Raw genomic sequence first — 72,089 nt, forward strand, 5'->3', positions numbered from 1 at the left:
AGGCTTTTTAATATTTCGAGATTGGGGAGACCTGATGGCTATGTACATACTTACCATTGAAACTTGAAACGATAAATGCTCAATTTATTTGCATACTCTAGGGGTTCTTGAACCCAATAATTTGTTGACGAAAATCTCAGGGAATCTTCCAATTGAAAAGCAAAAGTTGTGTTCAGGTCACCATCATCGGTACTACACAGGCCCTCGGGCCTTGCCATAGCCCCTTATGCCTGTACCTACAATACACCTGGCATTTCTCTCTTCCTCTCTTGGCACCACTACGTACGACACAGAGAGGAAGGCTGTTGGAATTAGGGTTGCAGGAAAACACACACACCTTGGAGAAGATGAAGGAAGCTCAAGGCACACAACAGAGAGTGTATTACTTAGAGTGCAATGGAAATTGAAAGCCCTAGAGTGATGGACGTAAATACAATGCACGAGGAAAAAAACCTTCTAGTGAGAAAAATGCCCTGGCTATCCTAAGTGTGTTCACATATATCACTACCACATGTATATGGTAACAAATCCCCCCTGGGAGTGATGCGGTGAACGAGAGCTGGCACATAGAGTATATAGAAGTTCCATGCCTTGAGGACATGATCAATCCACGAAAGGGAGTAAGCCCAAAGCTTTGTGAAAAGCTTCGAACTTCTCACGAGACAATGCCTTTGTGAAAAGATCAACAAGGTTGTCTTATGTTGGCACATAAGCCAAACTAATCTCTCTTGCTGAGAGCCTCTCCCTAACATAGTGGTAATGCACCTCAATGTGCTTTATGCGAGCATGAAAAACTGGGTTTCTTGCAACTGCCAATGCACTCTGGCTGTCAATGTAGATAGTGTTGGCAGTATCTTGTCCAACATCCAAATCAGCCCCATAAGGCGTCGTGAAGACTCCCATGTACTCAGCCTCACAGTTGGAAGTTGCCACAGTAGGTTGCTTCTCAACCATGATATGCATGAACTGTCGAGCATGAAACAAAAACCACTCGTGGACACTCACGTGTCAAAAGATTCAGCCCAATATGAGTTCTAGTGGCAACAAAGTGTCATAAATGTCATGTGAGCTTATATTACTGTCTCTAGTACATGACAAGAAGGGTTGAACAGAATCTTCTACAGACAAACATCTCGTGAAACCAAGATATGATTTGTTTGCGGATGATACAACATGTAACCTTTGCTTTTAGCACTATAATCGAAAAAAATACATTTGACAGTCTTATCATCCAATTTTTTGCACTGCGTTTGTGACACAAAGCATATGCCAAACATCCAAAAACGCGTATGTGCTCAATAGAAGGCTTTCTATCATGCCATGCTTCATATGGAATCATAGACTATAAAGCTTTCGTAGGACATCTGTTAAGTACATAAGTGGGACACTTAATAGCTTCAAGCCAACATGAACATGGTAAAGCTTGACTTTTAACCATACATCGGGCCATTTTCGTAAGAGACATGTTTTTCCTCTCAGTAACACCATTTTGCTGAGGTGTATACGACACTGTACATTGGTGTTTTATCCCACGACTCACCAAAAATGCATTAAATTTATGACATATACCCCCCCCCTCGATCGGAACGGAGGGTGTTCATAGTACATTTTGAGAAATTTTCAGCCATAGCCAGAAATTGCTTGGAGCACAAAAACACTTCGGGACTTTGCCTTAAGCGGACACACCCATGCATGCTTGGAGTAATCATCAATGAAAGCCACGAAGTAAAGGTAATTGCCCAAGGATGGAGTTTGCATGGGCCCACAAACATCACTATGCACAAGCTCCAACCTGCATGTGGCCCTAACTGAACCATCCTTTGGAAACTTCGAACGCTGCATCTTACCCAAAATACAGCCTTCACAAACATGTTTGACAAGTGCTTCCAGAGGTGGCAAAGAAGCAACCATATCAAATTTCTGCAAATGCAACAAACTCGCAAAATTCAGATGTCCAAAACGTGCATGTCAAAGTTTTGCATCTGAAATAGCCTTTGAATCCACAACAACATTTGCAAAATTCTGCCCACACTTGTCATACAAATTGATCTTATACAACCCACAACATAAAATGCCAGATGCAACAATTTCATCACCGAAATTGAGATCATGTACTATACATCTGTTATCCACAAATTTAACTACAAGACCAAGTCTAGCAAGTGCATATACAGAAAAAAGATTCTTCTTGATCCCAGGTATATACAATCCATCAACAACTTCCATTTGCAGCAGTAAGCACAATCTTTCCAACTCCCTTGACTGGATAAGAGGCATTGTTGGCACAAGTGGTTGAATTCCCATGAGGGACATCCTCGAGAGAGGTAAACAAGTCACGGTGAGAGGTAATGTGCTTTGTAGCACCACTATCAAAGTACCACACATGAGCATCTACAACAACTAACAAACATGCATCATGGACAAAAGGGTCATAAGTGTACTTTGCATTAAAAGCCCATTCTGCATCAACATCAATATCACAATCTCCTTTCACAGAAGACTCAACAATAGCTGCATTTGAGGTGGAACCATCCTCTTTCTTCTTAGCCGCTTTGGCCTTCAACTTAGGACACTGCTTGATCAAGTGATCATTAGCTTCAACACATCTTCTTTTTTCTCTTATCACCAGAATTCCCCAACAAATTGCTGCTAGCAGAAGCATCAGAAACATGTGATTTACCACTCGCAGAAGAACCATGAGAAGTGGCTACATTGCTGTTACCACCTTTTCTTTGAGTAGCAATAAAGGCCTGTTCAACTGAACGTTGTCTAGTCATGTTTTTTCTAGAAAGTGACTCTTGCAACAACAATGTGCATAATGCATCAAACTTGACAACTTTTGGATTTCCTTGGGTCATAAGTCTCCAAGTACTAGCAAAAGTCTAGTAAGAATCTGGCAAGGCATCAAGAACAATCTACACAAGGGAGCTGTATTGAATGACCTCGCTTGCAGAAATAAGTTGCTCATTGATTTCCTTGACACCAGCAAGGAAAGTGTCCATGTCATCTTCCTCATGCATAATCTTCGACTCTAGCTCTTTATGCAGCAATGCAATTTTTGCCTCATTGCGACTTGCATAAAGACGGACCATAATATCCCAAGCCTGTTTTGCAGAATTCGTTGAATGAATGTGAGGAGTAATAGTGCGCTTCATAGACAACGCAATCAATGCATGAGCCTACACATATTTTACATCCCAACAAGCTTGCTCAATCGTAGGCAAAACAGCTCTGGCAGTAGCAACCCTGCCACCAAAACCTACAACATCCTCAACATCGCCTACATCCTCAGAACCAAGACGTACATCAATGCCCTGCACAATGTTCCAGACACCCTTCGACACAAGGACATGTTGCATCATGTAAGACCACATAGGGTAATTGTCCCCATCTAATCTATCCTCAACAGCAAACATCTTGAACACATCTGTGTTGTTGTCATCCATGGCAAATGTTGTACCTGTTGTGAAAACTATCCGAAAAGAGGAGAAACGAAGCGGGAACAATAGGTTTTATATAGCACAAACCGTAGAAGACTGTAAGGGACCTATTATGCAGAAAATGACACTGATAGAAATTCTGCACAAAATGACAAAATAGTATGCACAATACTACCTATAGTGAAAACGGAGGCCGGAATGAGCTCGAATAAGAAATCTGAGCAAACCGAGATCTACAAGCTCACCCAAAAGGTTTGTTGACTTGTTGACGCTCGCCAAAGCTCACAGAAATCGGAGAAAGTGAGCATGCGTGTGCTAGAGCTGCTGGCGAGACTTAGTCCGAGAGGACGCAACCTGCTCTGATACCAATTGTTGGAATTTGGGTTGCAGGAAAACACACACAGCTTGGAGAAGATGAATGAATCTCAAGGCACACAACAAAGAGTTTATTACTTAGTGTGCAATGGAAAGATTGAAATCCCTAGAGTGATGGACGTATATACCATGCACGGGGGAAAAAACCTCCTACTGAGGAAAAAAATGTCCCGGCGGTCCTAAGTGTCTTCACACACATCACTACCACATGTATATGGTAATAAAGGCCTCCCATATACCACCGCTAAGAACAACAAAAAAATATATCTCTCTTTGCGGCTCGTTCTGATGCATCACACAACGAAAAAATCTCTATCTCTCCGCGCTCGTGCTCCTAACGCACTACATTTCTCTCTTCCCCTCCCCCCCCCCCCCCCCCCCCCCCCCCCTCTCTCTCTCCTCCATGTGCCATCTAGCCCTTTTTTCTCCTCAAAGCTATTGAGCATTTTTGTATATTTCGCTTGATGAAGCAGCTCAAAAATCTACTTGCTCGCTCTTCCTTAAAAAATCATCACCTCAATACTGAGGAATATCCCCCCTCCCCTCCCCCGCCCCGCCCCCCCTTAACTTTTCTTGTGTGTCATCTAGCGCCCTCTCCTCTTCGGTGTGCTCTATCTACCCCGTCCTCTCATCTTTGCCTCCCTTAGCCATGCCCTTGATTTTGTCTATGCTTCCCTTCTCTCCTCTTGATCTTACCCTTACAAGCCCATAAAAACGCCCCTTACTTTTCACTATCTTTCCCTCTCTGGCCACCACAAGCAGGAGCTTCTCTCTCAAGCAGACCACGATTCCCCTCTCATACAAGCCTTCCCCCACACAAGCTGTGATTTCCTCTCATATATGGCCTTTCCTTACAAAGGAGTTCTCTCGTGTAGGTCTTCCATTTGCACCTCGTAAAGCAACATAAGGCACAAGAAGAGAGAGAGAGAGAGAGAGAGAGAGAGAGAGAGAGAGAGAGAGAGAGAATTTGGATTGGGGAATAGATGTAAATGGGTACCTTCTACTCGCTCTACTTTTAATAAATTTCTTTTCTTATTATTAGGATTCCCCCCTCCTCCCTTGCCCCCTACCCCAAACAAAATTCACATCTGCCCTGCTCCGCACTACCCACCTCTCCCATGTCCTCCTCATCCCTTCCACCCTCACCTTTCTGTAAGGGTGCATGCCATACTGGCCGGGCGTCGCCCATCATGTACATTAACCTTATTCTTTTATACATAAAGCAATAAGGAGCAATGGTGTATTATATCCACTACAACTCCACCCACTATGAGCGTACAATCTCCTACAGAGTGCACTCTTGCACTTGCACTCGCACGCATCCACTCGCAAGTGGTCTCAGAGCACGACGGCTCTTCTGGGTCCGAGGTGTCGCGTGTACGAGCTCACGTTTTTGAGCTAAGGCTCAAGGCCTTACAACAATTGAAGATTTTCAAAGATCTGAAGGTTTGACAGTCTGTAGAGAAGGTCGTCTTTGGAGCAAAGCGTTAAATTTTAATGCCAAGAGAACCTCTGCAAATAGCGCTACACAAAGATTTTGCTACAGGATTGAAGCAATGTTGGATGATTTGAAGCAAGTAGCACTACTGGAGTAGCAACCTGAGCATTGCATTCAAGTTTCTTGCTCGCTGTTGGAAACTTCTAAGCGTTAAAATGCTACTGGCAACACTGATGAGATAGCGCCACAGAGAGAAAAAAGCAACATCGCATGTGTGCGTAGAGACAGAAAGTAAGATTCTCGATCGTGTGTGTGTGTGTGGGGACAGAGACATTACGGCTTCTCCGACATCGGGTTCATCTCTCCGGCTCCAGATATCAAACATCATCTCAAGTTTTTCAGATTGACTCTCATCGACATCACTTTCTGCACTACTTTTCTTCGAGATCAACTACGACATCTCTGACACCGTCTTTTGACATCGACATCACTCTTAGACACAAACAGGATTCACGATGTATGTCTTTTGTGTTTTCATGAGGAATACACCTATGGATTTTACCCGAGTCCACGATTCCCACCTTAAGCCATACCTTTTTTGCTCGATTAGTGGAACACGGAGAGCAGCTATTCTCTGTGTAAGTGGTTTCTCAAGAGACGCGATTTTTTGAGCACACTACTCGGAAGCGTAGATTCGGCATTGACATTATAGGTGGTGTTAGCATTGGAGATCCGACCGTAGATTGTTTTCTGGTCGAGGCGTAGCATTCTACATCGACATTACAGGTGGAGTTTTATAGGTTTACAGGTTTCTAGATACACACAAGTACATCGCCTTTCATGGATTTTTGACAGTCATTTTGACAACAGTTTCTCTACGAATGATTATGCGTTGATAGATGCATATTTTTTGTAACAGAATTGGCCTATTAACTTGAGAGTAACGAAAATTAATGAGAGTACTTTTCAGAAATTTCTTTGTGAGCATAGCGGGTGAACATAATTGAAAATAACAACATAGGCATAACAATTATTAAGTTGGCATGAACAATTTAGAGAACATGACAACAGTTGAGGACCGGATTTATGTGGAGTCGGTCCCCCCTCCAATAAGCATTTGTATTATGATTTCTCCCATTAAGAGAGACTTGTTACAATACAGTCTTTGTGTTCTTTGTGACCTAGGTGATACAATGAAGATGGAAAGCTTCATGCATCACAAGCATAACATAAACTTTGAAGAAAGCTTTAACTATCCCAAGCCTCAGTCCCAAGACCTCAAACACCTTCGAAGGTGGAGAGAGCTAGCAGGGAATGAGGGTAGGGAAGAGGAAGAAGAAACATTTCATAGGAGAAAGAATTAGCTCCTCACTTATCATAACTCTTTTGGCTAGCATACATAATAGCATAGTAATGAAAAAGGAAAAGATGATAAGCTTAAGCATTGAAGCATGGCTCTTGGTTGGATTTGCACTCCATAGCCAAGAGTGTTGGTATAGACTCTCAAACTCTACTTGCTTGGAGAAGGAGAGGGAGCTCTTGCACTTTGCACATTGCATAATGAGTGTGTGTGTGTGAATGTGCCTGGGAGAGTATACCCCCTAAGCAACCCCCTAGCTTGCTTTGGTCGACCCCCCCTTGTAGCTCATGCTTGAAGCTCATTGGACCCCTCCAGGCCTAGCCAATCACAAGCAGGAGGCATTACAAACAAAAAGGGTAGCCTTGGGACAAGTGTCTCCCTTTCCCCTTTTAGAGAGAGGACTTGTTAAATGCAAAGACAATTAATTAAATCTCCTAAATTATCATTGGACCCCTTGGGTGGGCTATAGTTGTATCAGGGTGGGCTATAGTTGGGACTCAAGAGCAACCTCTCTGTCTCTTACGCAAGTGGAAGCATCATAGATTGCAAGGTAGGTAAGTGAAGCTTCGGGCGCATCCGCATGCTGAGTCAAAGGGGGTAAAGCGTCCGTCATGTAATTTGTTTGCTTCCGCCTTCAAAAGACCTGCTGCATTTAGATGTGGTGTCAAGTAGCTCCCAAACGAAGTATGCTTGAGACAACTCCGCAAAAAACGACAAAGTTGGACTTCCAAAAACTTTGTTGAGCAAATGCTTCCAAATTTGTTGAGCGCACAGTTCTCCCCGCACTCTCCTCCGTGCGAATATGCTCGAACTCACATAAAGACACATACAAACACCCTATATAAAATAAAGGGAAAATTACCAAAATACTCCTCAAATTTGTGAAAAATCCCAAAATACCCTTATATCTATTTTAATTGAATTGTTCAAGAGTTTCTAAGCTTTATTCCTTTTTGACAAGTTTTTTAGTGCTTAGCACGTAATTTGTCACAAATTACCTCACAAAAAATGCCAATTATGTCTAAAGATAATGAAGCAATTCATCTGCAAAGCCTACATAACGGACTCAACTTTTAGCATCTTGTATCGATTGACAACGAGTCTTTTTTTTGTTTTTTTGTTTTTGGGGGGGGGGGGGGGGGGGAACTCACAATGGTGAGTGGTTTAAAATAACCCCAAGAAATTACAAAATCTTGCCATGCTCTTGCCGAGCCATGGCATCTCCAAACAATCATCTTTACATTGGCTGAGAGGCGGTAAATCCGCTTCCTTACCCCAGAAAGCCAGTTACTACAGTGCTAGTTATTTTGTTCCATTCCTCTAAGTCATTCCTTTTCCCATAGTCCAAAATCGCCTCCCTGCTTTCTTGCATTATCTCTATGGACCGGGCTGTTTCAATGGTGTTCTCGAATACCCGAGAGTTCCTTGCCTTCTAGACCTGTTTGAAGTAGCAGAATCTAACAATTTGTGTAGCCATAAGCATCTCTTGGCTCTTGAATACCTTTCCTCCCAAAAAAGATCGTTTTTGAAGAACCCTATCGACCAAGTCTTCTTATGAAAATCGACCAAGTCTTCTTATGAAAATCTATAGATGTTTTTGTCTTTAGAGATATTTAATCTCACAACCAAGGGTATTTTGGGAATTTTGGAAAATTTGAAGGGCATTTTGGGAGTTCGTGACAAAATATTGGGGGTATTTTGGGTATTTTTGAAATTTGAGTGGTATGTTGGGAATTTCCAAAAATTAGAGGGGTATTTGGGTAATTTTCTCTAAAATAAAAGGGGACACGAAAGGGTTAGGAAACATGGGCCAACAATAGTAGTAGAGCACTCAGAAAGGGCAGAGTCTAAAGCCTAGCACACAAGATTTGGATCCAAAGTCAGCATAGGGCTGAGGGCCACCACACGCAGGCACAGCTGCAGGCGACCTCGCGCACAAGAGCAGGTGAGAGTGATCTTGCATGCAAGTCTCACCACTCGCTAGACCACTCTCTCTCTCTCTCTCTCTCTCTCTCTCTCTCTCTCTCACGCACACACACGCACACACACACACACACACACACACACACACACAAGAGCATGAATTCATGTTTTTGAACTAAATATTCTACACAACAATAAGATCTTGTCACCTCCACACAGAGTTGCAAAATTGTGTTCTCAGGAGTCCATGCCGAGTATCTATGGAGTTCTCTGCTAGCGTTTTCAAAGAGCAGTAATGGAGCATGTACTGCAAGTTATAGGGTTGCTTTTGCTTCCAGGTAAGCCAGAAACCGTAGATTTGCTTAATACTAGTTGAGGTGCACCTCTATTTGTCTGTTTTTAACTTACCTTCATGTGCATGCTTCTTTTGGAAGCCAAGGTCAAGAAACACTGAATCTGAACTTTTTCTACAGAGCAAATCATTTATGGTGCACGCAAAGGCTTTGGGATCAGCCATGTGTGTTTTCGCGGAGGGGCCCATACTCTATGCAACATGTAAGGCACACATACATTTCCAATGTTTCATATTGTGCTTTATGTGCTGTCGTTGGCTCCTCTTCTTTTAACTTAGCCTCATGCTCAATGCCCTTTTTGCATATTTTGTTTCCTAAAATTAATGGACGTTTGTAGATTATTACTCTTAGTCAAGCGAAGGGAAGACAAAGGGCTTTGTATTTTGAATGTCATGTTGGTGCCTACAACTTGTTTCAACTTAGCATCATCATGCTCAACCTCCTTTTTGTAGCTCAAATTCTCGGAAGTTTGCAAATTCTTAATCTCATTAAGTTGAGGGAAGATTTTGTTTCTCCAATGCTTAATCTCATGCTTTTGTTAAGCCTCATCTGGTTCTGAGTTTCTCTTCTTTCAGCTTAGCCTAGTGCTCAAGCTCCTTTTTGTAGGTCTTTGATGCTTTGTAGACCAGGGGAAAGCAACACCTAATCTAAATGTTTTACCTTGTGTTTCTGCCCAAGCCTTGCTGCTTGTAAAAACGCAAGGCCTTTTTTACTTTGTGTCTCTACCCTGCTATTGCTGTGAGGCATTCTCTCTTGCCTTGTTTGAGGTGGGAATATGTCACCATGATAATTTTTACTTTCTCTTTTTTCTTTTTTGAATGGGTCTAGTTCATCCATTTAGTGGATTTCTAGTTAGATCATGACCATTTTGTGCACATGCATTTGGTGATTCATCTATTGTGAGTGTGATGGTCTCCAAAGAGGGCTTGATGATTTTTGAAGTTTATATTGCTTTGCGTTCATTGAGGGACAATCAATTTTTTTGATTTGATCAAGTGTTGGGCTACATAACGATGTATATGTTCTTGCGGCAATGTGAACATTGTGAGTAAGCTCATCGTGTGATTTTATTGTTCTAGACTTGTCTTGGATATATTGGCTGATTATTGAGAGATCTTGCAATGATCAGATAAAATGGCTTCACCTTTGAGATATTATTCCCAAAGCATCATGGGTCTTTTTTTTGAGCAAGTTACTTCATTAAGGTTGAAATATGAAAAATTTTTCATTCTCAATTTGAAGTATGGAGGGATTAGGATACGAATTGGAGGGATTGTTGCGCATGATCTACAAAATTACTTAAGTGTTTTGAAAGCTAAATCATTTTATTATATGTGATATTGTAGCCTTATGCAATCTTCAAAGACATGAAAAAGTTATTGCATATTTTATGCTTAGGTTTGGATATCATGATGCTCTCTCTCTCTCTCTCTCTCTCTCTCTCTCTCTCTCTTTGCACAATTGTAGCCATTTGGTTCAACTCCTCCCTTCGATGCAAGCTAGGGGCGTTGCACATTATACTCATTGCAAGTTTGAGAGTTTGAGTGCCATACTACTAGAGGGCTCCTCTTTTGCTCACATAATGATTGCTCACCCGTCGTTTGTCCACTGTCGCTTGCGATCACTGCCATCGGGATTGTGCTGTCCCCCTTCCCCCACCATCGCGATGGCATTCTTCACAGAGCAAGAGACGGCGTTTGCAAACTGTGCGTGTTGTGGTCTGGAATAGAACACGCGCGCCTTTCTTATTTTGCATAAGCATCCACATAATGGACGGACTCACAAGACCACTCTGTCTCAGGCTGACCCATCGTCCCTACCTCACATCTCTACGTCTCTTGCCCGTAGGCGAGCTTCCTCATTGTGCCTTCTGCAACAGCCTCCTAGCTGTGCGATTTGCATGGTTCTGTCCGAGCTACGCACTCTATACGCTCTTTGGAGTACGATCCATAGCAAAAAAATATGCTCGTGTACCTTTTCCTCTCTCCTCCACGTGTTGTGCCCCGCCCTTTTCCCCCTGAAACCAACAAAGGATCTCCCCAGATTCTACTTAATGAGCCCCAAAAAAACCGTTTTGGCCACCTACTAGCTTAGAGTATTGAAAATCTCTTCATCCCATAAATTGTAAGTAAGTACTTTTTGATAACATTTTGACATTAGTGTTAATGTATATGAACATTGGTAAAATTTTTAAGATGAGAATCTCAACAACGTTTTTTTACTCGTAAATATATTATGGAGGGGTGAAGTTGACTATATAAACATCATAGAAACGGGTTATTTAATTGTTTTGGAATTTGTAGATAGGGGCTTGGGTTAGTGGTAAAGGATTTGTAGATAGGGTTTTTTTCTTATATGGTTTTAGGTAGGTCGTGTCTCCCCAAAAGTATAAGTGAATCCCTTGGAATCTAGTTATCACCAGAAGTGGTTCCTTAGTACTTTGCTAGTCACTATGCTACACAATCTTTAAGTAGTTTGATTGTTAAATCATGTGAAACCTAAATTTTATATGTAGGATAAGGATATAATATTTTTCTTCATTCATTGTCGTATCAGCGAACAAAGGGGGGTCACATTTTTTAATATGAGTCGTATATAGGGGTTTTATCAAAGTTGTCCGTTGGTAGGTGGCGTCTTGTTTTGTAAATAGAGCGAATCCCCCAGGACTTCAATCCACATACGTTGGAAAGAGGGAATTGGGAAAACACCTCACTCAGTGAATGTCTCTCTATAGCCCAACAATTCCACAACACCCCTATTTATCCTTAATAATCACACATATAAACACCCAATTTGCCAGCAGTTTTTGCCCATGCTTGTACCTAATGGACCCCGAATATACACCCTCAATCAAAAAGCATATCATGATAGCTTCTCTCTTCGAGCCTTTAAAACACATAGATGAATAGCACGTGACACTCTTGGACAATTTGATATTACTAACATAGACAATATTCCCATAGAGAGCACCCACATACTCGCACTAGAGCACCTCTGATACTCAACTCCCTCGTAAGCATGAGAGTAAGAGAATATTATATATATCTACCTAAACAATGAGCATATGGAGATAGTTCAATTAACTTAAGCAAGAGGATATACAATGATGATCCCATTGAAAACCACCCTCCTTTGAATAGTATCCAAGCAATTTGTGGTGGACTACAAGCGGGAGAGCTCAACCAGCTTACCTCCTCCTCCTCCTCCTCCTCCTGTAGTGGATGGTGCACCCTTATTGGTAGCTTGCAACCTTGCTTGCTCACACCATGGACTTTCAACTTCTCCTCTTAAATTGGCCTTGCAGATCCGTTTTCAACCCTCCGAGCTTTTGCAAGAGCCACCCTTGCAATTGCAAATCCCCTAAGATCATGCAACACCCATGACTCTCAACCTCTCCTCCTTTATTCATGGTTTAGGCCCTCACCCTCTAAAGCTGACCTCCCAAGCTTGCTCATGGCCGAGCCCTTCAAATGGTGGTCCCCTTTAGCAGGTTGTGTTCCCCTTTTTTGGGCCAAAAAAAACTCTCGGGCCCCTCCTCACGCTTTAGGCGAGCCTCCTCATGCCATTGCTTTCACTCATTTTCAACTCACTGGCAGCTTTTCACCCAATGCTACCAAACCAAACGGCTCCTCAGTTGGCACAAGCCACCGTCCTTCACTGGCCCTCTCTATGGTCGCCTCCACTCATGCCAAAAACGGCTCTTGTAGCAATATCTGCAAGCCCGTGCCTCTGCAGTACCTCTCATGGCATTCCCTGTTTGAACTTGGAGTAGCGCCCCCTTGTCTATGCATGCAATCATGCCACTCTTGAGTGGTTCTCCCTGACTGCAACAAGTGGTTCCTCTCATGCAACCCACCATATTCTCTTGCTTGTGGCAGTAGCGTCCTCTTTTTGATACGCAATTGTACTCGTCACTATTAATTTATGCAATCCTCAATTTCACACAAAAAGAACCTTGCTTGGCTTTGGTTCACACCACCCTCTACCTCATTTCCAAACTCCACTCCGCTCTTGGTTAGCTTACCATAAAAGGCGCCACATCCACGGGAGAGACTGTAACCACTTTGACTGCCATTAATTGACTACAATCTTGAGTCACAAGCGTGCCATAGAATTTGATTGATGAGCTATGAGATATGTGCCTTCAAGCATATTAAAACCTTGAAACGGTTGATCTAGACCTCCCCCCTTTGCATACACAACATAACATCATTGCATGTGATGATATCCACCTATCTACATCACCTCTATGCTACCCGGCTAATAGTGTTTGAAGGCCATCATAGACCTGTTGGTTGCTACCTTTGACATACATATACTGACAGGACCTATTGTACCTCACATCTAGCACATGCTCACTATTCTTTCATCTGCTTGCAATTCTCCATGTACCGGCTTCTGACTTGTCCTTGCGTCGATCAAATCTGGCTGTACCAACGTAAATGCAAAGATATAGCACTAGTGCTAACCCAAGTGTCCCATAGAGAGGACAACCTTGCACAAGTGCTAGAACAAGTGTTGACATAGCTAGAGTGCAAGTAGGTTTTTTTATCTATAGTCAAAGATCTTCGATCTTCTTTTGAATAGCATTCATCCCGAAAATAGATAAAGAGAGATCCTCATCTGCATCCATACAACAAAAGACAACTATTCGTCGTTCCTTTATGCGTTTTGCAAGCCTAACTAGACTATGTATTTTTTGTTAGTGTTACTCACATTCCTAGGTTTAAATTGTTCAAACACTATGCTTTCTCATAACAACTTGTGAGATCTTTTGTAGTTAGTCTTTTCTTTCATCCTTTCCTATTTACATACATAATCAAATATCCAAACTTAAAGCCTAAAGAAGGCTTAAAAAGTTTTTCTACTACTACTACTGTTGCTGCTGCTGCTACTACTACTACTACTGCTACTACTACTACTACTACTACTACTACTACTACTACTACTACTACTACTACTACTACTGGGTCTGTTCTCAAGTCATTAATTAATTAATCCAAGAGATTCCTTCCATTTCCCCAATTTCGAAGGCAAAGTCTCCCCTCGCTACTGTTCCCACGCACAACGGCCTCTTCTGCATCTTCTCGCTGGATCCCAGCATGGCGTAGAACCTTTTTGCAACTGCCACTCCCATCCAACTCGTGACTGGCTTAACTACTCATCGAAGAGAAGCGCCCCCCCTTGCTCTTCCATGCTCGCAGGCTTGCGTCCACCATCCCTACCCCTACCCCTTTCCCCCCTAGTGCGATCGACCACCCTTCGCATAGCCTCAATTTGAGGCGGGCCTGCATCGCCCAAGTCTGACCTGTCAGTAATGTGCGCATCCCGCAGCACATGCCTCCAAGGCCCCATCACCTCTTGTGCAGTTGCACGTGCCCTTGCGCAGAGAGAGAGAGAGAGAGAGAGAGAGAGAGAGAGAGAGAGAGAGAGAGGCCCCATTTCCTCTTGTGCGACTGCCTCGGCTGTCCGTCACTTGCAGACAGCAAGGATTGTCAATCGTATGGTCACACTAGCATGATACATTGTGGAGCTGTGCAGACCATACAAAGTTGTCTACGTGATTTACATGCAGGCTCTAGCATGAACACACATGCTCGCCTATCACTAGAGCCAATATGACTGCATGTAAATTGATTGAGCAACCCAATGGATGTAGGTTCAAAGAGTCTACCACTTGTTTCCTCTTGTACATACTATTAGTTTAGCTAGTAGGATTTTGCGTGGGGCCAGATGTTTGATGTTTGACCGTACGCTACCCATACAGTTACCCTTATTCTTGTATATACACATGAATAAGAAGCTTTCCACTGCTTGGAGGTTGGCTCCACCCACAGTGTACTCTTCTCCTTCTTCCCTTTCCCACACCGCACTACGCATACACACATTCTGCACACCACACACTCTTTCAAGAGATAGCAATGAAAAGGCTAGTGCAACAAGATTTGCATATATTTTGATAGTATTCAGGTGTCTCATGTAAAATCTACTAGTATCGCTAGCAATTGTAGTGGGAGCATTTGCAGTAGAAAATGTCAGTCGTACGATGATTGACACTAGCATGATGCATTGTGGAGCTATGCAGACCATACAAAGATGTCTGTGTGATTTGCATGCAAGCACTAGCATGGATTCACATGCTTACATATTACTAGAGCCGATGCGACTGTATGTTGGTCAAGTGAATGAGCAAGTGCATGTAGGTTGAGAGATCTCTCACCTATTTCTTGTACATATTAGTAGTTTAGCCAGTAGGATCCACTTATCAATAATTTTTTCTTTAAGTGGTATATTTTGGGAAAAAGGTGGCATGTGCCTCACCTCGAGGTCGAACGTCGAGTGTTCGACCATCCATTGACTTCACTGATCGTTGACCTTTTTCTTTTACATAAAATAATAAGTGCTTTGCCACATATGGAGCATAAGAATGTTAAATTTTTCAATTGGGGGAATGCAACTCTTATTTTTGTCGATGTGTGCTTGAATATATTCCTTTGTTTGGAAGAATGGATACAAAAATGGTTTATGGTAGCATTATCAAGGCTCCATAGAGAGATTGTCTTTTGGCTTAAAAGATACTTTTTGGGGATGGTTTTTTAGGCTATAATGCTTAGCAAAACAAGGAAGAATTTTGTTTGACTAAAATTGACTTGGGTTGTGATATCAAATTAAGCCCTTAGTTGTACCTAGGGTGTAGGTGCCAAAAACGACCTTTTCATTTCTTCTGTATAGTATCTAGAGAGATGCTTTGTACCTTGGCAAAGGCAAAAACAAAAAGTTAACTTTTGTTTCCATCTTAAGTTAAAAGACTGGGATATTTTTAACTTCAGTCTCAAGGCAAAAAGCCAGGGCATGGCGTGTGGACAGCAAGAGGGGCATTATGCTGATAAAATATGCACAAGCCTGATTGTACTAGGTTCCTGACTACCATCTGCATACACTACATCATCAAGACTACTCATCACGTATGGATGTGTCATCATCAACACAAGGATGGCTACCTCCCTTTCATCCATAGGTGGAATCTTGTGTCCTGGCATTGACTCATCAATCCCTCTAGCATGATACTATCAAATAAGTCCATGTCTTGCATCTCTGCTTGTGTCTCTAGGGATCATAGCCACTTTACCTTTGTTTGGACATACTCTATCAATACTTGTTGTGTCTCACTAGAGCACTGCTGCTCTACCTCTATGTCTATAAAGTCTACTGGCACCTCTTGTACACCTAAATTCTCTATCTTGTAAGCATGGAGGAGTTCATCTATGCAGGAGATACATCTCATCTCTCGCTCAATGCATGCTAGTAACAAAATCGAGACGATGTTGTCTCATACCTCAAATACATGCATAGGATATACCAAGCTACTATGGGCTCCCCTAGAAACCACTAACGATACACAATGCATCTAGAAAGACTGCTCTCTAAGAATTCTCTGACATCCACAATCTACTAATTATCTCACTAAGATCAATCTTTGGCTCAGTTGAGAAACATAGAAACATAACGCACATGTTGTAGCGTATATGAGGCACCACTAGGAAATGGCAAGAAATCATCTCCTGCACTTGCAATGTCAAACAAGGAACCATTGATGAAGTGTACACAACCAAATCTCCCTTGAGACAAAGTGATGAACCACTCACGATGTGGTGTGACATGGAAAATTGCATCCTCATTTAGCAACCAACAGGAAGAAGTGTCACCAAAGCTCCCACTAGAGAAAGTGATGAACCACTCACAATGTGGTGTGACATGGAAAATTGCATTCTTATCTAGCAAACAACAGGGATAAGTGTCACCTCTCTAAGGCATGAACGCTAAAGATAAACGTGACATCATTTTCATTGGTATATGAAGCCACCGCTCAAGCATGTATGAAGACCTCATCTGCATCATGTATACATCTTTGTTGATACTTCATACACCTAAAACAATGACATTGGATAGGGGGAAAGGGGAACACACCCGAAACCCACACAATCTGCCTCTCTATAGCCCAAGATAATCATTACACCCCAATGCACTAGAGTTCACCTTCAAAACTCACACAAGCGATAGCAATCCACACCGGTTTGGCCCGTTTACGATCATGCCGTATCACACACCGCTCTCTCTTTCTCTCTCACACACACAGAGGCCCCGGGAGTCACATCTCTCAAACATTGGCACCACACAGTTGGAATAGAGTAAAGTGTTAGCAGCAAGCTAACTCGAATATCATTTTCCGGAGCTCTCATTGTAAAAACACTTATTATTTTGATAAATCAGGAATACTGTAACTCCTATTTTATGGATAAGTCTTTGTAATAGATGAGCCGGGACTACAAGCTTCTAAATTGTATCAACCTGTTAGTACCCATCTTTAGTTAGAGCTCCCAGATTATTAGTTTTGACCACCAAAAACCTTGGCTAAGGTATAAAAGCCAATATTTGTAAGTTATTATTAAGTTTTGGATAGTGAAATACACAGCTTGAGCTAACGGCGCTCACTTCTCTCCTTCTCGCGCTTCCTACTCCCTCCCTAGTTGTCACATTGCAGTCGCGTTTGTTGCATTGCAACCGCAGGTAAGAGCTCTACGCATTGACGAAAACACGTCATGATATTTCTTAGCTTTTGGCATTGTCAACCCCCGGCCCAATTTCATCATAAGTAGTAATTTACACTTCAAAATAAAAAACTAAGCATATGCGGATTATTGGGGCATCATTGCTAAGCATTTATGTGCATTCTGGGTCGAAAACGACTAGGTCAAAAATCCACTCCTGTTAATAATCCTGATTTTGACACGTGACTTAAAGTGGGAATTGAGACCATAAGTATGTGTGCTTAGGTCTTATAAACATGTCCTACAAGTTTCACTACGTTTGGATGTCATTTGATGCTGCAACGGATGTGATTTGTTTGCCGATGAGCGATTGGCTTTGGGTGATTTCAGTCACTTGAGTGTAGCTTGAGTTAGATGCGAGTTGTTTGTTATTCTTTGAGAGATTAACAACCTCTTGTAGCCTCTATGCACTAGTCGAGTCAGCTTCGTTCCACGGATTGACAATTTAATCGTGGTTCTCGCTAAGTCTGCAATAAGATACGAGTGAGGTTAGACATCCGTCCCATATTTGGTGCCGCTGTCAGAGATCGAAGATACCTAAACTAGGAGAAAACACGAGCGTTTTGTGAAGTTATCCTTTAACTTCCTCTAAAATCTCCTAGAGTAAAAACTTTCTTTTTAAAACCGCATAGCTTAATTTACTGTGTAGAGGTAGCTTGGAAGTAGTTGTACTTGTCGAGTGCCTTTAGGATTGTAGGATTGTAGAACTAGATTAGGATTTTGAGAATGATTGATAGACGAGACAAGTCTCAAGATCAAAGCTCAGAAAACCACAAAAAACAAGAAAATGAGTGTTTGTGGACACTTTGCACAATCCCATTGCATGAGAACGTAGGTGTAGGGTAAGTAGGATCCGAGGTGGATTTCAGAACATTGCTCTCTCCGAAAGAATCATTGTGAGTTGTTATTTGAAGTTGCATAATTTTAGGTCTACGGCTAGAAATAGCACTAAAAGACTCCAAACCACTCAATCCGACTGGAGAGTATGCTTAAGAGTTGTATGAACCACTGGGTAAGCTCAAGGACACTTTGAGGTAAAAATTTCAAGAGTTTGCAAAAACTCAGATTATTTACTTTTTCTTGACATTTTAGGTTAAATTAAGTTTTGACTTGATTCTTAAGCTTAAAATAACTCATGAAAAGAAAGTCCATGAAAAAAGTGCAAAAAATTGTTCATTTTAGGCATAAGTAAATAATCGCGATTATTTACTTTCAGCTCAAAATTGGTCAAGGTTGATACCAGTGACTCATTGCATGTGTACAAACAACTTTTGTAAAGGCACAAAAGATTTGGAGCACCAAATTGGCAAAAAACTGGGTAAAAACTAAAGTTTGTACTGACTTCCTGAAACTTGAGTGTAAATTGGAAAAAGAATAGTCCAAACTCAATGAAATTTGATTCATAGGCTTATCTTGATGTGATAGACATGTGTACATGCTGGCTTGACCAAATAGATGCAAAAAGTTACCAGTTGTAAATAATCGCGATTATTTACATCTACCCCAATTTTCAACTTTTTTGACTAAGTTAGCATACCACTAGTTTTACCATGTTGTAATAAGGCCACAAACCAAATTTGGTAAGATTTGGATCATTGGATTGAAAATTGTGACCAAATTGCAAAGTCAGTCTGCAGACAAAAAACTAATGACCATTTGACCAAAAATTGTCCAAACTTGATGAAACTTGGCTAGAGACCTTAAGTTGAAGTGCTTAACAGATCTGTGTCAAGATTGGGACAAAAACTTGCAAAAAATGAGCTAGAGTAAATAATTACGATTATTTACATCTGCTTTAAAAAAACAATCTTGCATATAGTATACCACAAGGTCAAGCATATCACGTAGATCACACAAATCAATTTTGGTGAAATTTGGATCACAAAAGTGAGACTTAAGCCAGATTCTTGAAATCAGAGTCTGCGGATACGAAACAGTTGATAAACTTGAATAGATTTTGTCAAAACTTGTTTAAACTTGTCCAAGGACCTTAACAGGTTGTATACTTGGCAAACCAAGCCCAAAAGTATAAAAAACCGACAAAAATAAATAATCGCGATTATTTACTACTGCTACAGAGAGATACCATTTTTGACTTTTGAACTTGTACACTGTTAGACCAGCATAATACAAAGCCACCATGCAATTTTGGGTTCAATCTGATCCAAATTTGTACATGTTCACTCAGTTTTCAAGTTGCAGATTAATCCTTTCATTTTACCAAAGTCGAATCTGAAAATCTCAACTGCTGACTTAATTAGCTCGATTAGAAGTGATACACATAGACCAATCACAATAGTTAGCAAAAATTACATAGTCTTATTAAAAGAATAGCTAACTTAATGAAAATTGATACAGGAATCAGGTTGCAGACGAGGAATCGGTAGCTTGACAGAAGTACAATCAAGTCAAGTTTTTTGGAAGAAATTGACAACAAATCAATCCAAAGGTAAGTACTCTATCCAGGGCTTCACAAGTCTTTATGAACCTTAGATCTGGTTGTGTACGAGGAAATCAATGCATATTTGGAGAAACCTCCAGTAGAGTATCCACCGAAGAAAGTGTGAATCAAGGCAATTCCTTGCACACTATCCTTGAAGAAGTCTCATACACTTTTTTCGATTAAACATCTGAAATATCGTCTTATTCGACTCACTCAAAAATCGGAACGACAATGCGTTACAAGCATATACTCTCATTTTATAAGACTAATTGCCATGGAGCTCAGCTTTACCTGGATCCTAACGAAGAGTATGCTATTTGCATGATAACCATGGTATTGAGTTCGAAGAAGAGATTGTGGCAAACAAACAAGGAAAAACGTACATGGATAGAAATGGAATTCAGTATTTACAAGTAAAAAATCCTGACGTGATAGACAAATGGGGGTTAGAAGTAAACACCATAATTCCAAATATGGCAGCAAAAAAAGGACCACCAACTTTAGAATTTGAGGGATACGATCAAGTTGACTTAAGCCTTTGAAACGGCTTAGTACGGATAATCCTAGGATCGGAGTCTATTGTTGGGAGAATAGAAATGTAAAAGATCTTCTTTGGACATCACATGCCAAATTAGGACAACTAACGTCCATGAAGATCACCTATATCTTCAAGATTAAGAACAAGGAATCAACATATCTACCAACCTATCTGTTTAGGGATTGTTATAGCAACAACTTCATTATGATGACTCCTGAGGAGGCAGATCAAACCAAATATCAAGGGTATTCAATAAGGGATTGGATATTGGGCCAAGGACCAAAAATTATTCCAAGAGATGAACAACGTGAGATATCTTTCGAGAGTAATGTTATGAAACCAGAAACCACCTCATCACAAAGAAAATCGGATGACACTAAGGCCAGTCCAAGGCTACATGAGTCACTATTTCCAATAGACTGGTTTGAAGGACTCAGAATAGGACCAACTGTTAGGAGACCAAGAGTTGAACCAAATAGACGTGTCAGACCAACGGATTTTAAAAAATGGGTCAGAAAATACAGTGGATCAGGGTATCCATACGACCCCTTAGCAAGCCTTAAGCAAGTGCTAAGAGCAGAAGCATATTAAATTTCCATACTCAATTCGAGGGGTTTGGAATGACATTAGAAGGAAAAGCATTAACATGGTTCCAAAACATTCCACCAAGGTCAATCATAGACTTGAACACATTAGCTCAAGAATATGCAGCTGCTTGTTCCAAAACGTGGATCAAACACAATACGGTAGCTCAAATCTATAGCTTTAAACAGAAACAAGGTGAGTCTCTTAGGGATTGTGCAACTCAAATGAAATAATACATTACCAGATGTCCAGGGCTAGAGATACCTGCAGAAGAACGACTAGTATCATTGTTTCTAAAGGGATTGCTAAACAAAGACCTGCATGCTATAATGTATAGCAAGAAGCATACAACCCTAGAAGAGTGTGTGTTAGATGCTATTGATTTAGGAGACAATTATGATAGTTTCAATGAAGAAGATGTTCCTAAGAATAACCAAAGTGAGAAAACAACATACACCAAACCAGCACAAGTGGGAACGGGTGCTGCAACACCGCTTTCAACCATAGAAGACATGCTCAAAAGGATGAATGACATGATGAAAAACATGCAAAAAGCACTTATGAGGGGACTAGGGCAAGGGATACCTCAACAAGGACAACCAATTAGGCCGCAAAAATGGTGTGCAATCGAGGGTAAATGGACCAACCATGAGACCAATGTGTGCTATTACCAACCAAAGTATTATGGAAATGTTCAATGTGCCTATGAGGCCACAAGGAAAAACCATGTATATATATCAGCCTAATATAGCCCCAGCTCAAAGACCACCGATGGGTATGGAAAGACCTCATTCCATGTTGGGTCAACAACCTCCATATCCACGATATAATGCAGTGCTTGTAAAGTACATGCATCCAGAGGGAGTCATAGATGAACATGCACTAGTGCTTGTTACACTCTATGCTGAGCCTAGTCTATCTACAATAATGGTAGAAAAAGATTGGTATAACTCACATCCACCACCAATGGAAGAACCTGTGACTTATACTGCTCCAGAGTTGGCACCAATGTAGTATGTAGCTAATCAAGGTGTTAGACCTCCTATGGTAAGACCCTGATTAAGCCAAGGACTGGAAACTGTCATAACTGTGGTGCAGATGATCATTGGAAAAATGAATTCCCTAGAGCTTGACAAGAACCTTAAGCCATTTGAAGCTTATTGCATACAATGTTGCAAAAAGCGAGGACACTTTCCAAAAGATTGTCCTTAAAATCCTTTAAACAAGGGTAAAATAGTAGTAAACGTAGTCCAAGTGATACATAGTAGCTCAATTGAGAGTGAACCGGTTGTTCCAATCAAGGTAATTAGTAGAGCCCATGTTAAGAAAAAGAAACATAACTTTTCTGATCATTCGGAGAATACAAAAATTGCCTTTTAAAAGACCAAAAGAAGCAGAAGCAAAAGGTATGAGATGAGAAAATAGAAACAACGGCTTGAAATCAAGGAGAAAGCAAAACAACTATTCCAAGAAAAGGTGAAAGAAACTGGAAGTGAAGTTAAAGAAACAACCGTGAAATTTGGAGGATCAATTTTGGTTGATAAAATTTTTGAACCTATTAATGCAGCCTTGGAAGCCTACCAAGCAGGACTTAAAGCATGCCAAAACATGAAAAACAAATGGAAAAACTATCCTTCTCCAAACATGGAAGCAACTAATCTTGAAGCTTATCAACATTTGATAAGAATCACGTAAGAGATGTTGGAAAAACAAAAATCCAAGCTTGAAAGTATGGAAAAACATGAAGAGCTTGTGGTAAGAGAGAATCAAGAAAAATCCAAAGTGGTGGTAGAACCCCACATTGAACCAAAAGAGCATGAACTTATAGTGCCGGACATCGAAGATGTCTTAGACGGAATTCCATTCGTAGAAGAAGACTGGCCATGCCACTTATGCCAAAAAGTTAGAGAGATCAATGATGGGAGCTTAACTCTAAAGTCAGCTCCTATAGAGGAAGTTCGGTTAGACAACCTATCTCCTGATATGGACATGGATGTACAATCCTTGTATGGGGATTGCGGATCTGAAGCTTCGGGAATGTCTACACCATTGACCTTGAAAACATTACCCTTTTACTTGGGAGATAACAAAGATGAATCCATAGTGTGTAAGACCACTTAAGTAAAAAGAGCGGAACAGACCCTAGAAGTAGACAACATTCATTTAATCATGTCTACACCCATCTAATGCACTCTTACTTTGGGAGACTGTTAAAAATCAGACCATATTTATGGAATGATCTATAGAAAACTCTAGAGAAGGTGGGGATAACAGGGCTAATAGCAAAAAATTTGGGAAGATTGGAACACAAAATGAATAACAAAGAGATTTGATCTGTTCCAATAAAGAAGGAAACATCACCCTTCCAGAGAAATATAATGACATTGAAACCATGGCAATACTGGATAGTGGGACAGGCATAGGCATAGCCACAAAAGTAATATGGGAATCCTGGGTACATTGAGCCATGAGACAAACTCGAATGAAATTGCAATTGGCTGATGGACACATCGAAAGACCCTTAAAACTGCTTGAAAAAGTGATAGTTAATTCCTGTGGGATTGAATATCAACATACTTTTGTCATAGTAGACTTTGGGAAGAAACTCAATTACGAAATCATATTGGGAAGACCTTTCATGTGACAGGTACAACTTATCCAACATTGGGAAAACAATTATTTGTACTTGAAGCAAGTGGGATCTATAACAAGGGTCAATCTAAAAGATCACACTTATAGAGATGTCATGAAAATGTCCATAAAAGATTTTGATTCAGTCTCTTCGGCTGAAACTAAGCTTCTATCGTGGTTGAACAAAGACACTCCTATTTGGATGTGTGGAGCTTCAAAAAATGGGAGCTTAAAAAGAGAAGAATATATCTTAGAAAGTGATTGCATAAACGAAGCCTATGTACTTGAACCCTTTCTAGAGCATTTGTTTGAGGCATTTGAGTGGACTCAAATTTTAGCGACAATGGATGTATGTGTGAATACGTCTATGCCTACTCAATTTTGCAATGGGGACGGCTATGAAATAATTCCTATACAAATGATTTCAACCCTCTACATTGAAGATGAAATTGAGGAACCCAAAGACTTGATGAAAGCTCAATAAGTCCTTTTAGACCTCTACTACGATGCAACAGATGAGTTAGAAGAACACTCAGCTACCTCAGAAGATTCGGGGTCGGAAAAGAACATATGAGAGCTAAGCTACTCATGAAAGGAGGGGAGGAAAAGTTTTTTGACTTTCCTAACCATAAACCGAAAAGACAGAAATGGTATAGACAAAAAAGAGACACCAGAAACGTGAAAGCTAAACCTATGCCATCAATCTCTAGTAGAACACAGTTCCTGATGCAGATAGATGCACACGATTGTGTCAAGGACAAAATCACTGGCAGATATCCTTCAAACAAAAATCCAGAAATATCAAAAACATCGAGAAAAACGACGAAGGATACTCAAGCAAAAGCCAAAAAAACAGGACAAGGAGTCAACCATGATACGAGTTGAGCGGAAACCATAGAAGAGGATGGTAAAGATGTAATAAGTGTTCCATCCCATTACAAGAAATATACTCTCCAAGATCTAAAAATTATTGTCGAATAATCTGTTAGAGAACTATGAAGACAAGGTGAGTCCTACGAGGGGCCTGAAAATGCAAAAAAGATAGTTTTGGCTGAACCAGGAGAAGAGCCTAGGCCTGCCTACATTGCAAATGACCTAACAAAAGAAGAAGAAGCAGAGCTTTTATTAAGCTTGCTAAAGGAATATTGAGATATCTTTGCTTGGTCTTACAAGGATCTCAAGGGTGTTGATCCAGAAATCTGTCAACATACCATACCCATGAGAGATGATGCAAAACCAAGTAGACAAAGGTCATACACATATAATGAAAAATTTACCAGGAAGACTAAAGAAGAGATTGAAAAACTAAAGAAAGCGGAATTCATTTATAAAATTGAACACACAGATTGACTGTCTCCAATTGTGGTAGTACCCAAGAAGAATGGAAATTTATGAGTGTGTGTCAACCTCAAGAAAGTGAATGCAGCTACCATTAGAGACAACTTTCCTCTTCCAATCATAGAGTTGCAGGAAAAGAATCTTACAGCTTCTTAGATGGATTTTCAGGATACAATCAACTTTTGGTTGATCCAAAAGATGAACATAAAACTGATTTTGCAACGGAATGGGGTATTTTTGCCTATTGGGTTATGCCTTTTGGGTTAACTAATGCTCCGACCACCTTTCAAAGATTGATGAGCCATGCTTATAAAGAATATCTTAGGAAATTCTTGGAAGTATATATGGATGATCTATGAGTACATTCATCAATTTGGGCTGCTCATTTTGAAGACGCCAAAAAGGTATTCAAAAAATGTAGACTTTATAGGATTTTCTTAAATCCTAAAAAGTGCACATTCATGGGTAGACAAGGAAAAATTCTTGGACATATAGTGTCTGGATACTGACATTGATAAAATTCATGTTATTGTTGATTTGCGTAGACCAACAACTGTCAAGGGGGTTCAAGCCTTCATGGGACATTGTGGATATTACAGACGGTTCATTTACATGTATGCTATAATTGCAAAACCCATGTATAGCTTGATTACACACTTTGAATGGACTGAGGCGTATGAAGAATCCTTCATGAAGCTTAAGCAAGCTCTCACTTCAGCTCCAATATTGAAAGCACTAGATTGGAATAGGATATTCCACATACATGTTGATGCTTCCAATTTTGCCATTGGGTGTATACTAGCTTAACCAGGAGCCTGAAAAATTGATTTTCATATTTCTTATGCTAGTCGACAATTAAACATGGCGAAAAAGAGTTATACCACCATTGAAAAGGAAGGATTAGGAACGATCTATGCCGTAAAAAAGTATACACATTACCTATTAGCAAACAAATTTGTGTTCTTTGTGGACCACCAAGCTTTATTGTACTTGGTCAACAAGCCATGCAGCACAAGAAGAATAGTGAGATGGTTCATCGTTCTTCTAGAATTTGATTTCACTATAGTTGTGAAAAAGGGTAGCACTCATCAAACAACAGATCATTTGTCTAGTATTGTTTTAGGGGAATCACCTAAAGGGGTAGACGATGATCTACCAGATTCATATCTGTTCTTCGTGGAAATGATACCTCGATGGTCGAAAAATATGGTATCCTTGATGATCATAAATCAAGTGGATTCACAAATACCACTTCCTATTACAATCGGATTAATTGAGCAATCAACTATGTATCAATTACTAGCTGGTAGACTATACAAAAGAAACCGAGATGGAATATTGCTCTTATGCATTAATCCTAAGAGAAAACCCAATACCTAAGTCAAGCACATATTACCATAGTAGAACTTCACTTTGCGGAAGACCAAACTATGCAAAGGATCTTGAGACTTGGAGTATTTTGGCCAACTATGAGGAGTGATGTTCGCTCTTTTGTAAAGGATTGTCCTCAATGTAAAAAAAAGACACCCATACCTCATGTAACATTGTTCCAATTGTCACCTGTTCCTAAGTAGAGTAACTATCTCGTTACTTACTTATCGAGCCGAACATTTCCTGAGGATATGAGTAAACCCGTCAAAGAGAAATTGAAACTGAAGCAAGAGACTATGCTCTTATTGGAAACCAATTGTAACCGAGAGGTAAGGATAAACATTTGCGTCTTTGTGTAAATGAAGATGAATATATTCCGATTATAGAACAAGCACATGCTGGATTAGCTGGAGGTCACTTTTCTAGTGAGACCACCGCAAAAGAAATCTTAAAGGCAAGTATATGGTGGCCAACAGTTTTTGCAGATGCCAAAGAGTATGTTTGAAGGTGTGATGCTTGTCAACGAGCAAAAAATGTCAACACGTGTAGATAGCATGCCCTTAAGACCAATGATGGGGGCTAGAGCTTTCGCAAAATGGGGTATAGACTTTGTTTGGGCCAATACATCCACCTGCTTATAGAACCCAAGCTCAATATATCATTGCAGCTACGAACTATTTGACTAAGTGGACCGAGGCTAAAGAAAATCAAAAGAATGATGCCAGAACCACTGTCGCATTCTTATATGAGTATGTATTCACAAGATATAGAATGCCAATAGAAATTGTCAGTGATAGGGGAACGCATTTCCTTAATGAGGTAATCGAGTATCTGCTCAATGAATTTATGGTCATCCATAACAAATCAGCTCCCTATCACCCACAAGCAAACGGACAAGCTGAGCATACGAATAAAATTCTTAACTCGGTGTTGACTAAAATGGTTACTCCATGCTTCTCTATGGGCTTATCGAGTTTCATTCAAAACAACTTTAAATGCTACACCCTTTAACCTTGTTTATGGTCTTGATGCCATACTGCCAATAGAATTTCTATTGCTGACACTAAGGGTAGCAAAGGATCTTGAGTGGACTGGACATGAATTGTCAGAAAGACTTGAAGATTTAGAGAAGCTAGACGAGTAAAGGCTTACTGCTGTAGCTCACATCTGTGCACAAAAGCAGAAACAAAAACAGTTTTTTGATTACCATTTAATTACAAAAATCTTCAAAAAAGGGGACTTAGTTTTAGTCTATTCCCTTAAGCAACACATTCCCAAGTTTAAGAAAAAGGGAAACGGAATGTTTATCATTGAAGATGTATTTCCAAGTGGAGCAGTTAAGTTATCCATCCTAGATGGTGAACAAATGGCTAATTGGATTAGTGGATATCATTTAAAGAAGTATAATTTGCTGCTAACCAATGAATTGCTAGAAAGAATGCATGCACCCACGCAAAGAAAGATAAAACGACAGTAGGTTATTGATGAAGCCCAAGAGGAAGCTCGGCTTTGGGTACTCAAAAGGAAGGCTGCTCTCAAGAATCAACAAACACCTATTCCCATCGACACCCTGAAAATAGATGACCGACATGGGAATTGCAAAAAGATGCTGTGTCAACAGATGATGAATGGTTAGATGGAATGGACCTTTGCATCAAAGTACAACTCAACAACCATAGCACAAATGCATTGGTCGATACAAGAGCTAGAGTAAATGCAGTCAATTATTCCACGTACAGAAAATAACAAGTCAGTCTTTGACAGTAGGAATAGCGACTATCAAAGGATGCAACAAGAATCCAACACCAACATTGGGAGTAGTCAACTTGAATGTGGTAGTACATGGATGTTCAGTCCTCATTAGTTTGTATGCTTACCAGATGAACACATGAATGAGAATGATTCTTGGAATCTCATGGATGCGGACATACAAGGCAGTACCAGATTGGGATACGAATAAGCTCAAGCTATCACCTAAAGGCGCACAACTCATTGTTCCAATTGCACCAAGCAAGGAGGAATGGAAAGGCAATTACCAGCAGAACAAACGACGAAGCAATCAATCTTCTCCATCCTATTGACAAGCAAATGCTACAAGTAGCAGGCAAACTTGGGTACGAAAAGCCCAACTTAAGGACAAGCCGATTCAAACTTGGGTGCCCAAAACATCATCGACATTACCAAAGATGGTTCCAAAGGTCAAAACACAGAGACGGGCATCTCCGGGCAAGGAACCTAACACGAAATGGATTTGGAAGAAAAAGGAGCACTTATCTTCTTCGCAAACGGGAAAATTAATCAAGCAATGGAGAGTTAAGTCTCAGAAACCTCAACCACACCATTCTGACCAAGACAAACCAAGATATCAATGGCGGGTAAAAGCTCGACAACAATCACTGTTGATACCAAAAGCTCAAAAAATCAGTGTGCTAAAGCATCCTGATGGCACATTCAAGCAAAGAGCACACAAGCTACAATATTTGCTCTTTGGAGGACAACATCAGAAAGCCTCGACCTCAGAAACCCTTGAGTTAATTACTCAAGACCCAACTCTTGCATAGCATAATGGTTTGAACTGCATTGATCTTCAAAGCATGGTAGAGCCAACCAAGGCTATGCATAGACACGATTGTTCAACCCATGCACACAGTCGTCCCGGAGTACGCCATCTAGGAGGGGTGGAAGAGTACTAAGTAATTAAGGGCAATGTTTAAAGAGGGAGGAAAAAGTTTGATGTTAATGTGTGATTTTTTGCCAAACTACTTAATAGTGCCCTTATAATTCAGCAACAGGGAAAATTTAAGTGATGATATCTCCCCAACGAGTGTAAATAGTGCATATAATATCAAAAAATCATAAAAAAATAGTCCTTTTTGGTTAATTTTCATCATTTTTCTTGATATTGAGACTTAAAAATGGAGAAATCCAATAAAAAACAAGAAAGTTGTGTTTTTCAATGGATTTTCTTAATTATTGGATTTTCAATTTTCTTTTTTAGTGTATTTTGTTATTTTCTTTGAATTTTTCAATAAACATGTCAAAAATTAATAATAAATAGCAAAGGAGCTTATATGAAAAAACTGAAGACACAACAATGATAAAAAAGACAAGGCAGACAAGCACAAAAAATTTCAAGCAAATTGACAGATAGAAGTGGGAAGCCTAAATTAGGCCGCCAAACCTACTTTTGCAGAATTCTTGCAGAATGAGCTACAAGAATCCGATTGGAGAAATTTCAGAGTCTAACATAGATTTCATGGCCTAGTAGGACTAACAAAAAAAATGGTTCGAAAAGTCCGGGGATAGATATCCAAGGTAGGCTCATTTCCACTTGTTGCCTTTGAAGAGAGAGCCTTTTGACCCTCTTCGTGCGTATTTTTCGAAGTCCACAATCACCTATTTTCAGCTCTGTCTCACAAGATACATGAGGGGTAAGTTCTATACTTATCAATGATCCATTTTGTACGGTCGGGAGCTATTCTAAACCCGTGGAAAAAACGCTAGCATCCGAGCAGTTCACGAAGACTTACGACCAAAAATCGACCATAGGGGCCTGTCAGCTCAACCAAATCAGATGAGATTTGAATTGTAGCATGCCCCAATATAACATAACACTTCTATAGCAATAGTTGACCATGCGGCAAGGGTCGAGGGGGTCCTAAGTAGAAAAGTTAGGTTTTTGACAGATGCGAGAATTGGATTCCGACTCCTCAGACTATACACAATGTATATGATTGGTTTCGTAAAATTGATCAAGCCAAGCCCTCGAAAAGCAAAAAATGGCTCAAAGACTACAAAGTGTCAAATTCCACATACGAGGTCAAACCGACTCCAAATGGGACAAAATTGGATGAGTTGCTGCACAACTATGTTGCAGACAAGTCCATAGCCTCAAAAGTGACTAACCAACTCAACATGCCATGTAGTCACAAAAATCAGAGATTTCAAAGTCGACAAAGCACAAAGTGATGCTGGCAAGACCAAAGTTTACCAAATTCAATTTAGGACTTGTTTAAGCTGTATAGAATGTGTTTAGGTGAAAAACTTTTAAGTTTTGCAAGAAAAAGTTGACTGCTATAAATAATCGTGATTATTTACTTTTGTAATATTTTGGCTTAAAAATTGTATCATCACCTCACATATCACTTGTACATGCCTATTACATGCCAAAGTTCAAGTATGAGCCAAAATGATCAAATGTAACTTGGAAAATTGCCAAAAAACGCAAAGAAGTCCTTGCAGACCAATTTCTGAGTTATGAGTCACATTTTTTGATCCAAATCACCTCATATCACATACACAGGGTCTATACCATGCGTAGAACCAAGTTGTACCAAAAAATGTTCATTTTGATGAAAAAGTTAATAATCCCGATTATTTACTTTTTGGCCAAGATGGGGGAAATTTGCAACTTTGCCATTATAGATCCAAAGTACATGATGTCCTAAGTCCACTACCCAAGTTTGAACAAATTTGGAGCTCAAAATCTCAAAATTCCTTTACACTACTGTTTCAGAGACCTAAAGCTTATATCTGGCACCATTTTCACCCTATGCACCCAAATGAGCCCATATTTCACTCAGGGTATCTATTTGGTATATACTTCAAGCCTATAATGCCAAATTTGCAAAATATTAAAAAAATTACTCATATATAAATAATCGCGATTATTTACTTTTGTTGCAATTTTTTGTTTTGACTTCATAATTTTGCTCTTTTCATGTTTTTATGCATCTATGCATGAGAAAATTGGACCAAACTTGTCAGCATTTTCGACTGAAGGACATTTTAGAGAAGAATCTTCCAAATTTGCTAACTTTGATACTCTATTCACTTAACAGGAGCCATGCAAGCTGCAGAGAAGGCCAAGAAAAGCTGTCACAAAAGGAGAAGCTGCAAGAGCTGACTGGACCCCAGTTCAATCAAAATTGCTAAAGCGACCTATTTGTCAAGAGAACAGTTGAAAGAGAACAACACCACAATGTTTAGAGGTAGATTTAAAAGCGAAGATGGACATCAGGTAGAACTGAAACTTCTACCAAAAGAAGTCTATGATGTAGCAACAAAGCCCGAGACCAAAGAAGCCAACAGAAGGTTGAGGCTTAGATTTTTTACAAACAAGAGCCATGTGGAGTGGATTTCCAAAAAGCTTATGAGCTCTTGTCCACGATCAAAGAAGATGGAACCACTCAAATCTCTGACGAGCAAGGGAACAAAGTCGAAGTGGTGATAAAAAAAGAGATAGTGGCAGAAGCTCTAAAACTACCAATAGAAGGAATGACAATGAGAGCAAGAGATAAAAAGACGGCAGGAACCTTCACCAAGGAAACCGCCGTTGCCACATTTGCCGACCTCATCCAAAAATCGGTGGAAGAGCCTACAAGATTGTATCATCAGCACTTTCACTTCCTCGCCAAGAGACCGCCAAGGTATACGATACCCAATCATGCGGTTGCCACCACCTTTACATAAGTTCCTAAATCAACAACTAGGAAACCAATTGGCCATGCACAGTACCTGTTTTCCACACTGAAAGGGACAAAGAAAGAGGAAAAATAACATATCTGGGAGCACCAGAGGTTGTAACCAAAATTTCCTACCATGGTATCGGCATGGCCAACAACTTGCCACCTGCCCTAGATCAGAACACTTGGATAGTGTCAGCACAACCATCCCCTCAAGCCACAAGATCTACCAAGAGAACATACAAGTCTGATGAAGAGTCTGCGGAGAGCTTGCCAGAACGACATAGTAGTGCAAGCTCAGATAATGAGGAAAAAAGAGCACGAAGGAAAGAGATGAAAAGAAAAGCCATGGCAACACATCAAGAGGAGCCGCAACAGAAACATGCTAGGTTTGAAAGAGAAAAGAAATCTATGAACGCAGCCGCCAAGCACAAGGCAAGGACCCGACAAAGTGGGTATCGATTGAATTGAAAGGACCAAGAACAAAGCACCATGCCAGGAAACATGTAGAAGATCTCACTGAGTTACTGGAAAAAATGTATCAGGAAGCAGAAACTTTGAAGCTGAAAGAAGCCCAAGAAGCGGAACGGAAAGCTAAAGAGATGGCGGAGCAGCAAAACCAAGTAGATGAAGCAAGTGCACAAGGAGAAGCACATCATGATCAAGGTGATATGTCTCTCCGACCTTCTTCACCTGCTTCAGAACAGCATGATCACCCAATGCCAAGCGCACCACCTTCACCAACAGATAAAGCCCCAGAAACTGAGCCCACAAAGGAGACAAAGCCTGAACAAAGAGAAGTAGCTGAATCTACAGAACATGAAGCTACTACACAAGAGCAAGAACCAGAGCCAGAAAGGACAGCACGTCCTGCACCAAGGACACTAGAAAGTTTGAACAAACAAGAGATCAGGATTTTGAGGAAACACCTTCTACCTCTACACATAAAGAAAAGGATGAGGCATCCATGCAGCTTCAGGATGACAAAGCGGAAGAAGACCAGCCATAGCCTCAAGGGCAAGAACAACCAGTTGCCAAGACGTAGCTGAGAGAGACACAAGAGAATGCCGAGACATCTAGGCAGCTAGCAAGAAATGAAGATTGGCAATCAAATGATGAGGTAATCTTGCAAGTCAACAAACATGAAAGGCAAATGCAGAACATGACGAAAAGACTCTGAACAGCAGCACTTAGCGGCAACACAAAGGCTAAAGAATTAGAGATAGTGATTGACGCTCTCCAAGGGGAGTTAGATGACATATTAAATGTCATCACTGATTTACAAAGGCAAGTACAGGAAATGAAAGTTGAAGCTGAACAACATCAACTAGCAAGGGATAAGAGCAAAAGGAGATGGAAGAATTAGGTGACCTACTTACGAAGTTGTCGGTGCTTGCAAAGCAAAAGATGAACAGCTGACAGAAGTTACCAACGAACTTCTAACTACAACCCTGTCAGTTCAAAAAATTCAAGTACAGTTAGATATAGCAAATGCGTTCCTGCAATACTCAGAACAGAGAATAAATGATAAAGCAATTTTCTTGCGGCAAATATGAGAAAATCCCGCAGTGGCCTCGATCAAAGGAAGAGACGAGGTCTACAAAGGCTTAGAGAAAAAGAATAAAGACCTCGAGTGAGAGCTTAAACTGGAGCAGTCTCAGCGCAGAGACTGCTCCAGTTTACCAACGAACTTCTAACTACAACCCTGTCAGTTCAAAAAATTCAAATACAGGTAGATATAGCAAACGCCTTCCTGCAATACTCAGAACAAAGAATAAATAAAAAGGAAATTTTCTTGCGGCAAATATGAGAAAATCCCGCAGTGGCCTCGATCAAAAGAACAGACAAACTCTACAAAGCATTAGAGAAAAAGAATAAAGAGCTCGAGTCAGAGCTTAAACTGGAGCAGTCTCAGAGCAGAGACCTGGCTTTAATGCAGGTGTGTTGACGGATACGCCGCAACGAACGTTAGCATAGCGAGAACTCACCTAACATATAATGTCAACTGAGGACGAAGCTCGACCCGCAGACGCATGGAAGCAAGCAAAGGGTGTCAACCTCTACTCGGCCAACTAATGACTACTTCCTACAGAGATATCAAATCTACATGCCATTGGTTCTGTGAATGTGAGAGTCTCTTATGATGCTACCACAAGCCAAAAGCCCATCAAACGATATCGAAACTTCATGGAACTCAAGGGAAGTCCTACACACACTGGAAGGCCGCTATCCCTAAGGTCTTTGACCACAAATCCTAACCCAATACCCTCCGTACAGAAAACGCGTAGGATGTCTGGTTGGATTTTACAGGTCACTGTTTCTAAAATCTAACATGCCTAATCTGTAGCCCTACTCGCTCTGATCACGTGGATATGCTGAAATGAAAAAATGGACAACGTTTACTCACCGAAACTCCAAAAGTAGCTCGCGGGTGAATTTGCCAAAACACAAACGAACGCGCGTGATGTTGAAGGAGTACGAGCGGAAGTGCGACGCGAGAGAGAGTGCGAGAAGAAGAGCACGATGATATGGTGAACTCGCTCTACTGTAATGTGTAGAGCATAGTGAGTTCTTATTAGGTTTTAACAAAAGAATATGTGTACATACCAGGCAGCCCGCCCACTTACCTGGGCGACCACATTGGGCTTTATACCCCAACAACCTCCCACTTAAAGTCCAATGTGGTACTTTAAGTGTGAGAGAAGCTACTATACAAGCTAATATACAAGAGATGTAGAGAAGTGATGTACTACCCTACACCTAACTGCTTGCGAAAATGCGCAAAGCTCTCTGAGGGAAGTCCTTTTGTAAGTAGATCAGCAGGATTTTCTGTGGTGTGAACTTTTACAAGATGAAGTTGCTTATCCTCGAGCATTTCCCTGATGAAATGATACTTCACATCCACATGATTTGTCTTTGAGTGATAAACTGGATTGCGAGCCAATTGTATAGCACTTTGACTATCACAATATAACACAGGCATCTCTTCTTTGATTCCCAAATCTGTTACTAGTCGATTAAGCCAAATTGAGTCTTTGCATGCCGCTGATGCTGCAACATATTCAGCCTCTGTAGTAGACTGAGTAACACAATCTTGTAATCTAGAACGCCATGATACTGCTCCACCAGCCAATGTAAAGACATACCCTGACGTAGACCTTCGGTTGTCTAAGTCACCTGCATAATCTGAGTCTGTAAAACCCTTTACACTTAGCTCCTGACTCCCATAGCATATACGCATACTCTTTGTAGCTTTCAGGTATCTCAATATTCCTTTCACTGCCTCCCAATGTTTCTTGCCTGGGTTTGACATGTATCGACTTACTACTCCCCTGCAAATGCAATGTCTGGGCGAGTAGCAATCATTGCATACATCAAACTACCGACTGCAGACACATATGGAATCTTATCCATTTCAGCCTGTTCTTCCTCAGACACAGGACAATCTTGTTTGCTAAGTTTCACATATGGTGGCAATGGAACACTCAATGCCTTTCCCTTCTCCATATTGAAACGTTGCAAAACCTTGTCAATATACTCTGTTTGAGATAACCAAATCAACTTCTTTGATCTGTCTCTCTCAATGCGCATACCAAGTATATGACTTGCCTCACCCATGTCCTTCATGTCAAACGATTTTGCCATCTTTGACTTCAAAGCTGAAATTTCTTCCAAGTGCTTGCCAGCAATCAACATGTCATCCACATACAAAATAAGGATCAGCCAACTACCATCCTTAGCCTTCTTTGTATATAGACAGTGATCGAACTCACTACGTTTGTAGCCTTGAGAAAGCATAAACTTGTGGAATTTATGGTACCATGCCCTCGGTGATTGTTTTAAGCCATAAAGACTCTTTAACAACTGGCATACCCAATCTTCCTTGCCTTTCTCAACAAACCCTTCTGGCTGCTGCATGTAAATTTCCACATCTAAATCACCATTCAAGAACGGTGTCTTGACATCCATTTGGTGCAACACCAAATCTAATATGGCAACCAATGCAAGAAAGCATCTCAATGTAGTCATCTTGACCACCGGAGAGAAGACTTCATCAAAGTCAATGCCTTGTTCTTGCTTAAAGCCCTTGGCAACAAGCCTTGCTTTGTACTTTGGCTGACTATCATGAGCGGTGATCTTATACATATAAACCTATTTACAAGGTAGAGCCTTTTTGCCCTGTGGTAATTTAACTAGCTTCCATGTCTTGTTTTTATGCAGAGCTGTCATCTCTGACTGCATGGCCAATTGCCAATTCCCGGAGTCCTTCATTTGCACTGCTTCCTTGTAACATGAAGGCTCATTGCAATCAGTCAACATGTCATAGTTCATAGATGGAACAAACCTATCAGGAGGTCGCGTGACACGTCCAGATCTATGCACAATAGGTGGCTCAGGCTCAGGCACAACCTGTGGTTCCACTCTATCCTGTCCTTGCTCCTCTTGAGCGCTGACATTTTGTCTTTCACGTGCAGGTCCATCTTCTTGGAAGACAACTCTTCTAATCTCCTCAACCATCTCTGGTTTAGAATGATATTTGGATTCATTAAAGTGAACATCATTGCTGCGGACAACGTTTCTGGATTCCGGATCTCAAAGTCTGTACCCCATCTCACCAGAATTACCATAGACTAGAAAGATGCACTTTCTACTCTTTGTCTCAAGTTTGTTCCTAAATTCATTTGGAACGTGAGTATATGCCTCACAGCCAAAGACTCTGAGATGCTTGTATGAGGGCATTTTGCCTGACCATACCATCTCTGGCACTGAATCCTACTGCAAAACCTTGCTAGGAGATCTATTTACAAGATGAACAGCTGTTGATACAGCTTCAACCCAAAACCCATTTGGCAGCTGTGCATTAGACAACATACTTCTGACCTTCTCTTGTATGGTCCTATTCATCCTCTTAGCAACACCATTTTGAGGAGGATTGTAAGGAGCAGTAAGTTCACGTTTTATACCTTTTGACTCACAAAAGTCCTGAAAGGCCTTTGAAACATACTCTCCACCATTGTCAGTGCATAAGCATTTAAGCTTCTTGCCACTCTGATTCTCCACAAGTGTCACAAACGTTTTGAAAACACTAAACGCTTCATCCCTGCGCTTGAGAAAGTAAACCCATAATTTCCTCGAGTAATCATCTATAAATGTCATAAAGCAAGAAGCTCCCCCTAGAGATAGGTTAGACATAGGTCCACACAAATCACTATGAACAAGTGCCAACTGTGTATCACTTCTACTGCTTCTATGCTTATGTGTCTACTGTGTTTGCTTACCATACAGACAATGTTCACAGAATTCAAAATCATTAAATGAAAAGCCAGGCAAATAACCAGAACGAGACAAGATTTCCATTCCCTTCTTGGACATATTTCCTAACCGGCTATGCCACAAAGAAACGTTCGGCTGCTCGGTTACATTGATTACATTTTTAGAGACATTTGATACATAAATCATGTAAAGTCCTCCAGAATTTACTCCATGTGCTACTGTCATAGAACCCTTGGATATCTTCCACATGTTCTGTCCAAAAGTGGTGACATAGCCAGCATCATCAAGTAAACCTGTGCTGATCAAGCTCTTTGTAATTACGGGAACATGTCTCACATTCTTCAGCGTGAAAGAAGAGCCATTCTGAAACTTCAATTGAACATCTCCAACACCTAAGATCTCACATGTCTGCCCATTGACTAGCCGAACATGATCTTTAGTGGTCACATAAGAGGTAAACCACTCCTTGTTTGGAGACACATGAAGTGATGCCCCTGAGTCTATAATCCAGTCACTCAATGCATTTCCATCAGATGCTGTAAGAAGAGCTGAGTCCATTGTATTCTTCAAGAAGTAGATGTCTCCTGACACTAGACTGTCATCCTCTGCAACAATGTTTGTCACATTTATTTCTTGAATCTTCATTGAGGACTTGTTCTTCTCACCATGGTCTTCAGCTTTCTCTTTGCCTTTTTCTGCTTTCCATTCTTTGCAGTCTCTTTTCATGTGACCCTTCTTGCCACAATGGTAGCATTCTATGTCACTCTTGCCTTTAGCACTGCGGGACTTGCTACGAGACTGATTCCTCTTTCCACCTTTGTACTTTTCTTTGGTCCTTCCCCTGACAACTAAGGCTGTTCCTTTGCCTTTGTCCATTGTCTTTCTATTTGTTTCTTCAGTAAGCAGACTTCCTTCTACACCTGCTATGTTCAAACCATCTGGAGGTGCAGAATTACTAAAAGCTGTGCGAAAAGTGTCCCAACTTTCCGGCAATGTGATCAACAGGAACATAGCTCTAACAGGTTCATCAAACTTGACACCTTGTGCTGACAACTGACTGTAGATTGTGTTGAATTCATTCAGATGATTGGACATAGGTGTCCCTTCTTTCATCTTCTAGTCAAAAAGCTTCTTAAGCCAGTATACCTGTGAAGCTGCACTCTGCTTCTCATAAAGATCACTTAGCTTTAACCATGCTTGATAAGCCGACATCTCGTCTGCTACATTGAAGTAAACGCTTTCTGCCAAAGTCAGCATAATGGTAGAAAGTGCCAATTCATCCATTTCGCGTTCGGCAGAGTTTCCCCTGTAAACTGACCTCTGAACCAATATCAACTTGTCAAATGAACCAAGAAAGCTTCAGATTCTGCATAAATTTCGGCAGAGTCTCCTTTGTATGATGGCTCTAGTGTACTAAAAAACAGACAAAAAAAAAAACAGCTCAAAAAACACTGTCTCTCTGACACTGTAGGCTGCGGGTAAATTTGTCTTGCACCTGTACTGTCTCTCACTATCCTGTAAGCATAGACTGTGACAATGCCTCAACGGCAGTAAAGCAAAGATGCAATCCCAACTGTCTAACTCACAGTCAATACATCCTAGCTGCCTATCTAAGGGTGGTCGAGGGATCGCTCCAAGACCTGTATCACCGAAAGGATCTCAACATTCGAGAATCCCCCAGCTCAATAAAACCTCACTCGACCCTCAACAAAGGCTGCAGTAAATCTGGTGAGGGAAACCCCCTGGAGTGATGCGGTGATCGAGAGCTAGCACGTGAGTAAAGGGAAGTGCCAGGCCCTGAGGACATGATCAGTCCACAAAGGGGAGTAAGCCCAAAGCTTTGTGAAAAGCTTCAAACTTCTCACGAGACAATGCCTTTGTGAAATGATTTGCAAGGTTGTCCTGTGTTGGCACATAAGCCAAGCTGATCTCTCCTGCTGAGAGCCTCTGCCTGACAAAGTGGTAATGCACCTCAATGTGCTTTGTGCGAGAATGAAAAACTAGGTTCCTCGCAACTGCCAATGCGCTCTGACTGTCAGTGTAGATGGTGTTGGAAGTGTCTTGTCCAACACCCAAATCAGCCATAAGGCATCTGAGCCATACACACTCAATTGTAGCTGTGAGAAGACTGCCATGTACTTAGCCTCACAACTAGAAGTGGCCACAGTAGGTTGCTTCTTGCTCAACCATGATATACATGAATTGCCAAGCATGAAACAAAAACCACTTGTGGACACTTGCGTGTCAAAACAACCAGCCCAATCTAAGTCCGAAAAAGCATGTTAGTCTGGTGGCAATGATCCCCCCTTGGGATAAAACAAGCCAAGATGTAAAGTGCCACTCAAGTAGCAAAAAATACCTGTGAGACATCAAACTGAATATCCAACCTTGTATTGTATACATAAATGAGACATCCAACATCACTTTGGTAAAGAGCGACATCTGCAGGATCACCAACATCATGAAGACTCAATTTCAAACATGTTTCCATGGGAGTGGCAATAGTTTTCAATCCTCAAGTACAAACTTACATAGCAATGTTTCTATGTAACTTTTCTGACACAAGGCAATTTACCACCATCTCACTGCTTAAATTGTATATCCAAGTAATGATGCAACAGCCCTAAATATTTCATCTTTCATCAATATGTCTCTCATTTGGTCCTGTGATGAACGAATAATCTACATAAAGAACCACAATGAGAAGTACATCATCCTCGCGCTTTACATACAATGTGCTTTCTATTGGACTGTTACGAAAGCCTTGTTTGAGTGTCAGCCTTCTCATACCAAGCACGAGGAGATTGCTTCAACCCATACAAAGTTTTTTTACATTTTCACACCTTATATTCTTGTCTTTTCTTGACAAAAGCACGACGCTACATTACATAAACTTCATCAAATATGTCACCACAATGTCTACTTGATGTACATCCCAACCAAAAGGAACTGCCAATGCACATAGAAAATGCATAGTAGTCATACGAAAAGTGGGAGAAAAAGTCACTTCATAATCTATGTCTTTTTGTTGTGCATAACCCTTTACAACAAGTCGAGCCTTATGGCGATCAATCACACCATCCGCCTTGTGTTTCAACTTGTAAACCCACTTCGTACCAATGACCTTTTTGCTAGGAGGCAAATCACATAAAGTCCATGTGTCATTTGCTATAAGTGCATCATATTCTGATTGCATGGCAGCCATCCAATTTTTTGAATTTTGTGATTCATCAAAAGACAGAGGTTCCTCAACATCATGTGAGCTAGACACAGCCAAAGCATAACACTCTGATGCATAAGATACATGGTGAGAGCCTGAACGAGTGCAACTAGACAAAGGTGAATCCGATTTACTGTCATGCAAAGTATGCATCAGCCATTTTGGCATACCTCTAGCCTGCTCATTTTCAGCCCTTTCCTCATCAAGTACATCATATACATTTGCATCAGTAATAGGCTGATCTCTAACATTTTCTGAAACCCCCATAGGCTATACATTTGCCTCATTGGAATTTACATTCGAACTTCCACCACTAAAAAGAGGTAACAAAGTGTCATAAATGTCTTGTGAGCTTACATCAGTGTCTCTAGTATATGACAACAAGGGCTGAACAGAATCTTCCACAAACGCAACATCCCATGAAACCAGAATACGCTTTCTTTGTGGATGATACAACATGTAACCTTTGCTTTCATCACTATAACCAACAAAAATACATTTGACAGCCTTATCCTCCAATTTTATGCGTTGTGTTTGTGGCACCAAAGCATATGCCAAAGAGCCAAAAGCACGCATGTGCTCAATAGAAGGTTTTCTATCATGCCATGCTTCATATGGAGTAATAGACTGCAAAGCTTTTGTACGACACATGTTTAGTACATAAGTGATACACATGATGGCCTCAAGCGAAAAGGGGATGTGGCGAAGCTTGACTTTTGACCATACATCGTGCCATTTTCGTAAGTGACTTGTTTTTCCTCTCAGCAACACCATTTTGTTGAGGCGTATAAGGCACTGTATATTGGTGTTTTATCCCACGACTAGCCAGAAATGCAATAAATTCATGAGACGGAGGGTGCCCATAGTACATTTTGATACATTTTCAACCATAGCTAGAAATTGTTTAAAGCACATAAATACTTCAGACTTCACTTTAAGCAGAAATACCCATGCATGCCTGGAGTAATCATTATTGAAAGTCACAAAGTAAAGGTAATTTTCCAAGGACAGAGTTTGCATGGGCCCACAAACATCACTATGCACAAGCTGTAACCTGCATGTGGCCCTAACTAAACCATCCGTTGGAAACTTTGAATGTTGCATCTTACCCAAAATACAGCCTTCACAAACGTGTGTGACGGGTGCTTCAAGAGGTGGCAAAGAAGCAACCAAATCAGATTTCCACAAGTGCAACAAACTGGCTAAATTAGGATGATCAAAACGTGCATGCCAAAGTTTTGCATCTGAAATAACCTTTGAATCCACAACTGCATTTTCAAAATTCTCCCCACACTTGTTATACAAAGTGATCTTATATAGCCCACAGGATAGAATGCCAGATGCAGCAGTTTCATCACCAAAATTGAGATCATGAACTGTACATTTGTTATCTACAATTTGGCTACAGGACCAAGTCTAGCATGTGTGTGTGCATGCACCAAAGAGGAAAAAAAAATGTCAAAATTTTCAAGTGTGTGTGCACCTAATGTTGAATGTGTGCATACATAAAAATTGATGGAATTGATGATACATGAGTATGCAATCATGTAAATGATGAGTATGTTAGACTACTTCAACCATTGGATAAGCCCAATTGCCAAAAATTTGGGCAAAAATTGAGTGTGTGTGCCCATCCAAGACCACTTGATTTTTTATGATTGATGGTCAATTAGGGCACCTAAATGATTTTTTATTGTGAAATGATCATGAAAAGTGTGTGCAATCATTACGTGTAAGCATAAATACATTGAAAATTGAACCAAATTTGATCTTTTGTGCTTAATTTTTTAATGTGTGCATTGCTTGATGGGGTAAAAAAAGTGCTAACTTTTTAGAAATTAAGCATGCATGCATTCACTTATGCTTGATTGAGTTTGCATTTTGAGCACTTCAATGTGAAATTGATGGATTCATTGCATAAATTATTGGTCTAAATTTGGGTGTGTGTGCCTACTCAATGGCATTCAAAGTCCAAATTGACGATGAATAATTCGTAGCAATTACCAGTTATGATGATTAAAAGACCTAAAAAAGTGATGTGTATGTAATTGTTTGACTTGGAATGATTCAATTGGTACCCAATTGAAGATGATTTTTTTTTACCATTGTCATGTATGCCAGTTTGATATGGTAAAGATTTCATTAATTTGTGCATTTACAAGTTCATAATCACAAGCATGTAGCAATGCAAGCTTAAATGACAAACCTAGTTAGGTTTGGATGATTATGCCTATTGAATATGAGCAATTAAATCTTGCAATGATTGGAAGATTGAATTTGTATTGCCCAAGGAAAATTTCATTACTTATCTTGTGTGCATGATTAATTGATACACTTCCATTGACTTTGGTGCATTACAATTGTGTCAATTCAAAGAGCGTATGCCCAAGTGATACAAATAATTACCGAAATTGGATAGGGGAAGGAGATAACTAAAGGAATTTTGAATAGATCTTTGGACATCGTTGTTTTTGTGTGCATTATCAAGTGGCACTAAGGAGATTTTGATATCTCAATTGAAATTTAGAGATAGAATGTAGCATCCATGAGGATTTCTATATTGGCATGTGAGCATACGATGCATGTGAATTCGTATGTGCGACCGTCACAGAGTAAATTTTGCATTCCGCCTTTAGTTTGAACATTCTCCCTTTTCATTTTATTCTCGATGCGAACCTACACACACACACAAATGCACATACACACCCCAAATTACTTTGCCTTTACTCTAGTCAATAACTCTCTCACCTTCCATCGTTGTTGTGCGTGGGAATGTCCCCTAGAGAAATTTTTTAATTAAAAAATTAAAAATTAAAAAGGAATAAAAAAATCACACAAGTGCCGGTCTTTTTCTCTTCAAGTCTTCGTGTTGCCATGTGCCCGCAACAAATGAGAAGGACTCTGCACCAACCCGCCCAATAATGGCCCCTTTTTCATGCCATGTCTTTTTGGTTGCTTCTGATGCGCCATCAGGTAGCCCAGTGCCCATGCCACCACACACATACACATGATCTGAATTCACACGATGCCCACTTGCAGGCCACCTTGCACTGTTGCCCTTTAACCTTTTCGTATCCGACTTAATTGCTGCCAGCAAACACACACACAATTTCCATTCTCTCTCTCTCTTGCAACGGCTCCGCAGCCCGCCACACAACTTGGCTGAGGCTCACACTCCTTTACAAACACACACACGCACACACACAAAAGCAACTCACGCGGCTGCGTGCCTTCAGTGTTTGTGAAAATAAGGCGCTTCTGCTGTAGACCTCCAAGTTCCAATCACTTGCCTAAGTTGCCTTGCTGACTCAATGCCAAGCCTTTCTCTGTCCACACTTCTCGCCCACTATCCCGTTTGAATTTCGCACTACAACTTATGCAAAAAAATCTCCTTGGTTGCAAGCTTGCAGCCCAACGAGCTTGCTTGTGATACCGACAAGATCTCCCAGTGTCCCACCGCACACAGATCATTGATACCCTCGCAACCTTGCTCCACTTTCTAGGCTTCATAACTCTGCAATTATTTTTTCCATCATGGACTCCTTGTAGACCTCGTGCAACGTGCTCAGAACTACCACTTTAACCTCACTGTCATAATCATGGCCCACCATAATGCCTGATTGTGCGCTCGTGACCCGCTGATCTCATCCACGGCGACATTGGAGTCATCTGCCGATTCTGCCCTGCTTGCCTGGCTTCACTCCATGGAACCCACTTATGGCATCCCACTACACACTCTCTACCTCAGGCCTGCGATACCTGCGGCACTCCTTGTTTCTACCACTGCAGACAATCGCTAGAAAAGGAAAATTTACAATTTTTTTAAAGAAGGATTCCCGCCCTAGTGAGCTCAAAATATCAAGATGAATGGTTGCAAGCTTATTAAAATGTCAAAATTTTGATCCGCCAAATCTTGCATTGAAGGGGTCAGTTGGTTGCACACTGTTAACTTTATTTTTTTCCGCTAGCATTTGTGGGAGTTGAGTCGGTATGTTAGTGTCAATTGACCACTCATGAAGGGGTTACAATTTGGAGTTTTTTTTTAAAATTATGACGTGATTATGGATGCCAGATTTGCTGTGTGAGAGTCTGAACGTTCATTTTTGTATACATTCATTGACCATATTTCTTTGCTTGGAATAAACTTGCTACAGTGGTGCATCTAATGTGCCATGAGTACGTTGCATTAGACTTCCTATGCTTGTGATTGATCATGAATCTATTTAGTTCTTATTTTATATGCAAAATGCTCGGATGTAATAATGGCCAAGCTTCATATTGAAGGGGTATAGACAATTCCATGAGGTGGGGCATTAACACCTTCGAGAGAGATGACATTTATATCATCATATGATTTCTCTCTCTTAAGCTACGAATGGATTACTTGCTACATAAGAGCCAACGTGTTAGTGTCAGCCATCTTCATGGAAGCTTAGTTGTAAAAAGGAAAATCATATATAAGAGTCACATTGACGGATGATGAGTTGATGCTTGGTCAAGATATGTTATGCTTGGACTCGACTTGCTTGCTGTATTTTAGTGCTTGAATTGAATGGAAAATCATTGGAAAGCACTAAAATTGAGCTTGTTTGATAGCCAAAAGAGATCATTAAAATTTGGATTTGACATTGCTTGTACATTTAGTGCATGAATTGAATGAAAAATCATTGCAAAGCACTAAATTTAAGCTTGTTTGATGGCCAAAAGTGAGCAATAAAATTTTGAGCTTGTGACTGAGCATGCTTTTAGTGCTTATATTGGATGTTCATATGCTAGAAAGCACTAACAATTGAGCTTCATTTTCAAGGGTTGTGGGCATGAGTGTACTTTCCTTGATCCAAGAAGGGGTCACCATTGCAAAAAAATTGCAAAACTTGGCTATTTAGAGCCATTCCACTTATTTGGATTAAAAGTTGTATACATGCTAGCTCATAGCTTGGTCAAAAGTTTTTTTTTTTTCATTTGAGCTAGTGTTTACCCAACTTTTTTGGAGGCTTTCAAAGTACAAAATTTGGCTATTGAGAGCCATTCATTTTCATTTTATCAAGTTGCAATCATCTCTAGCTCATAGATTGCTCTAAAAAAATGTAAAACTTCATGTGAGCTAGTTGTTAGCCAACTTGTTTGGAGATTTAAATTGAAAAATTTGGCTATCGAGAGCCACTTCATATCATCACAGTTGCATTATTTTTTAGCTCTTGGCTTGCTTTAAATTCCATACTTCAAGTGAGCTAGAAACTAATCAACTTTTGAAACATGCATAAGAGATTGTAAAAAATTGAAAATTTGCTTATGTAGAAGCATTTACCTCTCTCATTGTTGATGTGTGTGCATAAATTTGCTATCGAAGAGCATCATGTGCTTAACCAAAGGTATTATTTTCCCTTGCGGTTTTTTCCCTTTGGCATATTTGGGTATGCAAGACCCTAGCTTTAGGTTTTCATTAATGTTTTTTGTGTGCTTTTGGATTTCAAATAAATGGCTTTTGTAGCTTGTGTTTACACTTAGCTTCAAAAAGCTTCTTTTGCAAATAAAAAGGATCAAGAGACTTCTCTACACAAAGGGGATACTTGCTCAAGAAAGCACAAAGAGCATGAATAGGTGTAATCCTTCCATGATTTTGCTATTTTCATCTCTCCATTCTCTATGCTTGGCTTAAGTAATTTTTGTTTCTAATCTATGGATCTTTCATGTTCAAAAGCTAAGCATACTAAAGTTTCAACACTTTGCTTTGTGAATATTAACTCATCAAAAAATTAGGTTTTATGTGTGTTAATTATAGGTAATTGGCCTTGACCTTAGGTTAATGTAGATTCATTTCTCATTAGTCCTAAACTCTTAGTGATAATTTTAATACTCCATTCATTTCTAACATGACCTAAGCCTATGATTAGGCAGTCTTTTAGTCCAGTTGCCATAAACATCTCATATTAAAAGAAATAAAAAAGTGCTAAAGAAATGAATCATTGAAGCAAAAAAGTGTCAAGAAAAAGTTAAAAAAATGCTACTAGACAAAATTTATAGATTATGTTGTGTCTATGTGAGGCCTAGAGCCTTATTGGCACTTGGCAGGCGAGGGGAATCACCTTGGGTCACTTGGTCAAGGCCCTAAATCGATGCCCTCGGCTGATAGGGGTTAGCCGTCACCTTGGTAGGCTAGTAGTCTTTTGGAACACCTTCTTGAATGTTCAAGGAACCGAGAGTCGCACCTAGACTTGCCTTGGGGTGGTAGCCTTGTATTGTGTTTTACTTTTTTCAATGAATGACAAAAACAAACTTCCATAAGCTACAAAAAGCTGTGACAATGTATTAATAGATTAGGAGCTTTTTTATAACCCGTAGACATGATAGACTTGAATTATTTATTAAGATTGGTCACATAGTTTTTAGGCTAGTAGGTTTATGAACTTGCATTAGCCTAAGATCATAATTGATTGCTTGTGTTTCATGCATAAAACTGAAATTTCAAGTGGTTTAATCTTCACGATAGTTTAGGTGTTTTTTTGCTTTATGTTATCTAGTTTTTGACTATGATTCACCCATCTTTTAGAAGCAAAAAATTCACTTTGCATGATTGTTCATTATGCTTCATGTTTTATTCATTCTTGGTTGCCTTTGATGCTCATTACTTGTTCTTATGTTTTGCAGCTCAATGTTTCTTCCAAGGAGTTGCTTTCTACCATGTCTCCATGTCTTGCTTCACCAGCACATGAGGACGTGCGCCAAATTAGGAAGGGGGAATGTTAGCATCGGCTAACATAGGGTACACCGAATATACATCAAGCGGGAGATATGCTATGGATGTCACAATATTTTCACTCACTTTGTATAAGTCTTGGGCCCACTTGGAGTTCCAAAGTTGTATATGGTAGTTTGAGGGCTCAAGCTTAAACCCATAGTAGAAGGGATTGTGGTGAAAGCCCTTACAAGGAATCCTTTAGGAAAGGAGGCTTCATTCTTGAGTATCCACTTTTGAGAGCTCCCTCTCTCTTGAGTGTTCACTCTATGGCGTAGCCTTGAGCTTAATGTTTATGCTTGAGAGGCTAGTGTTAACCATTGTAATCAGAGTAAGATCTTATTGATAATATAATTCTTATTTTCTCATTAGTCTACTTCTTTTCTACATTTCATCTTGTCATGAAGTAATATTACACTTTTATTATTCTAGATTTGAGACATGTATGTACTTCTTGCTAGTAACCACTCTTATCTCTCTACAAGCAATTGATTTACGATATTTAGCATCACTAATTAGGTTGATTAAGTTGGGTCTTAATCTTGTAATTTGTGTGTGTGCCCTATTATTTGCTTGTGTGTAGATGCGTTTTATGAAGCTCTTGCATCATTCAGCTTGTGTATGTAGCTATTGATGAAGTGCCATGATTGACATGTGGTAATTACACTGTGCTTATCATTAGTGTGCTTGGGGTTTCTAGTGTATGGCAAGTCGGACTTCGGTGGGCTTGATGTGTATAGGAGTTGTTTGATTAGTGATTAGAGTAGGTTTAGAGTTAGTCTTTCCATGGCTAATCTCTACTTGCAATGGAGACGTGATCTCTTGAATCCTCTATTCCATTCATCCGAGAGAGAGAGAGATCTCTCACGTACATCAACTATGGCATCTTGCTGGAAGAGCACCTGCACTATACCTGCTTATTTAGGAGATTTGACAGCATTTGCTCAAACCATCGGTCGATCTATTGCTGGGAATGTGCATCACACTTAATAGAGAGCTTAGAAGTAAGGCAGTAGGAAACCGGGAGTAGCCATGGCGCCGTTGGTGCCCCAGTTAAAGGGGAGAGCATGTGGTACCTTCGGGCCCAAGCATCTAGACTTAGCCCCGCGGCCTTTCACATGCCATGCAAAGATAAATAAATGAGTGGTCGATACAAATAGAAAGAATCAATAGGGGACTCATTTCGGTTGAGGTGGGGATTCTCTTTTGGGAGTCGGGAAGGAGGTGAAGCCGGCTCTTTGAGAAGGAGTGAGATTTCTTTTGCACAAGGGGGGTCAACGAGGAGCTGTTGGACAAGAGAAGGCCAAGACAAAGGGAGTATTTTTCTTGAGCTTGAAGGCACTTTAGAGGAAAGAGGTTACGCCAACAAGGGTGTCGCCAGCAGGAGTTTTTTGTCGTGCTCTCAACGAGGAGAGTCGCACAAGTGGTGAAGCCAAAATTGCCTACTTTCTTGCTGCTCGAGTTTGTTGTGCTGAGCCAGATGTTATCAAGGTTTCATGGCTGTTTTTAGAAGGTTTTTTGGTCGCAATTGAAGAAAGGCATGCCAGTTTTTGGTGCCATTTCTTCCCTTTTTCTCTCTTATTCTCTTTGTGTGGGACGGGTGTCTAATCTCACTCCTATCTTATTGCAGATTTAGCGAGAACCATGATTAAATTGTCAATCCATCGGACGAAGCTGACTCAACTAGTACATAGAGGCTACAAGAGGTTGTCAATCTCTCGAGGAACAACAAACAACTCACATCTAACTCAAGTTACACTCGTGACTGAAATCACCAAAAGCCAATCGCTCATCGACAAACAAATCACATCCATTGCAGCATCAAATGACATCCAAACGTAGCGAAACTTCTAGGAAATGTTTATAAGACCTAAGCACACATACGTATGGTCTTGATTCCCACTTTTAGTCAGGTGCCAAAATCGCGATAATTAATAGCAGTGGATTTTTTACCTAGGGCCCCAATACCCGCCTATGCTTAGTTTTTTTTTTGAACTGTAAATTATTACGATTGATGAAATTAGGTCACGGGTTGGCGACGCCAAAAGCTACGAAATACCGTGAAGTGTTTACGTCAATGCCTAGAGCTCTTACTTGCGGTTGCAATGCAACAAATGTGACTGCAATGTGACAATTGGAGAGGGTGTAGGAAGCATGAGAAGGAGAGAAGTGAGCATCGTTAGCTCACGTTGTGTATTTCATTATCCAAAACTTAATAATAACTTACAAAAATTGGCTTTTATACCTTAGCCAAGGTTTTTGATGGTCAAAACTAATAATCTGGGAGCTCTAACTAAAGATGGGTACTGACATGTTGATACAATTTAGAAGCTTGTAGCTCCGGCTCATCTATTACAAAGATTTATCCGTAAAATAGGAGTTATAGTATTCTCGATTTATCAAAATAATAAGTATTTTTACATGAGAGCTCCAAAAAATGGTATCCGAGTTTAACATTCTTCCCCTCCTCGCCTGTGTCGTCCCTTGACACAGCTTTATGGGTTGAAATAGTCTTTTGGTTGACGACTAACGAGGCGGTCTTTAAGCGCATTTAGGGCCTTTTCGTATCTGATTTTTCTCTCTTTATCTGGCACCTGCAAAAATTGCATAGTGACTTGATTTTTAAGCTCCACTGCTGAGTAGCCTACAAATCTCAAAGTTAGGTTGTTGATCACTGGCCCAAATATCTTTGTTCGCCAAGTGAACAACCCTATGTAGAACGCTTCCTCAAACGCCAACATATTGTGAGAAGGTAAGAACATACATCTGGCGTAGAAGCCATAGAGGACTTCTTCGGACGGTTGGCCACTGAGATCGTAGCATAAGTACCCTTGAGGAATGACATCCACGGCGTGCCTGCTTGCTCTGGCTCATGGAAAACTTTGATGTAGGTGAGCAGCATTCAATAGATTTTATATAGCATTGCACGTCATAGATCCAGAAGACTTTTGAAGAAGGACATGGCACCCGTTAGGGTTTTCACCATGTATTATTCAGTTGGCGGTCCCTTTTCTGGAGCAGGCAATCTTGGGTAGCTCAACCAGGTTGGCCGCTTTTTTATTAATGCCTCATGTGCTTGCCAGGTCCTTACTCTTGGTACATGACAAAAAGTAGGATCCTTTTGTAGGGTCGCAGGTGCTCTTGTGAACATAATCAAATACCTTGCATTCTTGTTCAACCAGCTCAGCCTCCACTTTGGGTAGTCTTGATCTGCGCCTTCTACTTGCATGTCTTTGTAAAGCCTCTCTTTGACTTGGAGCAACTCCACCTTTATCAAAGGATATGGTAGGGATTGCTGATGCCATTGCACATTGATTTGATTGGGAATGAGTTATGTAACACTGACGGAGTGAAGAACTCTCAACTCCCAATCCATGGCTGCTTTCCATTGCTCATCCACCTCTTGTATAATCTTTTCTTTTAGTGCGTCTTCCTCATCTTTTGACAGCTGGACCATTGGCACTGTATCAGTTTTTGTTATTTGTACCTGGAATTCATCCTCACCATCTAGCCCTTCTGCTGGCTGTGTCTCCATCTCAGTTAAAGAAACTGAGGGGATATCTATCTAGGGCTTTTCTGAAGTTCCTGTCTCTTCTTGAGTTTCAGGCCGTCCATCTCTCAACAACTGGTTGACTCTTTTAAGCTCAACTATTTCTTTTAGCATCTCATCTTCTCATTGCACCTTGTTGATAGGTCAACCTTTCAACAACACTTCCACAAAGATTCCATGAAGATTCCTCAAAGATTCTCTAAAGATTCTATATGAAGATGCTGATGAAGTGATGAAGATGAAGATGGATGTTGTAATGTGAAGAGACAAGCTCATGGACATCATCGAATATCCCGTTATTATCATTTTGAGCCATTACGGCCACTTTTGTAACGTTTACAGGAACTGCATATTTTAAGTCGGCAATTGTATTTTGGCCACAGATGCTTGTTGGATGAGCAAAACCAGCTCACGGTGTTGTAATTAAGCTCTATAGAAGCCTAGGGACAAATCAGGTCTTTTTGGCCGGACATTAGGTTTTCTAAGATTTAGTATATAAACCAAAACCTAAAGCTTTGTAAGAGACTTCTAATAATCTTATCTTCTGTGTCGACTGGGAGACTCCGAGAGAGTGAGAGAGTGTGTGTGTGTGTGTGTGTGCTACAAGAGCTACGGTGGTCAGAATCGCAAACGGAGAGCAGCAGCGTGTTGCCCACGAGGAGAGCTACGCGTTGATGCTTACATCATGCACGTTCGTTTGTGTTTTGGCAGATTCACCCGCGAGCTACTTTTGGAGTTTCGATGAGTAAACATTGTCCATTTTTGCACAGCATATCCACGTGATCAGAGCGAGTAGAGCTACACATTAGGCATGTTAGATTTTAGAAACAGTGCCCTGTAAAATCCGACCAGACATCTTACGCATTTTTTGCACGGAGGGTATTGGGTTAGGATTTGTGGTCAGAGACCTTAGGGATAGCGGCCTTCCAGTGTGTGTAGGACTTCCCTTGAGTTTCGTGAAGTTTCGAGATCGTTTGATGGGCTTTTGGCTTGCGGTAGCATCATAGGAGACTCTCACATTCATAGAACCAATGGCATGTAGATTTGATATCTCTGTAGGAAGTAGTCATTAGTCGGTCGAGTAGAGGTTGACACCCTTTGCTTGCTTCCACGCTCCTGCGGTTCGAGCTTCGTCCTCGGTTGACATTATATGTTAGGTGAGTTCTCGCTATGCTAACGTCCGTTGCGGCGTATCCACCAACATTAGCGCCGTTGCCGGGGACGAGGGCCCTAAGTAGGTGACCGAGACTAGTCCTTGAGGATAGAGGTCCTCCGAGACTAGTATATTCATTCTTTTAGATAGGATCGGAGAGTGGTGGACTCTTTTGGTCTTAGAGGGAGTCTAGGGAGCGTGTGTTTGGCCTAGATCCTTCGTCTTAGGTAGTAGTAGGTTGTGGTGTAGAGAGTAGGAGTTGGAGTAGTAGATGTGGTGGTACGTTGACTTGAGAGTCCGTGTGAGGCCAGGAAGCAACCAAGACATCAAGATCACCATCTCACATGATAAGTAGGAGTAGGGTAAGTAGGATATCTTGATTGCTGATCTAGAGTACTTTATGCATGTCTTATTTGTTGTTAGGCTCATCAGAGAAGTAGAAAACGCTAAATAGAAAAGACGGTAAATTGTGCTTGGAAGCTGATTTGAAGTCCAAAAGTTTCTGTGATTATTGATGAGAGCTCTAAAGAGCATAGAGAGTACTACTGCCTGAAAAATTTTGCATTTTAAGACAGTAGACATCCTACACGTAGGATGTCTCCAGGGCACTTTTGGCAGGGACTTTGGGGAAATTGAGGTTACCAGTGGGTTCAAAAGGTAGGTTTTACCCTAGTAACATATTGACTTGAGTGTTTTTCCCTATTTTTGTTGACCAAAAGCCTAAAGGCGGAGTCAGAAAACATAAAATTTCAGAAAAGGCTTAAATTGAATGATTTTTGCATGTTTTTGTAATTGTGAAGTATACTTGCACTTGCTGAGAGCATAAGGAAGCATCAGGGACACTTCAGTTTGAAAAAATAAGCAATAGACATACTACGCGTAGGATGTCTACACGGTGATCTGGGCATTTTTTTGAAAATATGAGGTTACCAGTGTGTTTAGAAGGTAGGTTCTACCCTATTTTCACTTGGAAAGTGGAAATTTGACCAAATTTTGACATATTAAAGCCAAAAGACGAAAATTGCCAGACATCCTACCCAAATTGTGTCCAAGGCCTAATTTTGAGACCAAACCATAGGATGACTCCATAGGCATGTTCTAAATGTTGTATTGAGTGCATGTGATAAATTTCATCTCATTTGGGTCAGTGAAAGTGAAGATTAAACAGACTTTAGCATTTTTGGACGGACAAAAGGCAAGAATAGCTAGTTTTGGGGTCTTTTGACATCCAAACTCAAATCTAAGCATACCAGTGGGTTGCTGAAGACTAGGGGAATCTTTGGTCCAAGTTTGTGTTCATTCTGAGCAAAAAGACATCCTACGCGTAGGATGTCTACTGCATGATTCTGAAACCAAAATTCTACTATGACCATACCATAGTGTTGTATAGCCTTATTTAAGCCTGCTAGTCAAGTTTGGTCCAATTTGGAGCTGATTTGACTTGAAAATTCACCAGATCGGACATCTGGCTTCTGAAACAGATACTTGATCATTTGACCAACCTACAAGTGTCAGAAGCAAAAAGTAAAAATAGCTGTGTGTTTAGCACATCAAGGAGAGCCTTGGATTCAATTTTGGGCTAAATCTAAGCAAAAAGACATCCTACCCGTAGGATGTCTCAAGGTGATTTTTAGGTCCAATTGAAATTTTGAGCATACCACTGTGTTGCTAGACCCAAGGGGAACCTTTGAACCAAATCTTGCTTCATTCTGAGCAAAAACAAAATTGGGCGTAGGATGTCTCCAGGGGGTTTTTGGGTAGGAATTTGGGAATTCTGACACCACCAGTGTGTTTAGAGGGTAGGTTTTACCCTAGGAACATGTTGACTTGAGTGTTTTCCCATGTTTTTGATGTCCAAAAGTCAAAAGGCGAAGTCAGGAAGCGAAAAATTCATAAATTGCTTGTTTGGAGCGATTTTGACATTCAAATGAAATTCTGAGCATACCAAGGTGTTGCTAGACTCAAGGGGAACCTTTGAACCAAATCTTGCTTCATTCTGAGCAGAACAAAATTTAGGCGTAGGATGTCTCCAGGCCAGTTTTAGGGTCCAACTGTAATTTTGACCATACAGGGGTGTTCACAGTGTCACAGAGATCCCAAATCTTCTTCTAAAATTGAATTTGGACTCATTCTGACCCTTCTAAACTACATTTCACTATTTTGGCCATAACTTTCACAAACGGTATTGGATTGGAAAGTTTTTATATCAAAACGTAGCCTGAGAGCAACACTACAGATCTTAGAGCAAAACTTGAACTAAATGTATGACTTTGGCAACCATTTAGGTCAACTTTGGAAAAAAAAACATCGCTTAAGGCCTCAAAATGCATCCGGAAGTCAGGAGTGTCTAAAACTGATAGTTCGAAACAATTGTGAGAAAACGGTCACGGTTTTGAACATAGTTTTGACTTTTCCCTAGGAGAGGGGCTAGTGAGCCATAAGCGAGGTCATCGGCTAGAGTCAACCCAGGCTCTGGAACAGACCGCTCAAATCGACCTATAGCGGACACGAGTGCATGTGAGATTTTCATTATCGGGAAGCTGAAATTTGAAACCAGATTTGGTCTCTAGGCCTTCTAATTGACCATTAAAGACTGCTAAGTTAGCAGATTGAAATTATCTTTTGGGAAAACTATTGGTCACCTGCGGGAAGGTGTAAAAGTTAACTACGGCCTAGTGTAAAATTTGAGCGTCCATACACAAATCTGGTAGCAGTAAGACCATACACAAGGACTCTTGATTTTGCAACAACAGTCGCAAGTTTTGGAGAACTTTAACACAAGATTTTTGCTAGAAAATCACTACAACTTGTGCATAATTCTCTTGTGCTAGCTTAAGTTTAATTCAGCTAAAAGTAAACTTGAAAGTCACTTCCAAGTCCACGGAACAAGTGTGGCCGTCAAAGACACATCAAGAATTTTTGCATTCATTGTGAAAAAATTTGCCAGCTAAATAGAATGTTGTAGATTGTGTGCTAAAGTCGGTTTAGCGCGACTCAATAATCGCTACAAAGGGAGCAGTCGTTGTAGTATAGTGGTAAGTTGCATAACTTATCACAGTACTTCCAATAGATCGAGGCCTGCTAAAAAGCTCTAGGCAAAGCAAGCACTTGGAGGATATGCGTAGAGTTCTATAAGTTGATCCTTGTACAACATTTCTATCTCATTGTCGATGTATTTTCCGTGACTCATGTAAATTGATCCCAGACAGTCTTCCATGAAATCTGGATGTGGGTGTAGTACATTGTTCACTGTTTCAACTTCCACATACTGAGATGTCCGAGTTTCCTCAGTATCTTTCTTTGTCTTGATGTACAAATTCCGACTGACATCCTCATAGCATGGCAGTCCTTTGTAGTGGCCAATCAGATAGATCTAAATTTGCTCTCTTGTAATTTCTGTGGATGTACTTGAAGCTTCGTCTCGGCTGGTCTGATTCCTTTGAGACACCATTGCTTTCGTCTTGACTCCCTTGTTGTACCTGTTCAGTGATAGCTCTAATTGCTTGCCTCAATGCTAATAAAAATTATTAGCACCCTTGTCTCGATGTTTTTCGCTTGAGGTCCTTCAAATTTTGTGGATGCCTTAATCTCTGAGTTTTCTGAACTAGGCTTTGATTGCACTTCTTGAACTTCTTAGCTCCCTTGCTTGCCAAGACTGATACTGTACACACCTCAAGATTACGGAAAATTGGTACCCTCTATGTAGATGAGGACGATCGCTACTACAAAGCTGCCACAAATCATGCAACCAATATTTTGCTGCTGAAATATTTGGATCAAGAGGGGAAGACTACAAATCTAAAGATGGTAATGTTTATCATCTAGTCATGGATTTACCTCTTGATACGCAACTAGAAGAGTTAATAGCTACAACTGTCACTACACAAATGAGTGACACACCACATGACACACAACAAGGCACAACATGGAAAGACATGGCACAAGTCTCGTGCACCACACCAGCACAAGACAAAGCACAAACACACCAAGTTGCACAAACAGGGAAAATGCCGGAAGTATAAGCTATGAAGATAGCACAACTTCAAAAAGAACTAGCTCGGTCTCAAGAGCTACTTAACAAAGCGCAACAAGTCATATCATCAGGCATTAAACAGATGCCAACATCAGATATGGAACCCTCTCGGATGGGGGGAGTTCAAACTCAACAAAGAGACCCTATCTCTTCAAGAGTGGGATTAAGAAGTCCAGTTTTACAAGAAGCAGCATCCTTTTTAGGAGCCCAAGTGGAATTTCAAAATGCATTGGAAGATGCCGAGCCGGAGGAGAGCCCACCGGAAATTCACAATGCCAAATGTAGAAAGTCAGGTCAAGATGTCATTGTGGTCGACAAATATGGTAGGCACTATGAAATAGCCGATGTCAAAAATATGGATGAGTTTAGCATTTGTGGGCAACTTGTAAGTCATATACTTGGACCCCGTCCAAAAGCACCACCCAAGGAAACGGAAAACAAAGATTCGGTTCGATCTTCACCCTCGGTACAAACCTCGCCAAAATCAACTCAGAAACATAGCCCTAAGGCTATGCAGAAGCCCCACGTCAAAGACCATATGTTGGTGGCAGAATTAGCATTACAACTGCTAGAAAGCATGGATAGTGATTTGATCTTGTATGCAAGCAATAATGGAAGCTATTTTCAGCTTCTCAAGGACAAGACAATGGAGGATAAAGAGACGAAGCCAGTGGATACACTTAAGTCAGTCGTAATCTATAGGTTCATGCATGCAAAGAAGAGGTCATATCTGTATCTAGATACCAAAGGAAACCATTAGCAACAGTATTATGGAGAGCTGCCTCGTCCAAAGGGTGCACATGTTGAGATAGCAACATATTGCAACCAATGTGTCATTGGTCATTTAGTGAAGGACTGCCCAGCAAAGCTCTACATGGAAAAGAAGAAGCAACCAGCCAAAAGCAAAGTTCAGATAGTGACAACAAGGGAACGGAAGCAAGAATCCCCAATGAGATCTTTGAAAAAGAAGCAGATCTTGTCGCAGAGCACAAAAGATAGGCTCAAGACACAATTGCTTGAAGTCAAGGGTGTCAACGACATTATCAAAGAGAATCAGGCTTTCAAAAAATATCAATTGAATCAGCTGATTCAAGATCGCTTGTAGAACCACAGTGAGGACAAGTCAAAGCATCCACAAGGTGATGAAGATGAAGCTCGCAGTTCAAGGTTCGAGAGCAAAAGAAGCCAAGATTTTGAAGATGGTAAGCAAACCCAAGAAAGGTGGCACAGGTAACAACAAAACTTAGTGTCACCTCACGAGACAAAGACATGCAAGTTGAATCAATGGATGAAGCTGAAATTCTACAAGAGAAGTCCTCTACTATAGACTCTACAAGGATGATTGAAGAAATCAAAGAGCAAAAGAAGCTAAAAGAAGATGTAGCTAAAGTTTTAGAACCCATAGAAGAAAGGGAAATGACTGACTCCAAAATTGACTACCAAGGACAAGCAATGCAAGATATGAATGAATATTTTCAAGAAGAGACTCTACCAAAACCCATGGAACAATGGGAACTAAATGCCACAGCGACCATTGCATCAGAAGAAGAGAGTCAACCTCAACATCCTGCTACACAAGCTTAAAAAGATTTCCAAGAAGAAAAGTCACCATTGAATGACCTTCAAGTGCTAGAAGAAGTAAATAGGAAAGAGAGCTTCTGAAATCTTCAATGATAGTCAGCACGACTAGCTCTCAAGAAAGACAACCTACTACCGCTCCAAGATTATCGACTGCCGACAAAGGCAAAGCCAAAATGAGCCCACAAATGTCCTATCAACAAAAGCAGTCCCTTAAATCGGAGTCTTCAATCCAACCCAGAAAAGTTCAAGACAGCGCTTCTACATCAACTGACCACATGCTTCCACATGAAAGGCAGACTCGAAAGAGAATTTTTCAACCGAAATACCCTACACTGCGAGATCACCGCCGCCAAAGGTTTTCAAAGGTCTACATTAAAGCTGAAGAACTAAAGGTCATGACCCAATATGGGTAAATGATCCTAGCCAATTGACGAAAGGTAAACACATGGGATGGATAGCCTCCCACTACAACTTAGCAAAGCAAGGCTATTATGAGGGTCAAAAGAAACTTTGGTTACCAAAACCACAGACCTCAGCTTATGTGGTGGATAAAGGTTTCAAAAAGCGTCCCCAAAAGCAACAAATCTCATATTTATATCGCCAAAGGAGACCAACCAACAAGGCTCGCCAAAGGTATGCAGGAAATTTCAAATCCAGCTGGCCTTCATACCAACATAGGACTTCATCGTTAAATAATTCCAAAAATGGCACTCTTGTAAATCTCAATACAACATTAAAAACATCATGGGAAGTGCCATCTACAATTCTTCAAGCACAAGGTTACTATCAAGGAAATCGGAGAATCTGGCTACCAAAGATGCCAGGTAAACATTCTTCAATCAAACGACTTCAGCTTGAAAATAATCGCAATTTCACGGAAGGCAAAATCAAGGACAATGTCATAGTCAGGGCAAAGGATATCTGCAAAGACACGCTAATCACACAATGTAGATACAAATCGATGCCAAAAGAACAACACATAATGAAGAAGATTGAAGTCATCTCTAGCTCTTAAGAAATGTCAAGACATGATGGACAAAGTGTTACGGAGAATACAGCGAGCCAATCTTCTCAACCAAGGGACCAACAACAACAACAAAAAAAAAATTGATAACCAAGGTCACCCAGGTATGGCAAAAGAAACCAATATTGCCAGTATGGTCCTTTACAAATCCTCTCTTCGAGGATGGGAGTTTTGAATTTCAAAACCTATTCTTGGTCGAAATCTCCCGAGAGTAAGTCAAGTCGCCATAAAAATCATGGCATAAGAGTCAAGAGTCGGGCAGCTGAGCCACTAAATGAGCGAGCGTCAAACCCAAGCTTCATGTCTTAATATTTTTTGTGGTCTATGAGTCTAGATAGTTAGATTATAGCTCAAGCTGGAAGAGTTGAGCATATTGTAAAATTGAGTCGCTCATGCTGGATAGGTGAGCAGAAGAGTCAAAGTCTAACAATGTTATTTGGTGGAGCCTATGGAGTAATCCACAAAACACTCACGCACATGTACACAATGAGGAGAGTGAAAAACCTCGAGCATCAACAATCCTTCTTGTGAGTAACAACAGCTCTTTAAGTCAAATATATTTTTGCTTCTCTAGCTACGTTCACTCCTGGAAGCACCCATTCAAACTCTTCTCGCACAACATATTGTTTCCCATGCATCTATTTGAGCAAGCATATATAATGTCCCATCATTGGACATTTGCATTTGACATCATTTGTGTTCCATCCATGCACTTACACAACAAAATGACGATGACGAAGCGGTAACAGGTTTCATAAGCATTTGCTCAACAACAACGACTTTGACTTCAAGCTACTAACACTTATCCAATGTATATCCAGTCAATAATAGTAGCCATACGGCTATAAGTACTTTAACTCAACAAAACTCAGTTACATCAAAACATAAGTACATAAAGCCTCACATTTAAGTGTGACTAAATAGAATCCTAGGGACAAATCAGGTCATTTTGGCCGGACATTAGGTTTTCTAAGGTTTAGTATATAAACCAAAACCCAAAGCTTTGTAAGAGACTTCTAATAATCTTATCTTCTGTGTCGATTGGGAGACTGCGAGGGAGTGAGAGAGTGTGTGTGTGTGTGTGTGCTACAAGAGCTACGGTGTTCAGAATCGCAAACGGAGAGCAGCAGCATGTTGCCCACGAGGAGAGCTACACGTTGATGCTTACATTTGTTGGGGTATAAAGCCCAATGTGGTCGCCCAGGTGAGTTGGCGGGCCGCCAGGTATGTACACATATTCTTTTGTTAAAACCTAATAAGAACTCACAATGCTCTACACGTTATAGTAGAGCGAGTTCACCATATCGTCGTGCTCTTCTTCTCGCACTCTCTCTCGCGTCGCACTTCCGCTCGTACTCCTTCAACTGGTATCAGAGCTCAAATCGAGGCTCGGGGCAGCATTGCAGGAGGCTAGAGTCACCAGCTCATATTGGAGTGAAATTCGACAGGCGAAGACACGGCCCCAAATCTCGGCCCCAAATTTCATTATGAGCTCATCTCGGCCACCGTTCGGCTTCGACAAAGGTCTGCGCAGGCCATTTTCGACTATGTGGTCTCGACGGGTGCAGATCCGCCCGACTCTGCAAATTTGGGGTTTTCGGCCTACGATTGCAGGTGATAAGGATATCGACACTCCCAGAGTGTTGATTTGTGGCTGTCTACACATCGAAGGACGGCTCACAGTTCTTGGAGGCGTGTCACATACGACACGGGTGCATCTACACACAGACTATAGGCGACATCCACTAGTTCATCAGGTAGCTTGTGTTTGCTGCTTGATATTCCAGATTTCATCCTGACATTGCAGGTACTTCCACATGGGATGTATTGTCAGAGATGATGTATGTCTGTTGAGGGTTTGCTGGCTGTGAGTCACGCAGCAAACAACCGCCGCAGCGGTTACAGCATACAGTGGGAAATTTGTGGATGTATGACTTTGTGGGAAGTCTAATCATTGTACCAAATTTTTGCACGTCCGTGCATCAACAGTTGCACCATCTGCAACTTTTTGCATCCGTCAACATATGCATCGAAAGCAACCATAATCCAAAATCTGCTAACCAATCTTCAGGGTCTTCAACACCTGTAAATATAGGGCCAAAGCTTGTCTCTATCATCTCTGCTATCTTCAAACACAACCGCAAAATATTTCAACCATCCGCTAACCGCTTGTCGGCTTTCAAGCACCGCCTTCACCTTCAAATCGGAGCATCAATGCACTCCTCCATGGGGGCACCATAAGATGGATAGGGGGAAAGGGGAACACACCCGAAACCCAAATAGTCTGCCTCTCTATAGCCTAGGACAATTACTGCACCCTAATCCACCAGAGTTCACCTTCAAAACTCACACAATCAATAGCAATCCACACCAATCTGGCCCGTTTACAAGATCGTGCCGTAGCACACACCGCTCTCTCTTTCTCTCTCACACATAGAGAGGCCCGGGGAGGCACACACATCTCCAACACCAGCACCACACAGCTGGAATGGAGCAAAGAGAAGAAGGGAGGAAATGGGAAGAAACGACTCCAAAAACTGGCATGCTTTGCTTCAAATGCCACCAAAAAACCTTCTACAAACATCCGTGAAACCTTGATAACATCCGACTCGGCACGGGAACCCCTTGAGCAACAAGAAAGCAGGAAATTTTGGCTTCACTGCTTGTGCAACTCTACTCTTGAGAGCACAACAAAAAACTTTTGCTGGCGACACCCTTGTTGGTGCCGACCTCTTTCCTCCAAAGCTCCTCTGAGCTTGAGTAAACTCCCTTCCTTTTGGCCTTCTCTTGCCCGGAAGCTCCTCGTTGAGTCCCCCTTGTGCAAAATAAATCTCGCTCCTCCTTCCCCAAGAGCCCGCTTCACCTCCTTCTCGGCTTCCCAAAAGAGAATCTCTACCTCTGCAGAAACGGGGCCCCTATTGGGCGTATGCACGGGCCCTTCTTTGTATTTAGATATTGACCACTCATTTTATTAGCTTTGATTGGTGTGTGAAAGGCCGCCTGGCTAAGTCCGAAAGCTTGGGCCCCAAGTTACCACATCCACTCCCCTTTAACTGGGGCACTGACGGCGCTGTTGGTGCTCCCGGTTGCCTCTCAAATAATTTTTGGCCCCAACTTCAGACAACTACCACTTATTGCTCAGGGCTCCCTTTTCCAACCTGTAAAACCATGTTTGCAGACCCAGTCTGTGACTTTGTTCCATGTAAGCACAGCCCCATTCCAATCTCTTGTGGGCCCGTCAATCGATACACTCAAAACTGGGAAAATTCTTTTTGGCATCACACCCTCGTCACTTGTTGGCAGAAACTTCAACTCACAGTAACTTGCCGACCAGGACTCTGTTTGACATGCCGTCACTTTCTACCAGCTCCATACCATGCATACTACCTGTTCAAATCTTGTTGAGCTCCAAAAAACTCAGATGGAACGTCTACCAATGTGACACACCACCCGACACAAACCTGGCCCCCGACAAAACTTTGATCGACTGTATCTTGGCATTCAGGACTCCGATCGATGATCTGAAAAGATCGACATGCTCCATAAATCAAGCACTACACACCCATAGCTCCAAACTGGCTTGGACTACATGGCATCATTTGGCCTTTTCGTCTCAAATCTGCAAACACCTTCAACTTCAAAGCCCCGTATCTTGCACATTGTGTCTCCGTTTGACGAGCCGTCTAAACCTGCTCCTTCATCACTTCAAGCTCTACATATTTGGTCCAAAAACTAACACCTTGGACATTCTTCACCCGCCACCCTGTCAGGCCCTATCTGAAGCCCATCTGGTTTAAAAAACCACATAAAGCATACATTTCCACTGCCAGTTGCCTACCCAGGCTCTTCCCATCTTCTCTAGCCCTCTGCCATGCATCTGTAAGCATACACATCACTGCATGGCCTTTTGCTAGGGTCGACACACTTTGGCTGCACCAACGTCTTATGTGTCCTATGTGACCACAATACCAACATCACAAGTATCGGCATGAACAAGACCTCCATCTCTCACGAGTCATATTTGAAGACTCTGAGACGTCACACATATCTACTATACGAATGCCAAGTAACCAAACTATAGCTTGTAATCCTTGGAGAAAGTTGACAGAGTCTCCCATATTAACTGAGCAAAAAACTCAAAAAAATATCAACCATAAATCATACCAAAAAGACAACAAAGTGGGAGATCACTCGACCACTACACAATCATGAAAAGCATGATCAATCGCATGAACCTGATGCTAGCATATACATAAAATGGATCCACAAATTGCAAGCATAAACAACATCAATAAACCAAGTGATCCAATCTAGGACAAGCGGCTGAAGCAAGCATAAAGCTCGTAACCATACACGGAAGTAGTGAGAAAACATGCTCAGAATGCATACCACAAGAAAATTGTCTGCAAATATCTGTAAAACATCTATGATTGTCTGTACTCTATAGACACATGAGCATATGCAACTAAAAATAACATTCAAAGTGAGAGTCAGACTCAACCATTAAACCATCAAAGAGTAAACTGTAGATACGCTCAAATCATGGCATGAATGTGGGAAAAATATGGTAGAGTTTTCGTTGAAAACGGAGTGAAAACTCAAAAATCTCAGTAAAACCACAAAAAGCATGAACAGACACTCAGTGTCTCAGTAGACATATCCACAAATGGTATACATACACTACCAAAACCTAGACAAACTAGCTTACTTATGAATGAGTGGCTCTATGGATTACTACACCTATCCACAATCCTTGAAAACCTATGAATATGCCATGTACAAGCTATGTATAGCTCAGGTTGTATCCGTATATGCATATATCGAATAAATTGCACAAAATCGTGCTTAATAAAACTCTCAAAGTGACCCACACAATAATATATATGCACTATTGCACCACATAATTTGCACTCAAAAGGATGCACAAATTGAGAGCAAAACACGTGGAATCTGACACACTACTTCATCGATTGAAAAACATGCCGAGTGAGAACCACACACAATGGCCGTCCAAAAAGCTAAGCTCGCTCATGGGAAATCCACATTAGAATGGTCCATCAGAGTCATATGTGTCTAATGTACATTGCCAAAGCTGGAAAATGGGAGCTGTTGAACTGGAAATTGCTGACTCAAGGTCGGGATGCCGTGGGGGGGGGAGGGGAGATTTTAGAGGAAAACCTCTTTGAAATGGGCATGGAAGGGAAGTTGATGGTGAGGTGATGCTGGAGGAGAACCAAACCGCTCTCACTCGTGCTCACCTTGCTATGTCAAAGCAAAGAAAATCTGGACAATGCCATCTTCTGCTGCCAAAAGAAAGTGCTCATTGATGCTATGGCTGCCGATGCCGAGTCGTCGATGCCGAGAAGAAAACCATAGGGTAAGAACCACTCACGGAATGTCAAATCTAAGGCTCCAAAAAATACCACTAATGGTTGAATCACCCGTGCACTAGCGTTTGTTCATCATTGCTTGTGCCTTGCCAATTAATCGGCTTTCACTTGCTTCTTCTCTCTCAAATCACGCTTTGTCTCTCGTCGATGAGTGTGTAATGCCTTCGGTTGCAACGAATCCGGTTTCAAGCTCAAGCCCTGCTTGGTTCAGCTCTGCATCTCGACTTTAAATTTCCAAGCCCTCGACTCTTGCTCTTTCCCGATCCCACTGATCTTTTATGTCCTCTATTACACCCGATCAATTGCACCAATTTGTAGATTTGCTCGATCCCCAAGTTGCACTACTCTCTGAACGTTACTTTGCTCGCTACTCGTTAAGGCTCAATTTCCTACACAGTAATCAGATTCAACTATTCCAATTTGGAATGGTTGCCTTAATTTGCTCCATTTTGCCTCCTCAATTTTGCTCCATTGTCCTTTCTACAGCATGTTACGAGCTACTGTGTATATGCGTGCGTGCATAACACCTAAGCACTTCACTTGAGGCTTTCAATTCCTTGCTACTCACCTCATAGCTGGTGTCTTGACTCAGCTGCTGCAAACCTTGCTTTGTCAACTTGCTTTCAGCTTCAAGATTCTCCCCAAGCTCCAAGGGGAACTGTACACGCCGTGGGGAAGCCCAGCCCCAAGATCCCCAAGATCCACCAAATCTCCTCCCGATGCCACTGATCCTTGCTGCATCTGTGCCAAACAACCTCCAATCCAACGCCTTCAAGCACGGAGCTCCGTCACCACTGCGGGAGCACTGTTGATCGCCACGATTGCTGCCACAACTCTGATACTAGTTGAAAGAGTACGTGGTGCATGGAATGCGTGCGTGCATGGTGCTGTGCGGAGAAGGGGAGAAGGGGAAGAGTGCATTGTGTGGGTGGAGCCAACCGCTAAGTAGTGGGGAGCTCTTTATTCATGGATATATACAAGAATAAGTGTAAGTGTATGGATAATGGGTGACCAGACACCTAACGTCTGGCCTCGAGTAAAGACACAGTGCCTTTACCCCAACATCTATATACATTGCATCATCAAGGTGACTCATCACGTATGTATCTGTCATCATCGACATTGGGAGGGCTATGTCTCTCTCATCCAGAGGAGGAACTATGTGTCCTTGCATCACTTCATCAGCCTCTAGCATGAGCGTATCAAAGAACTCACGTCTGTCATCTCTAGGTGTCTCTCTAAGGAGTAGACTCGCTCTACCTTGGTCTGCATAGACTCTCACAAAACTTGCTATGTCTCACTTGATAAATCTTGTTCCACCTCTTTCTCTGCAAAGTCCACTAATATAACCTACATAGCTACATGCTCTATCTCCTAAGCATATTGGAGCTCACTCGCGAATGAGATGTCTTGTCTATCGCATACCACATGTCAATGATGCAATCAAGACCAAATCGTCTCCAACCTCATATACGTCCAATGGAGAAGAGAATCTATATCTAGCTCCCCTTGTAATCACAAGTGATCCGCAACGCATCTGAAAAGACTACTCTTGAACCAAGACATGACAACCACAATGTGCTAGCTGTCTCACTGAGATCAAACTCTGTACGATCTCATGCACTTGTCGTAGAGTTAAAGATGCATCATTGGGTATTGACATGTATATATCTCCTACTCATGTAATGTCAAACGTCAAACCATCAGTGCACACAACCAAGACTCTCACCAGAGAAAGTGTTAAATTACTCACGATAGAGAGGGAGAATGAGAACCACACCCAACACACAACACAAATACCCATCTATAGCCCAGGGTTTTATAATGCAATTGGCCTATGAACATTGAATAGCGGGATTTAGAGAATTGTAGTAAGTATTTTTATCAGAATACTTTGAGAAAATGGAGAGAGAACTTGATTATAGGTAGCAACATAACTATTAAACTTAACTAGCATGGCATGAACAATAATTTGTAAGAGAGAGAATTAGAGAACTTGACAACAGTTGAGGGCTGGATTTATGTGGAGCCAGTCCCCCCTCCAAAAGGCTTTTGTATTATAGCTTCTCCCATAAAGAGAGACTTGGTACAATACAAGATTTGTGTTCCTTGAGACCTTGATGGTGCAATGAAGATAGTTGCATGCACCACAATTATGCCTGTAACTTAATCTAATGAAATCATTAACTTGTCCCCATTCTCAGTCCCATGACCTCAAATGCCTTCAAAGGTGGAGAAAGCTAGCAGGGAATGAGGATAGGGAAGAGGAAGAAAAAGCAACATACAAGAAAGAAGTAAGTGTCCTTTCATACCATCACTCATAGTGCTTAGCATTGCATAGTAACTTAGTAATGGAAATGAAGAATATAGCAAGCATAGCATTGAAGCATGGCTCTTGGTTGGATTTGCGTTCCATAGCCAAGAGTGTTGGTGTAGGCTCGCTTGGAGTAGGAGATGAAGTTCTTGCACTTTCATGTAGTGAGAATGAGAGCATGTGAGTGTGTGGGAGAGGCAGTACAACCCCAAGCACACCCCCAACTTGCCTTGGTCGACCCCTCCTTGTAGCTCATGATTGAGTTTGATTGGACCCATGCAACCCTAGCCAATCACATGCTTAGTGCATAACAAGCAGCAAGGGGGTAGCATTTGAGCAAGTGTCCTCCTTACCCCTTTGAGAGACAGGGATTGATAATGCCTAGATAAATATTTAATTAAACTAAATGCTCATTGGAATCCTTTAAAGCCTAGCCAATAGGATTCAAGCACACCATGAGGACAACATGAGGAGGAGCTTGACATGTGTCCATGTTGCCTCTTGTGGAAAAGCGACCCTTGAGAGGGTGCAAGTGGTAGTGTCTCACATCCCCTACTTGTAGGGCTAGCCCCATTGTAGGCCTTGGTTTGACTTCAAGCTTCTCAAGCACCTTGTCCCATAAGAATGCCAAGCCTCTCAAGCACCTTGGTCAACAAGCATGACAAGAACCTCAAGCACCTTAGTCAGCAAGTACGACAAGCACCTCAAGTACCTTAGTCAGCAAAGCACGACAAGCACCTCAAGCTTGGGCCGGGTTCCCACCTCAAGCTCAACCCTAGCTTGCCTAAGATCCTAGGTCCAAGGAATTTGAACACTAACCTTTGGATGTCTTGAATGAAGCTAACCCTTAGGTATTTTAATCTTGGGCAGGTCCTCAATGATTGGTTCTTGTGGTGTCTCTCCTTTGTAAGGCTTAAGTAGGCTCACATGAAAAGCATTGTGAATGAGCCAATGGTTGGGAAACTTGAGCTGATAGGCCATCTCATTGATTGGTTTTAGGATTTGAAAAGGACAATAGTATCTTTTTGCTAGTTTAGCATAATACTTTTGGTGGCCCGTAGGATTTTTGCCCGTGGTCTGCCTCAATCGAGTCTTGCAAAATTTGAGTAGGACCCAATGATTTTCCTTGAAAGATAAGGCTCTTCTATGCTTCTTAGCAGTAGCCTTTTTCCTTTGTTGTGAGATGAATATAGCCTCCTTAATCTTTTGGAAAGATTCTTGTAGGTCTCAGCTATACTCACCGGCAATGAAGATCTTCCCATGTACCTTAACTAGCAAGGGACTTTTAGGTCTTCCTTCAATGATTTCAAAAGGTGCCTCCCTCGTAGTAGTATGGACAATGTTATTGTATGCATACTCTACAAGAGGTAGGTACTTTTCCATTGAGAACGTTGATCTACTTTGGTAACATAGGTCTTAAGTAGATCTAGAATCGTAAGGTTGGCTATTTCACTTTGGCCATCCATTTGTGGGTGATACGCCGAGGAGAAATTAAGCCCATTACCTAGATTCTCAAAGAGACCCTTCCAAAAATTAATGGTCATTTGAGGATCTTTATCCGACACTATTGATGTTGGCAAGCCATGGTGTTTAAAAATTTGAGATATGAAGAGGGTTTCCATTTGATGTGCCTTAATAGTCTTTTTGAAAGGTATAAAATGTGCTTGTTTACTAAACCTGTCTACTATTGTCCATATTCCCGTATTTGAATGGACTTGGAAAATCCAAAACTAAAATCCATCAATATGCTCTCCCATGGTTAATTAGGAACTGGCAGGCCAATAGAAATACGTCTCTACTCCACAAAGGGTAGGTTGAATCTCTCGATGCCCTACATAGGGAGGAGCATGGGATTCATACATCACTTTCTCACAAAGAGAGTGAGTACCACATAGCCTATTTCGATGGACAAGATAATCATCCTGCAAGGCCCAATGGTTCTTCTTTCTTCCCTTAGGCATGGGCTGAAATTACATCTTTAAAATCGGGGTCATTAGCATACTCATCTATCATAGAAGATAGATCATTGTGAGTTGCTATGGACACAACATTGGCTCTTGGCCATCGTGATAGTGCAGCAGCTACTTGATTGTCCTTGCCAGCAATGTGAGCAATATGAAAATTGAATTGCAAAAGAAAAATTTCCCACTTCATTTCTTTGTTGGAGAGCTTGGTTTGTGTCATGAAGTACTTAAGACTTTGGTGATCCGTGCGTAGGATGAATGGAGTCTCCAAAAGATAGTGCTTCCATGTGTCGAGAGCATGTAGGATAGCTAGTAGCTCCTTCTTGTAGATGCCCAATACTTGCTCGTTGGAATTGAGTCTTAGACTCTCATATGCTATGGCATTCCCTTCTTGAAGAAAAACTGCTCCAAGGAAATCTCCACAAGCATCACATTCAACCTCAAATGATTTTGAGAGATCCGGTAGTGTAAGCACGGGTTGAGAGGTTAGCTTTTCTTTAAGCTTTTCAAAAGCACTTTGTTCTTTAGTAGTCCATATGTAAACATTTTTCTTGGTCAAGTCATGTAGTATTCCTACTATTTGAGATAATTTAGCTATGAAGTGTCTATAGTACACACACATACCAATAAAGCTTCGTAGCTCATGTAGATTCCTTGGGTTAGGCCATCCTTTTATTACCTCAAGCTTGGTTGAATCCATACGAATACCATCTTAAGAGATAATATGACCTAAGTATTGAATCTCTTGGAGGAAAAATTCACTCTTCTTTTGGTTAATGAAAAGTTTATTCTCCCTCATAGCTTGAAAAACTACATGGAGATGTTGCTTATGCTCCTCCAAATATTTGAAGTAGATGATAATGTCGTCGAAGAACACTCTAGGGAACTTACGGAAGGGTCTAAAGATTTTCTCCATTAGACAATCGAACGTGGCTGGAGCATTTGTCAAACGAAAAGGCATGACAAGTTATTCATAAATACCAAACGTTGTACATAACTCGGTCTTTACTATATCTTCATTCACTATCCTTATTTGATGATAGCCACTTTTAAGGTCAATCCTATTGAAGTAGGTCAAACCTTGTAGCTTATCAAACAGACCTTCTACCCACGGTACTAGAAATCTATTTTTGATAATGATACGATTTAGTACTTTATAGTCCACACACATGCGGTATGTGCCATCTTTATTTTGCACCAAAAGGATTGATGAACAAAAGGGAGAGGATCTAGGACTCACCATCTCCTTGTCTACGAGCTCATGCACTTGCATCATGCTCTCCTCTTGTTGAGCTTGAGAAACTCTATAAGGAGGTTTATTCGGCGAAGAGCTCCCAAGTAGAAACTCTATATTATGGTCATCGATAAATACATCTTGGAATCTATTTATAAAATTAGACAAGTCTAATTCTTCTTGATTCCTACCACTTTGTTTTGTTAAAACATTAACATCATTTAGAGACTCTTTGACAAAAATCATGTACGAGGAAACCGAACTTTTCATTGACTTATCAAAAGCAGGTGAATTTACAAGTTGTATAGTACGACCGGACTCATTAGCATCTATATGTAAGGGAAATGTACTATGAACTTTGAGAATAGTGGAATTAAGAGAATTAGAGTGAGCATTTTTGTGAGACTACTTTGAGAACATAGAGGGTGAACTTAATTAGGGGTAGCAACATAACCATAATACTTAATTAACTTGGCATGAACAATAATTTTGCAAGAGAGAGAGTTTAGAGAATTTGACAATAGTTGAGGACTGATTTATGTGGGGCCGGTCCCCCCTCCAGTAGGCTTTCATATTATAGATTATCCCATCAAGAGAGACTTGGTACAATACAATATTTGTGTTCCTTGTGACCTAGGTGATGCAATGAATATGGAAAGCTTCATGAATCACGAGCATACAATAGACTTTGTAAAAAAACATTAACCATCCTCGGCCTCAGTCCCAAGGCCTCAAACGCTTTCAAAGGTGGAGAGAGCTAGCGGGGAATGAGGGTAGGGAAGAGGAAGAAGAAGCATTATAGGAGAAAGAAATAGTTCCTCACATATCATCACTCTTCTTGCTTAGCATACAAAACAACATAGTAGTTAAGATGGAGAATATGGCAAGGTTAAGCATTGGAGCATGGCTCTTGGTTGGATTTGCATTCCATAGCCAAGAGTGTTGGTGTAGGCTCTCAACTTCTCTACAAGCTTGGAGAAGGAGATGGAGCTCTTGCACTTTGCACCTGACACAATGACATTGTGTGTGTATTGGTGGTGGTGGTGGTGGTGGTTGGGGGGGGGGGGAGAAGAGAGTATACTCTGCAAGCAAGCCCCTAGCTTCCTTGGTCGACCCCCTCTTCTAGCTCATGATGGAAGCTCATTGGAACCCTTCAAGCCAGGTCAATCACATGAAGAGTGCATATCAAGCAAGCATGCTAGCCTTGGGACAAGTGTCCCCCTTTCCCCTTTGAGAGAGAAGACTTGATAAATGCATACAAAATAAATTAGATTAGCTAAATTATCATTGGATCCCTTAGGAGGCCAACCAATAGGCTTTAGGCACCTTATGAGGGAAACATGGAGAGGAACTTTCTTGTACCTAGATTTTCAAAGAGACCTTTCCAAAAATTACTAGTCATTCTAGGATCTCTATCTGACACGATGGATGTTGGCAATCCATGGTGTTTGAAAATCTGAGATATAAAGAGAGTTTCCATTTGGTGTGCCTTAATAGTCTTTTTTATAGGAATAAAATGTGCCTGCTTGCTAAACCTCGCGACTATTGTCCATATTCCCGTATTCCCATGGATATACGCTCCCATGGTGAATTAGGGATTGGCAATGACTAGAGTAATGCAGGTTGCTTCCCTCTATCATACTTAGTCTTTTGGCATAAATGAATTTATTTGCCAAGGTGGACATCTAGGTGGAAATTAAAAATCCTTGTCCATTTGAAAAATCTCACTATTTTTGCAAAGTGAGATCGCATAAAGTTACTTGGACTCAATAAGAGTTCCAACTACTAGTCACAATTGATGAGCTTAAATGAGTAGACTTTGAGAAAATGAGTTATTATTGAGTCTAAATAACCTTAGGAATTTAATTTCTTTAAGTCATAGGTATAAAAGTCACTTTTAAATCACTTTGAGGGGTTGTTGTCTGAATAGAGCAATATTTTATTATAAAGAGCATATGTCAGGAAGTCAACTCAAGGTTTCTCTCTCCACTATTTTCATTTGCACTTTTGAATGCTCTCATAGCATGATTCATGGTTTTTTTTGGTGGGTTGAACACGATGTAAATCTGTTGTTTGAGTGTCTATCAATGTGGTCCATCACTTTCGAACCTGGCCTCTTTCATTTCATAATAAGTTGTCCTTGACGATCTTATGTACAAAACACTAAATGATACCTCATTCTCACTATGATGCACAGAAATGAATCAAAGACTGATTTGTTTTTGTGCTAATCATTTTCCTTTGTCTAAAACCAGCTGTCTTTTGAATTGTTATGTTCTTAAAACTCCAAATGGAGTATAATCCCCTTTGTTAACAGTCACTTATAGCTCCAATGAGACTCGTGGATTTTTTGATATAATACATCTCTTTGGCTTTAGACTTGACTATTCTATTCTCATCCTCAATTTCATGAGGCAGTTGGCCCATACTCAATGGGCCTACTTTCAACTCATTGAGTATGGTGCCTAGGTTAGGGCGGGCACGCGCGCGCGCGCGCACACACACACACACACACACACACACACACACACACACACACACACACACACTTGGTCACTTTACTTTACATGGGCTGCTTCTCCCTGAATTGCACACACTTCACTCCTGTGTTGGTCTCCATTGTGAGATCTGATGGTTGTTCGGTCTAATGTTGTGCCCACACTTCCTATTGGGAGCCTGCGGGGTTGGTAAAACTTATGGCTTGACCTTTTTTCAGCTTATAGTCCTTTGGATTTGTTTGTTTCTGG

At 41.0% G+C, this 72,089-nt stretch overlaps 1 protein-coding gene across 1 annotated transcript; it reads left to right on the plus strand.

Moving 5' to 3' along the window:
* Nucleotides 1-7,992: 7,992 nt before the first annotated feature.
* Nucleotides 7,993-47,475, plus strand: LOC147455393 (uncharacterized). Its single transcript, XM_086513710.1, has 6 exons — nucleotides 7,993-8,033; nucleotides 8,467-8,558; nucleotides 8,778-8,874; nucleotides 9,010-9,091; nucleotides 19,857-19,947; nucleotides 47,012-47,475. The coding sequence occupies exons 1-6, from the start codon at nucleotides 7,993-7,995 to the stop codon at nucleotides 47,074-47,076; spliced, it is 468 nt and encodes a 155-aa protein (XP_086369836.1). The 3' UTR covers nucleotides 47,077-47,475.
* Nucleotides 47,476-72,089: the final 24,614 nt, after the last annotated feature.

This window comes from Adiantum capillus-veneris, chromosome 6 (genome assembly GCF_014529385.1).
Source record: "Adiantum capillus-veneris isolate H3 chromosome 6, ASM1452938v2, whole genome shotgun sequence".
NCBI lineage: Eukaryota > Viridiplantae > Streptophyta > Polypodiopsida > Polypodiales > Pteridaceae > Adiantum > Adiantum capillus-veneris.

Excerpts from the sequence above, each read along its gene's own strand:
- LOC147455393 (XM_086513710.1), top strand. The coding sequence starts at position 7,993 with ATGGACCGGGCTGTTTCAATGGTGTTCTCGAATACCCGAGA. Across the intron at positions 8,875-9,009 it reads AGGGTTGCTTTTGCTTCCAG|AGCAAATCATTTATGGTGCA; the intron begins GTAAGCCAGAAA and ends CTTTTTCTACAG. Across the intron at positions 19,948-47,011 it reads GACAACAAATCAATCCAAAG|CTCAATGTTTCTTCCAAGGA; the intron begins GTAAGTACTCTA and ends TATGTTTTGCAG.